At 38.4% G+C, this 72,089-nt stretch overlaps 3 protein-coding genes, 2 long non-coding RNA genes and 1 other non-coding gene across 9 annotated transcripts in view; 1 reads left to right on the forward strand and 5 right to left on the reverse strand.

Annotated features, from left to right (window-relative positions):
* Positions 1-309: 309 nt before the first annotated feature.
* Positions 310-3,468, forward strand: LOC131232855 (uncharacterized). Its single transcript, XR_009164965.1, has 4 exons — positions 310-387; positions 542-610; positions 2,996-3,041; positions 3,318-3,468. It is a non-coding gene; the product is annotated as an uncharacterized LOC131232855 (long non-coding RNA).
* Positions 3,469-12,043: 8,575 nt separating this feature from the next.
* On the reverse strand, positions 12,044-13,681 carry LOC131232852 (beta-galactosidase 14-like). 3 transcript variants are annotated; one of them, XM_058229347.1, is made up of 2 exons: positions 13,593-13,681; positions 12,044-13,456 (listed from the first exon to the last, which is right to left on the reverse strand). In XM_058229347.1, the coding sequence occupies exons 1-2, from the start codon at positions 13,677-13,679 to the stop codon at positions 12,701-12,703; spliced, it is 843 nt and encodes a 280-aa protein (XP_058085330.1). In that variant the 5' UTR covers positions 13,680-13,681; the 3' UTR covers positions 12,044-12,700. The 3 variants fall into 3 exon arrangements, with proteins under 3 accessions (XP_058085330.1, XP_058085329.1, XP_058085331.1); XM_058229346.1 differs by having other exon boundaries at positions 12,044-13,495; XM_058229348.1 differs by having other exon boundaries at positions 13,555-13,680.
* A 26,602-nt stretch (positions 13,682-40,283) lies between these two features.
* On the reverse strand, positions 40,284-46,229 carry LOC131232415 (blue copper protein 1a-like). Its single transcript, XM_058228635.1, has 4 exons — positions 46,082-46,229; positions 45,174-45,505; positions 40,541-40,728; positions 40,284-40,347 (listed from the first exon to the last, which is right to left on the reverse strand). The coding sequence occupies exons 1-4, from the start codon at positions 46,227-46,229 to the stop codon at positions 40,284-40,286; spliced, it is 732 nt and encodes a 243-aa protein (XP_058084618.1).
* An 8,753-nt stretch (positions 46,230-54,982) lies between these two features.
* LOC131234095 (small nucleolar RNA R71) lies at positions 54,983-55,089 on the reverse strand. The gene has a single exon (XR_009165508.1). It is a non-coding gene; the product is annotated as a small nucleolar RNA R71 (small nucleolar RNA).
* An 11,266-nt stretch (positions 55,090-66,355) lies between these two features.
* On the reverse strand, positions 66,356-67,624 carry LOC131232854 (uncharacterized). 2 transcript variants are annotated; one of them, XR_009164963.1, is made up of 5 exons: positions 67,489-67,623; positions 67,261-67,365; positions 66,969-67,172; positions 66,691-66,832; positions 66,356-66,551 (listed from the first exon to the last, which is right to left on the reverse strand). It is a non-coding gene; the product is annotated as an uncharacterized LOC131232854 (long non-coding RNA). The 2 variants fall into 2 exon arrangements; XR_009164964.1 differs by lacking the exon at positions 66,356-66,551 and having other exon boundaries at positions 66,590-66,832; positions 67,489-67,624.
* Positions 67,625-70,913: 3,289 nt separating this feature from the next.
* Positions 70,914-72,089, reverse strand: part of LOC131232416 (uncharacterized) — a 1,263-nt gene continuing 87 nt past the window's right edge. Inside the window, exons 1-3 of the mRNA XM_058228637.1 lie at positions 71,772-72,089; positions 71,000-71,222; positions 70,914-70,925 (exon numbers count right to left, since the gene is read on the reverse strand). The exon at positions 71,772-72,089 is cut by the window's right edge and continues 87 nt beyond it. Of these exons, the coding sequence (XP_058084620.1) occupies positions 70,914-70,925; positions 71,000-71,222; positions 71,772-71,968 (432 nt within the window). The 5' untranslated portion in view covers positions 71,969-72,089. The remainder of the gene's footprint in view (positions 70,926-70,999; positions 71,223-71,771) is intronic.

A 72,089-nucleotide genomic window follows, 5' to 3' on the forward strand; every position in this document is an offset into this window, starting at 1 on the left:
CCTAAAAAATAATTATGAATGTTTTAATGGAGGGTAACCCCTCTCAACTTTTGTATGTGGTGTGGCTCATACGAGTCATTGATTGATTTTATTTTAAATCCCTGGGCCCACCATGGGATGGTGCATCTGACTGATGGGGTAGATTTTTGACACGCACCATGTTGGGGCCCACGGAGCCATACCAGACGCCGGCCTAAATTTGGGCGCGCGCTCAAAAACAGAGCCGCGCCCAAAAAAACCCCAAATCCCAAATCTCCTCTCTCTCTCTCTCTCTCTCTCTCTCATTACATCTACCTACAACAAGAACGATGATTCTCGAGCCTTTCATCCAATCAATCTTTCAACGATCAGAGTTTGCAAGCTTGGAGCGGTTGGCGCTATGATCTGGTCCTTATTTTGAGGGATTTTTCAGTTTTTGTGGTTTTTCTTAGGGTCAGAACTGGTTTTGGAGCTGGATTTAAGGTTTTTGTTGTGAACAGTATAGAGAGGGTTTTAGGGACCTGGAGATCTAATTCTCGTCTGGTTGATTTGATTTTGGTAGGAATCGTCGTGGAGATTCTGGCGTCAGTGAGCGGTTAGGATTATGCAGCAACAAGGAGGATCGGTTTAGGTATTTTTGTAATTTATTGGGAATTTTTTTGTTGTAGCTAGTGCACCCTTTCATTTACTTCTCTACGTATTTCATATTTCTCCATAGGGGGGTTGATTGTTGGAGTTAGAACCCCTTCAGTTTGAGAACACTCATCATTTGTTTCTTTGAGTTTTTAGGACATTGCCAGCAAGCACCCGGAAAGATTTTTTGGTGGTTGTACTTTCAAATGCACCGTAACTTTCCTGGTCCATGTAATTTTCAAGAAGAAAATTGGGTGCATGCACCTGGTAGGGTCTTTTCTTCAGTAACTTCTTTAACCATACTACTAATGATGGGAAGATTCATACACTTGGTTTTGTTGTTTCTTGTTGAGCAGCATTGAAAAAATCAGAGGAAATACATGCATAAATATATCAGAGTTTTTTTCTCTGTTTTTTTTGGCAATATGAAACGTTGGTTTTGGTTGTTTTTCAAAGCAATGGTACACACCAGTTGTTTGATCGAGTGCTTCATAGAGTTTTGGAAGTTGGTTTTTGTCCTGATGTCGGGATTTGATAGTTTGTTCATTGAAATTGAAAGATACATACAGGTTCTGGATGTAAATCTATATGAAGCACCATTCAGTCAGCTGTTGCTGCACTGATCTTAGATAGAAATCTTGATTCTTGGAAATTAGGTTGGAACATTTAGCCTCTCCATTATATATTGTCTACATTCCCTCATTGCTTCCTTTCCTCTGTTTTCTCAATAAAATTTCATTAAATTTTCATTGAAAGACAACCATTTTTAGGTTGTGTATGGTGCAACTCATTGTATCTATAGAAGAATCGTATATATTAACAATATTTAAAAAATATATAGTTCATTTGGATTGTGCCCAAGAGAATCAAGTTGGAAGTGTGTTGTTCAGTCAAATGGGAAATGTCAAAAACTAATAATTTTTAGTAGTGTTTGTAATGAGGAAGAAGCCCTTCAACTCTAATTGAAGTGGAAGTATGGAGTGACCCTTCTGGACAGATTGGATACCTTTTATACATAATGGTGGTATCCACATGTGAGCAAAAACTGAACGCCTCAAGATGAGGGTATTGTTGTGTTATTTTTCTGTGAAAGAAATATCACATCCTGTGACGTAAGGGACCAATGCAATGGGTAGTTCTTTGTTATTTCACGTTACTGGGAAACATTAATAACTTTCATCTTCTCCACTTGAAACAATGGTTGTAATTCAATTCACTTGTGCTTCTAAAAACCGCCTAATTAATGGTTTTGGAATTTGTTTTTGGGCATCTGAGTTTCTTCCATGAAAGTGTTGCTTCTACAAATCTAATCACTCAAAGAATGTTGCACACTCCAGTTTTACTCATGATACGAGTTTTACACAATTATCTCCAAGAAAACGAGGTTGTTTTGTTCCCTGATGTACTGATTTCACCTTCCTTGGATGATGATAAGTTTTCTATATGCATCAGCATCAGCATAACAATAATATATGTTTCAACACTATCACATAGTCATATATAGCACCATGTCGGATTTTCCAACAGTGACAGGTTTAATTGTCTGGTACAGTTACATGTTTTTGTGCCTATGTTACTTTGAAGATGACTCCTTTCTAGTATTATCTTAAATGAACCCATTCTTTTTCATCACGAGTATATATAAATACTTCTAACGTTGATGACTATCTTGTGGAATCAATAATTAGACTAGCCACAGACTCCAATGCAGGAGAAGTTTATTACAGGTACTCAATTAGAACCAAGCATCATTTCATCCAATCCCCAATAAGAATTTCTGATTTTTCTTGGAAAATGTATTTTAACTTTAACAGTTGCCAGCTTATGTTGGAAAATGTTCTGTTTGAATTTTGAAATTTGATTTGGATACTACAATGGATGGCTCCATCTTACATGTGATTATATGGTAGGATGTTATTTTTCCACCTTATACACCGTTTCTAAGTCATTCTCTATATATCGGTATTTTGATTAAATAAATGAAGTTTGAAATTGTGTTGATTGGTGGCTCTCTCTATAATAATCTTATATTTTAGAATGGTATTTGGTGCTCTGCTGATATCTGTCGAAGAAGACAGATTTTACAATTTCTCATTCGGTAGAACTGATTGTTTGAATATCTTGTTTCCATACCAAGATTTCTCATTTTTCTGTTTCCCATTGTTTTTTGTGATTTTCACTTTGTACCTTCTTTGAATTCTTTTATAATAGTTAGAATGTTGGCAAATGGTTCTTTGTGGCATTGGCAATGGAATTCAGCTTAGTTCTAGATATAAGGCATTATATTGAATGGACAGTCAAATCTTGGTGTAAATATTTTTATAAGTTGATTTGTTCTTTCCTTTTTTTTTTTCTTAGTGGCATTGGCAATGGAATTCTACAGCATGGGATTTTGAACAACAGAAGGCATAAGGCAGGTCTTGACTAAGGTGAGTACTGCGGTTTTATCCTTGACAAGTTTTTTCTCAACACCACTTGACAGTTTCATCCTCTTGAGTACTTGTCATTGCCTCTAGTGACTATTGTAGAAGTAAAGAAAAGGTGTTCACCTAAAAAAAAAAATGGTTCTTATTAACCAATTTTATAAGACAAATATTGACTTGGCTAAGTTTTCATGGCCCGGTGGATTGGCCAAGTCAATGCAAAACTTGGCCGATTTTTTGTATAGGACTGATGCATAGTATGAATCAGCGGAGTGGTTGCAGGTTTACATATTTGGGGCTAGTGCTTTTTCAGGATGAGGAGTGGCTCGAGCTGTTAGTGAGGTTGTAGTTGACAATCCGGTCAAGTGAGATCTTACACATTTCATTCCATGTTAGCATTATGTTGCTGGTTGTATTTTATATTTGAATGTTGTTTATTTATTTATCTCTCTCTCTCTCTCTCATATATATATATATATATATATATATATATATATATATATATATATAGAAGTTGATAAAATAGACAAGACAGATTGTTATATGGGTGTCCCTTAACATATGGTGGAAGTGTCTTCTTACAGAGAAATTAGTGTTGAGGACCACCATCTATGTGATCTAAGATTCCCAACCAAAGGGAATTACATGAACATCTCTCTGATTGATTGTTGGGGTCACAACATGACAACCTCTCATGCATTTGGAGGTAAGATCATGTCCATAACATCTCGCTCTGATTTCAACTGTGGCCTATTTGCTGAGAACAGGAATGCTTTTTTTTGGGGGTGATGAAACTATGAGTGGGGTTTTGAGCTCGATTCCTAGACATGCAAGGTTTCAGATGATTTCAGCTAGTGAGTTTCTGTTCCTGCCCCTTTTTGTTTTTAATTTACAGGATGTTTCATCATTTCTTGAATTGCATTCTTTTCTTCTTCTTTTTTTTCTTGGAATGTTTTGAATTTCTTGAAAGTTGAAAATATTTGTTTCATCATTTCTTGTTTTTATTGTCTAAAACTAGGAGTGTCTTCCATAACAGCATGTCTAAAAGTTCAATGATGTATGTTCCAGATGGAGATGCTGGACTTGCTTCATATTCGAATTAGCTAGTATCCAGTTTCAAATATTCTCTTATTTACATAATCTCTCTTTTTTCAAATAATAAAATTTTAGAATAACACCCCAAGGTATTAGATAATGCCTCGTTGAATAGAGTGCCATGAGGTTTCAGTGGGTCATAGGGTTCAGGAATGTAGACTGTTGATATGATCGGACAGCACTCTAGATGGCCTTGTGCCAAAATCTCATGTATCCAAAACTCTAAATAATTGTGTCTTCAGCCTTTTTTTTTTTTTTTAAGATGTGGTTGTATATTCCTTAAAGTTGCTGCAATTTTCCAGTTGTATTGAAGCTATGATAGGTGGATCCTTGTAGAAACAGGAGTGCAAGATACTTGAACAAGGAAAATGATAAGGGATCCACCTTTCCTTTTCCCAACATTTGAAATCCATACTTGCTTGGGGTATTTTTGCACCTTTTAATACAAGTTGGTTTTACAAACTCACGCATCTGATGGACAGGTTGGATTTCCTGCATACATCATGTGGGCCTCATATCTCCCTGGTACTACCATAACTTTACCGTTGTACCGGTGTCACTGGAGCGCACTTCTGTTTTTAACAGTGCATGGTTCCGATCGTGTGGCTCACCATGCCGATCTAGCATGGTGGGGCCTATCTATAATGTGGAGCTGTTTGTGGGCTTAGCAGAAGTATGTGTCCAATCTAGCATGGTGGGTCTAAAATAGTAACCTGTTGATTTACAGGAATCGTCAGGATCCGTTGGAAACATGTTCTCCTATCTACAGCAAAAGTAATATTAATGATGGGAAGGCAGCCAATGCAAGGTTGTTGAGGAGGCAATCAATGACTGGTGGATTGGACAGCTCTCGAAGATCTTCCCTATGGGGGAAGTCAACTGATTCCTGTGAGTTATATAAATTCCTATAACAAATTAAAACTGCTGATAGCCATGTTTTTCTTAGTTTCCAGTCATGCTTTCATCTTATTTTGCTAATTCCCACATGTACCAATGATTCCCACACATCAAGAACATCCAGGCTGCCATCAGATGGACAAATGAGCGGCTACAATCTCATCATCTGCTGCACATCCACACGTGCCTGCATTGGCCATGTATGGAATTAGCAAAACAAGTCTGTCATATACGACGTTTGCTGTTATCCCAGGCTGGTAACTCAGCCCACAAACTCGACATAGGATGATTTTTAGGGCACCTCCTGTCCATTGTTGGATCCCCATTTGAACGAGTTGGATCCTCCTCCCAACCCATTTGAACAAGTTAGATCCTACACCCCTCCACAGGATAGGCATTGTGTGTGTGTGTGACGATCAATCACACTAACATTCTATGCATGCACAAGGAAAATGATAAGGGATCCACCTTTCCTTTTCCCAACATTTGAAATCCATGCTTGGGGTATTTTTGCACCTTTTAATACAAGTTGGTTTTACAAACTCAAGTACTTCCATTTACACTTGTCCTTTTGGTGATGCTGTTAATAAAGATAAATTATTGCAAATGGTGAGATTTGGTGCTGAGATGGTTTTCAGTTTAAGGATAGCACTATGAGAAAATACATGTTGATTTCCCTAATTTTGATATTTGAAGATGGGCACTATGAGTTGCTGCTAATGTATTTAATTCTTTCACAAGTTTTGTTTACTGTTTTGTGTGTCTATCATCTGTTTGCTTTATTTTCTTTTACAGGGTTTAGAAATCATATCACGACCTTATAATTGGTGGTAAAGAGTCTTCAATATATAAGGACTCTTCACATGGTAAGATGGCCAAGATTCTTCAATTGATAATCTCTCCATCTCACGTAATCTAGCACAATTGTGATCTAAAATTTAAAATGGCAAAAGATATTGTATATAGTTGTAAGGATTGTAATCATTCTCTTTATATAGATTAAGAAAATCTCTCTAAAAAGTACCTCTTAGAGAGTTATGAAAGTTGTTTGGTTGGGTCCTATTTTCTCTATATATCCATGTTAGTATGACCTTATGAACAAATTATATGACAAATAAACATCATGTGGGCCTCAGAAAGGTTTTGGCTTTCAACTGTTGAAGTCTGTTAGAACCATTATTTCATTTGGTGTGATCCACTTGAGCTTTAGATCTCTCTCTCTCTCTCTCTCTCTCTCTCTCTCTCTATTTTCTTATGCACTGAAATGAGCTGGCAGTACAAAATGGATGGCATGGATATGACATATTCATCACTGTGGGCTCTACAATTTTTATTAGTATAGAAATCCATGAATTCTCTATTTTAGAGGGAAGGATTCACATAGTTTTGGAGGCCAAAATTCTTACATCAAGCAAACAATGGTAAGAAACAAAGACGGTCCATTTATAAGTATATGCAGTGTAATTGAAAAAAATAAACAGCTCTTAAGTACCTTATTTCAAATTCATTCAAATATGTTACTAACAAAATTTGCCATTGAAAAAAATAAAAAAATAAAATCAGATATTCAAATGCATTCCAACACAAATTAGAGGTTCACTAGATTTCAAACTGATTTCCACTCACATTAATTCAAACCTCTAAATGAATGATGAATATTTGCCTGTGTCCATTAAATTAGAGGTTTGAAGGTTCAATAGCATTGTAGTTTCTTATTTCCTTTTTCTTTTTCGGGGCAGTACTAAGATTTACAAGGCACATCAACCAAGGATTCAAAACCTATGTCATGTCTACATATTCAAATAGGTTTTTGTTTTTCTTCTTTTCCTTTTCCTTGCACATACCTCACATGTACCCATACACTCAAACCACAGTAGTGTGTACCCTGCACTCACACGAGTGTGAGATTTCACCACAACGGGTACTCGTGTTGAAACTCCGGTGAGTGAGTCTACCACTAAGGCATGAGTAAGAACATTATGTTAAAGAGGTTTAGAAATAAATTGATATTTTTGTTTTATTTCATCTAGGTCCACATGACCTTATAAGTTGGATGGCAAACAAACGTTACGATGGGCCTTACAAAAGTTTCAATGGTGATATTTTTGTTTTTCTTTCATTTACAAAAACCTTGTAAAGAGGTTGGATGGCAAATAAACATCGATGGGCCTTAGGAAAGTTTCAACAATGTACCTGCTTGGGCCTTGAACTTGCCCCTTTTGAGCTTATATCTTAACATGATATGGAAAAATGGATGGACGGTGTGGATAAGCCTATACACGATGATGGTCCCTTCAAAGCTCTGGCTTGTGCCGCGCTTAGGACAAGCAAGGGCAATACCCAAGCACCCAAATTCTAATATTTTGTTTTGTTAATTGGTTTCAGTTGATTAAACTATTCACTTTTCATGGATTTGAGCTGGTTATTTGTAGTACATGAAGGGTTGACTAAACTAAGCTTTTCTTGGATTGAATCTGGTTGTTTGTAATATATGCAGGAAGGGCTCAAAAGAAGGTTGAACAAGAGAAGTTAAGTAGCCAATTCAAGGTAAGGCATAGCCATCAGTTGAAGTTCCGGGTAATTTCTTTTGTATGGGTCCTAGTTTAGGGGGAAAAGTGTTTAGTTAGGAGGGAAAGTCAATTTTTGGAGTGGGCCACTTGGGTCGTTTCCTCTTTTATTGAATTGAGTTATTACCAATTTTGTGAATAGGATTCTTATCAAACAATAGTGTGAATTATTTTTGGAATGACTATCAAGTGCAAGATTAAAAAAATAAAAATAATAATTTATTGATAATTTTTTTTATTTACAGATATTTTAGCGACGGACCAAATCCGTCGCTAATTTCTGAACATTTAAAATCAACGACGGATTCGAGGTCCGTCGCTTACTCATATTAGCGACGGATATTATCCGTCGCTAATTTCCGACCGTAGACAATCAACGACGGATTTAGGGTCCGTCGCTTACTGATATTAGCGACGGACCTTATCCGTCGCTAATGCTTTTAGTGACGACTAATTTTTTGAATATTATCGACGGATTTTTTTATTTTTTACGACGGATTTTATTCGTCGCTATGGTACGACGGACCTTGTCCGTTGCAGATTAGACGACGGATTTTATCCGTCGAGGGAAAAAAACGACCCAGTAAACAGCGACGGACAACGCGACGGACGAAGTCCGTCGTTTATTTGGTTTTACGACGGATTTGGTCCGTCGCAAAACAGCGATTTTGGCGTAGTGTCTGTTTGTGATAGTGCGGCATTTTCTCGTCTTGGTGGATAATATATGCAAAGATATTGAGAAAGAAGCGTTAAAGAAGGTAAGAAAGACACCGTCAATTAACAAGGAAGCGCCAACAGTGCCACCTGTTCTAGATCCCCAAAAGTTACTTTTCCCAGTGATTAGGGACCATCGGATGGATAGTTCCAGTTCTGACAATGAGAGCTGATCTCTGTAGCTTTCTCTTCACTGGCAGAGGTATGTGGTTTTCGTTTTCTTTGAAGATCACAGATATCTTTTAGTTGAATAATTTCTCTAATGAACAATTCATATCATTACATGATGCGCATAGATTAGCGGGATGTAATGCTACTTGTGGTCACTCATCTGCAGTCACCAAACCCAAAAACTCAAGCATGCCAATTCTGTACATGTGCAACATTAGGGCCATTCATCAGGCAGGCCCCACATTTAATGTGCCTTCACTCGGAAAGTCAGTGGGCCACGTTTGTATATCAAACGAGGACCATTATCCTTTCTCGACCATCCATTTTCTTTTTGGATACCTATGGTCATGCTTTGCAAATCAGTTTTTTGTGTATTGAATCATTCACCACAGATATGGCCTGTATTGGGCTGTTTTAGGCAAGCATGGGCCGGACAGCTGTATCATTCATGGATGGTACTGGTATGTAGGTGTTGGACAATATGTCAAAACCTTGTCCGTGGACTGGCCTGATTTTTGGGCTAGGGCGCAATGAACGGCAACTCAAAATTTTCTTGAGTTCAACATTTCGAACTTAAGAATTTCAAGGAGTTTTGGTTATTGTGTAGGTGCTAACAATTTAATACTAATGGAAATTGCTCATAAGATTGCAAACAAGATCAAAGCGAATGAGAGATTTTCTGCCTATACAGTAATCCCAATGTGGCCTAAAGGTGATCTGACAAGTGTTCCTACACAGAGGATTTTTTGGCAGGTGATCTCCACCGACTGTCTTTGATTTTAGTTTTTATTAGGAATCTTAGACATCTTGAGAGGCTTTAGGCATTGAATGGGAAATTTAATTTACATTTTTTTAATATAAATTTTATCATTCATCCTTTTTTACTCTGTATGATGTAATGTTTATTTATATGGAGACCTTTTGATTACTGCAGAATAAAACAATGCAAATGATGTATGACATAATTTATAAGGCCTTGGAAGAGGTTGGGCTCGAGAAAACATAGGTGCCGCAAGATTATTTGAATTTTTTCTGCCTTGGCAATCATGAGGCTGCAAATGGAATTGATGCTTCATGTGGAAGTCCTGCGGCAAACACTCCCCAAGTAATTCTTTTGTTCCTGAAGCATTTTTTGTAGTTTTATATTTCATGACCTCTTCTTTTCTCTTTTGTTTTGTGGGTAAGCTGTAATCAAGGCCATGACTTCATTCTCGTAGTCTTTCTCTTTACCACATGGACGTTGGGTATGGTTTGAAACTTGGTGCTGAGACTTTGTATTCTACTGAGTTACTCAATTTTTCTAGAAACCAAGCACTGAATGATGCAGTAAACTCACTTTGTGCTCACGTAGTTTGATTCTGGCTTAATTATTGACTTGGTTAGGAACCAACTCAATCTTGAGTCAATTATGGATGCCTTTTTAAAAATCTATTTGTAGCACCCATGCCTATACAAGGCATACCATCTACATGCCACCATATGTCCCAACATGACAAGTAGGTGCAAGATCCAAGCCATCCATCGGGTGGGTGCAAACAGTATGAAATAGCAGGTTTTATGGAGCTTGAATTTACCGTAATCAACATGAAAATCTGCATGATACTAAATACTTATGCATTAGCTTGATTTTCCACTAGTATTGGCAAGATAATGTGTTGAATGAGTTGACAGAATTGCATGTTTCTCATCAGTGCTTATAGTGTGACAAATGATGTAAGCATTCTGACGAATGATGTGAATGGTCATCATGTCATGTTGTATTGCTTCAAAAACTTTAAGGAACATACTAAGGTAATTTCTGATGAAGTTTATTTGAATTATAACTATTTCTTTGGTAGAATTTTTTGATATATGCCAATAGTATTTCTTTGCCTTGAGTAATAGGTGTTCCATATCTGCATTACTTGATATATGTTAGTCTTGTTACCAAACAGGGGCTTGTCACACAAGTTCTGTATATCAATAAATACTTTTAATTGAAAACTTTGAAGCTATCTACCTAATAGTTTGAAGACTTGTAATGATAAAAATAGGAGTCTGTCGAATTTTGGGTCGGGTTACTCTTGTCTGGTTTACTGTCTTTTCATCTCTATTCTCATTTTAGTTTTTATGAAATTGGATTATTGGGTAATTCAAATTCTTGTCATTCAGTCATAGGGTTTTGATAGTTATGTAGATAGAGATTTGATAGTTAGACCGATGGAGATTTGATTGTAGGACAACAGTTATAGGAAAGGATTAGTCAGAATCAATAGGAATTTGTGTGAAAGGATTAGTAAAGAATCAATAGGAGTTTCTATTATCATCTCTTTTACCGGTGTTTTTTTACAGCTTTTAACGGAGTTTTTAATCTCTTATCGACTCTTGTTACAGCTTTTACTGGCATTTATTATAAATTTTACCTGCATTTCTTATAACTCTGACCAGCGTTTTTTTTAGTTTTTACTGTTTCCCATTACTTTTAACCGGCATTTCACATTAACGGCGTTTATTACAGGTTTTTCCGGCGCTTTTTCAGTTTTGGCGGCAGTCACAAGAAGCGCTACTAATGGATAATAAGCGCCGCTAAAGTTTCGCGGCGGCCAATTAAAAACGCCGGTAGAAAGTTCGAGCGCCAGTAAAATATCAGCGATGCCATTTAGCAGCACATGCCCGTCCGCTGGTAATACTTTTACCGGCGGTTTTGGCCGCTGGTAAAGGCCTGTTTTCTTGTAGTAACCCTTGTACAAAAATATGTATTATATTATTTCATGAGAAAATAAATACTTTAAGAGAAAGACGCAAAGAAGTATTTAAGAAGAAAAAATAAGTTACCATAAAGGAGTAAAATGGAACACAAAACACATCAATATCTATTACACTTTTTGGGAATGCATAAATGGTTGTTTTAAAACCGCCAAAGTTGATGGAAAGCAGTGGCAAATAGATAGACCTCCATTAAGGCACCAACAACATACCAAGTGTCTTGACTTTAGTGATCTAAGCGCCCAAAATACATCACTTGATATATAGTTGCCAATAGGTATTAAAAATCGTGTTGGTTGCCAAAAAGTGCTAGAGAAGGCTTTTCTCATTTCTGCCTCCTTAAAGTGTTTTTTTAACAAGTCATTTCACTTGTATATTCACGTGCGTCTTAGTTTATCTAAGGAATTATGACTTTCATAAGTAAAAGCTCCTGAAATATAACAAATTACACTAAAATCATCATTTAGGAACGGTTTAAAACCGTTCCTAAATGCTTCAAGAACGGTTTAATACCATTCCTAAATGAGGCATCACAGAAAATCAGGAACAGTTCAGAATCATTTTGGGTGCCGTTTTAATTTTTAGAAATGGAATTTTAGGAATGGTTTTAAACCGTTCTGGTGCCAATGGTCACATTTTAGGATGGAATTTTAAGAATAATTTTAAACCCATTTGTTCATTGTATGAGAGAGAGAGAGAGTGGGGTATGTAATCTACTTGTATTAATGCTAGATAATTATAAAAATAGAAGAACAAGACAATAGAATGATTCACACACATAATAATCTTTTTCTTTTCTAGTACACATTACAATTTCAATTCCAATTTCCAATTTCAATACAACATTTCATTTCCAGGCTTCAATAATCTAACAATTCCTTGCTCTTTTCTAGAATGATCACTGCCTTCAGATATTACATCCATTGTAAATCCTCCTCTTCAATGTCTTCTCATCCATCCCCCACAACCTGAGTGATCTCTTCCATCAGCTTGGCCTGCACATCCTGATGCTTCACCAGGTTCGCCATGATCCACTACAGTGATGTGGACGTTGTGTCCGTGTGAGAGGGCTACTACTGTTGCTGTGGCTGGAAGTATTGGTGTTGTTGCTGCTGCTGTTGGGATTGAATTAGCTGCCTGAAGGGCTAGAGAAGGCCTAGAGAATGTTGCTTCCTGAATCAGATTCCTTCACTAGATGATAGTCCCTTGCATTGTGTTGTGAAGTTACCTATTTGGATACAACCAACAGGGTTACCATATGTTAAATTGAGACAATATGTCATAGTTATAGCTTGTATGTCAATAATTTAAGTGTTGGACATGGTAAAAGACCCATTTGAGGTCTCTAGTAAAAATATGTTTAATTTCTGCAAGTGTAAATGAAAGAGGGAATTTTATGAAATTAATAGAATGTTTTAGACAATTAGTAGGCCATGAGCTATTGTATACCCAATAATTCCAGTGTTTTCCTAAATCTTAATTTTTTATTTTATTTTTTTCTGTAATGTTGTTTAACAATGTTTGAGAAAACAAGTGGTAGAGATTGCAAATTACCCTTTGAGTGTTGAAGACCATAGTCTTACAATCAGGGAGAATACTGATCGAACGAGAGGGTAGATAAAATTCAACACCTCTGAAAGTTGCAGTTGCAGCTACTCTAGTATCATTGTTGGTGAGGAAGGCAGTGCACACACTAGTTCTTGGCTTCTCATAAACAAGGGCCTTTATATCCTTCCCCATTGTGTGAACATTGGGAAGCCCCCAAAGCAAAGCCTTCCTACAAAGTCTCAGAGCAGAGTGCAAGTCCCTGAGGTGACCCCACTTGGGTTCCTTTTGAAAACCATATTCGTCGAGAGGAGCTTCATTGTAATAGCGAGTTGTTACAAATGAGGAAGTTGTTCTACCAAAGTTCGTTCCACCATGATACATGTAGTAGTTTACGAGCATGCCATTCTTGGAGAAGAAGCGAGCAACTGAGAATGCAAGATCTTCAGCTGATCTCTGAGATAGTGGGTCACCAAACACTTTGTACTGAGCAGTCCAGTTCTCAGTCCATAACACAGGCTTGTATGGTCGATTCGGGCCAACAACAGTATCTCCACGGTTCCTTCCATTGCATGAGTTGATCACTAGATTAGGGGCATCTCTTTGCTTACACATCACCCATGACACTCCAGTCTTTATCCCAACTGCCATGTTTCCGGCCCATTGAACATAAGATGCTCCCTTCTCCTTAAATGCAAGCTTGATAATGTTATATTCGTTTTCTATCTGGACCCACCAAAGAATATTAAGCTGATCGAGATTAAGAGGATTGAGTAAGACCAAACTTTCAATTTGGAGGAGGGAAGTTACAAAGGAATTAAACCTGTGATAGGATAATAGGACCGCCCTGAGATGCATATAACTTCTCTCTCTTCATCATGTTCACAATCATCTTTTTGAACTTCTCCATATGATACTGAATATTGAAAATTTTCATGTAAGCTTATGTATTCATCTCATATCAATAATGGAAAAGAAGAATCATGAGGAAGAAAACTAAAATTTGGGAACCTAGTACCAGAAAATTAATGCTGAGGTAACTAAAATTTGTCATTTCCACTTTATTAAACTAACTACTAAAGTTAAATTCAAATGTGCATAACCAACATGCCCGGTTACTTGTATTTAAATGAGAGAATCATGACTAAAACATGATGCCCCAAAATCGATAAATGAACGGCAAGAATAAAAGGGAAGGTGCACAAATCAATGTTTTAAAACTTGGTTTCACAGCGAGACTTGCTTGGGGACTGAATCCATTGTGACTCATCCATTCTTAGCCAAACCCAGTGAGTCTCACAGCAAATCATCCTGTAACATGCAGGTTTCTGGGACTCATTGGAGTCGACTTGATTTCGGCAAGTTTCTACTCCTTGTACCTAATCCACTAATATAAACATAGCAATACATGCTTGCCCCAAAGAAGCAGCATTGGCTTTGGCACGAGAATTTAAGAAAAAATATAGAAGAGTAATTAAGTACTTTTAAGTAAAGGTCCGATCTTTTCATCTCTCCTATAACTCTCTTTAGCAACTTATGAAAAGTAGAAAAGCTAATATATTTAACTAAAGTAGCTAAGTACTTTTAAGTAAAAAAGCTACTTATAACTAACCATAAACTAAACTTATATTAGTTATTATCAATTGCTATAAGTAGAAAAACTAACTTATTTGGTGGTACCTAAAGGAGCCCTTATTGTGCAGCTAAAACTGGAAACAATTCACATATTCAAGTTAATACCTACCATTTCTGAGTGCCCGCATATCAACTATCAACACAACCAGAGTATCAAATAACTACCCCAACTTGAACGTAACAATGTGGAAGTGAGACTGGTTATGGTTCTTCCGACGAGACCGTCTATTAATGTACACTGGTCTAATGATAGGCTATTCTGCTTATGTAGTCACACTTGTGAGATCTTTGCTAAGACCACACTCATGTAGAAGGCATGATAGCACATTAGTAGAAGATCCAAGATGTCTAGAATCAGACCAGTCTGTTTGACGTGCTAACTCTAAGAATCAGAACCTAACCTAATCATAGGGTCTTTTTATTCAAACTATACAATTGGTACAATCGTGCTTTTTCAAGAGGTCATTTCCGTTCACATGCCACCTATGGGAACTGGCCCACAAGAGTTTTATTGAGAGGTCATTTCCGTTCACATGCCACCAAATTGAGAGGCAATGCATACATCCACATGATCAAAATTGTTGTATGGTAAGCCCCCATTGTAGATAGATCAGGCCCCACAATCAATGGTGGGGGGCCATGATAAACAGATTGGAGTGCTCTGAGAAATTTAAAAGAGCCAAGAGCCAAGATCCATGATGGGCCCCATGGAAATCAACGAATCCGGATCACTAAATTACCACCGGTACCAACCGCAATCCAAAGGATACTATGCGCATCCTCTCTTGGTGATCACAAAGTTAAAGGTCACACACCAAACGGACGGGACATAAACAGCCATTTCGGTGCATGGGCCCCACCCCCCATAAGAACACATCCCAACCATCAAAAATAAAATCAGATGGTCAAGCAAACATACCTTGCCCGAGATCCGGTGCATCTCCCCAATGATCGCCACCAGGAAAGAAGACTTCCCCGATCAATGGTCCTGACAATGGCAGCCAGCGACCTGCTCTTGATCTCCACATTTAAAGCCTTAGGGCCCACCTCCCCACCATCATCCACCTCCACAACCACCTCACACCCTCCATCCTCCCTCACCACAACTCCTTCATCCAGCTCCTTGCTGATCATGTACCCATCCAGCCGATCGAGCGAGATCGAGATCAACGCCTGCGGGAAGTTCTGAATTGGCTCCTACAAGATCTTAAAGAAGGACGTCGTCGTGAACACCTTTCCAGTATCCAACTCCACGCCTAGCAAAATGTAGGTCCTGAACATGAGCGCTGATATCACGATGGGTGTGCTCCACATCACGATAATGTTGTCAGAGATTGAGAAAATGAACCTCCACAGCCACCCGTACTCTGATTCCCTGAAATTCTCTACCCTCTTCTTGAAATGCTCTTCCCATGCCTGGAACTTAATCACCCTCATGTAATTCAGCATCTCATTCATCGCCTTCATCCATTTGTCCCGCATTATCATGATATTGAACTTGCAAGGAGAGGGTGTTGCAGGGAGAGGGAGATCGAGAGAGGGAGGGAGAGTGAGAGGGAGAGAGAGAGAGAGAGAGAGAGAGAGAGAGAGAGAGAGGAAATGCTGGGAGAGGGATGTTGTAGGGAGAAGGAGATCGAGAGAGGGAGGGAGAGTGAGAGGGTCGAGATCGGAAGAGGGAGAGGGAGATCAAGGGAGAGGGAGATTGAGAGAGAGGGTTGAGATCGGGAGAGGGAGATGGAAAGAGAGGGAGATCGAGGGAGAGGGAGATCGAGAGAGAGGGTTGAGATTGAGAGAGGGAGATCGAAAGAGGGAGAAGGAGAGGGAGGCGTTTTGGGCATTTTGAAGGGATTAGGGCATTTTGGGTATGAAAATAATCAAGTAATCTGTGGTAGATTTACATAAACGTGACTCTCGGGCCATGTGGGCTCCACTTAGAGGGTTCTAATAGAATCCATTCCATCCATCTGTTTCAAAATAATACAATAAACTATAGTAATAAGAAATAAGAATATACAACAATCAATTGGGACACACCAACAAAAAATTGATAGTAACAACGTACAACAACCACTATTCGAGCACGGTTCATTTGTTTCAAAATAATACAATAAACTATAGTAATAAGAAATAAGAATATACAACAATCAATTGGGACACACCAACAAAAAAGTGATAGTAACAATGTACAACAACTATTATTCGAGTACGGCTCACTACCGTTTCAAATCAGAAACGGCTTAAAGCCGTTTCTGAACCAAAACACTGACCATACCGTTTTGGTGATTTTGGTGTAGTGCCAGAGAAGCACCCATCTCCGATTCACCCAACATTCCCCAAATTCTTAGGTTGACTCATTCATCTAAAATTCATATGATTCACACCTATCATATGACAATGGAAAACAATCTGTGTTAGTTTCCCAAGGACAAATTTTCATTCTCCATTGGTGAAAAGAACTCTCACATAAATTGAACATAAGTCCTAGATTTTTCATTCCTTCTTTTTTATGTTTTCTTTGTTCTTTTTTCTTTTTAATTTTCTGAAGTCCTAGAGTATTACTTCAGCCTAAGAAAAAGGCTTAACAATTTTATGAAGAAAAAGAAATTAAAAAAAAATAAAAACTAGTTAGGAGTTCCCATTCCTCCTGAATGGAAATGTTCCATTTCCAAGATTAAGAAAATGAAATGACAATAAATCTTCTGAAGCAATAGTTGTTAGGAGTCTATGGGCTCTTACCAAAATAATGAAACTAGTCGTCAGCTCAATCTTGACAGATTCGATTAGGTGTTCTAAATCTGTAATCTAACTTGAGTAAGATGCCTTGAGGCACAAATTCCAAACAGTTGAAATACATAGTTTCAATATCTCAATGTGGAAGCAATACTATAACATACAAAATTATGGATGTTTGGATGCATTGTTTAGAGATGGAAGGGGTAAAACACAAGCATCTTTTTGATGGTAAGAGAAGATAAGTTATGCAAGGGATTTGGCCATTAAAGATAAACATATTGAAACACAAATACATAATAGATTGAAATTAATTATGATATTGCCATCTAAAATGGGGGAAATTTGCATAAAATGATGGACATGATTGTTTCCTTGGCCTTTGTTGATGGGGTTAGTAGATGTGTGAAACTGATTAGTAAAGAGCAAGAGAGAAACATGGAGGATGGATAACCATCAGTTCTGCCCTAATATGAAGAATAGATGTAATCAGTTCAAGATTTTCACTGATTCTTCTCACTACTACGAGTAAAGAACAATTCAAGTCACATAATCAAATCCACTCCTATAAAATCAATCGAAATTGTTCCTAATTCGGATAGCAAAACCAAGAAATTTTCTAAGGATCATTTCTAGGGTTCAAATTAGTTCCCAAATTTTTGCAAATATGAAAAAAAAAAAAAAAAAAAAAAACAGCAATATATTTGTTGTTTTTTGAATCTGTTGCACCCGATGGTCATGATCTTATCCAAATTACGAAAAAGAAGTCCATATGCCTAATTCAATGGTGATTTCCCCACAACTATGCTGCCTCTGCCTACTGTACACACTTATGTGCATCAAATCTAAGCCTTTTAAAATAAGGCCCCCACTATAGATGAATCACAGTGCAAATTCGTCACTTTACATGCTTTATAGGATCACAAGAATAAAGGAAAACAAAAGTGTACTTAATACATAGTTGCAAAGGATATGCACTAAACAAATAAATTATTCATAAAAGCACAAGAATAATGGGATCACATGAATAACATTAATTACCATACTTTCATATCAACAAATATCAGAACAGAAAATTCAAGAGTCAAAATAATAGGGAAGTACAAGAAAACCTTACTAGATATTGTATCATAAACATGTTAAGAATGAAAATTACATCTCACAAGCCTATTCTGCTAATGCTTTGGTAAGTGATTGATGCCTAATTTCATCTTGTGCATATAAGCCAGTCCATCCAATCCATTTTGCCTCGAGCTCCTTCACACCTGTGACAAAATGTGAGAAATTTGAATGGATGCTCTATCTCATCCCATTATGTAAAGAGGTATATATGTCAAAATATGATCACACATTTAGACGATGGACTATGATTAGTGTGTGTGTGTGTGTGTGTGTGTGTGTGTATTTCTCAGGTGCTCCTCAAGTTCGGATTTCATCCCTTTTGGATCTCTACTTTACAACGGTGTTCGACTGACATGTGGTTTTCTATTCTCATTAACGGAAGAAGCTTCAATTTTTTTAAGGCTAGTAGAGGTCTCAGACAAGGTGACCCAATATCACCTTCAATATTCATCCTTGCGGCAAAAGTGCTTAGTAGGGGCATCTCCAATCTCTTCTCTTTAGGGATCTACTGACCATACAAGCTTCCCATGAGCTGTCTTAATATCTCCCACCTCCTTATTGCTGATGATGCCATATTATTTCTTAAGGCAGGTTGTCCAATGTGCGTACTCTCCTCAGTTTCATTTCTGATTATGAAAGGGCTTCAGGGCAGAAAGTTAATACTTCCAAAACTTCATTCATTGCTCCTAAGTCGATGTCCATGGCCAAAGCTCAAAGATTAAGCAACCTAATAGGATTCAAGCAAGCATTCTTCCCCATGGTCTACCTTGGTGTCCCTCTTACCAAAGGGAGAATAACCGCACCAATGCTGCAGCCTCTCATCTAGAAGATTGCCAATAAAATTGATGGTTGGAAGGCCAAGCTCCTCAACCCAGCAGAGAAATTAGTGCTCATCAAGCATGTCCTAACCAACATCCCGATCCACCTCATGTCAGCTATCAATATTCCGAAAATGGTGTCCAAATATCTTGATAGAACCATCACCAACTTCTTCTGGGGCAGTTCGGAAGGTAATTTCAAAAGACACTGGATCCGTTGGTCAAAGATTTGCATTCCAACAAAAGGAGGGTTGGGTATTAGAAGCACAAATGATATAATGCAAGCTTTTCAAGCGAAGATGGGATGGAATATGATGCAGGGGACATCTCTTTAGGCTGAATTCTTCTTAGCCAAATACTTTAGGAAATTCCTCATTAAAAAGGGAATGATTAAAATGGCCTCCTCCCCTGGATGGAAGGAGATTTGCAGAACCTTGCCATTCACATTCCATCACTCCAGATGGCTGGTAGGCGAAGGAAATATCAGCTTCTGGTTCTCAAATTGGAGTGTGCGTGATTTTTTGTCTGCAGCAGCTGAGGAGACTATTCCTCCTCACCTCCTGCATGTCCTAGTCCGAGATGTTTTCTCCTCAAATGGGCGATACAGCACCTCAGATGTCGTTCGAGTCCTTCTAGCGGCAACTCTTCAGACCTTATCCCTCTGCATTGATTTTACTCTAGGCAAAGTCGATAGATTCATTTGGGACCTCTCCCCTTTCGGCAAATTCTCCATCAAAGCAGCATGGAGCGGATCCAGACTACGTCAACCAAATCAGCTTTGGACTAGATGGCTCTGGAATAAAATCCTACCTCCGAAAGTAGCAATTTTTGTATGGAAGGCAATTCATTGTGTTGTCCCTGTCGACATGGCGGTGCAACAAGTTGGTATTCCCATGGCATCGAAATGTGAATGTTGTGCTCAGATCAATCACATGTTCCTCCCTCCACAGCTCATTTCCTCTCTCTCCTCCCGGGCTCTAGGTGACCTGATCTACGACTTACGCCAGTCTTGCTGATGATCACCCAGCTACATGTACATTACCGTTCATCAACCATTCTCTATTTTAAGCCAGCCTGCACATGCTCTAGAGGACGCAGAACACCTGTTCTATCAAGGCTGCATTGCTAGGTCAGTTTAGAGCTTTTTCTATAAGCTATTTGATCTTCCTTTCATCCAAAACTAACCTCTCCTTCACAGAATTCAACAATGGACAACAAAGGCCAACTCCAAATCCAGGTTTAAGATGCTCATTGGTTTTACCCCATCCTTTATCATCTGGGAAATTTGGCTAAGCAGGAACTCGGCCCGATTCGAGGTCAAATTTATGTCGGCTAGCTCGATCATCCATAAAGTTACAAGTTGGCTAAATGAGATCGTCCCCTCCATTAATGCCCCTGACAAGAAATCCCTGTCTAAATCCATCACCCTCCAGCTTCTCAAAATTAACAATCCCTCTCTGTCTGAACGAAGGAAGCCTATTCTTGTTACTTGGGCCAAGCCTCCATCAGGGTGGCTGAAGCTCAACACTGATGGTTCTTCGAGAGGTAATTTGGGCCAAAGCCGTGGCAGGGGTGTCTGTAGGGATTGCCACAGCTGGTTTATCTTTGCATTCTCGAGAAGTTACGGGGTAAAGTCTAACAATTTTGTGGAAGCTTAGGCCATGTTGGACGGATTGATTATTTGCTCTAACCTTGGGTTAACCAATATTGTCATGGAATCGGATTCAAAGCTCTTAACAACTTCGGCTTCGGACCCTTCAGCCCCCAGTCCTTGGAATATATGGCATATCATGGGTGCAATTCACCAAATTAGGGGGAGGCTCAATCTTTCCTTTAGCCACATCTATCGTGAAGGGAATTCGATGGCCGATGCTCTGGCGAGGTTAGCTAGCGAAGGATGCCCAGATACAATCTTTCAATCCACTTCTCTCCTCTCGAGGTTAGCTAGGGGATTGCTTGTTCTTGATAAAACCAGTTAAGATCTCTAGAAATCCCTGATCTCGGTAGTTTTGTGTTTTCCTGCTTTTGGTATTTTCTCTGTCCATTTTGATTTTTTTTATTCTGTATGTAGCTCTGTTAGGGGGTATATGATAGGTGAGGCCTGTCTTTTTTTGTTGGGACCCACCTGAAGATCTATATATTTTAGTGGTTAATGAATTGGTGGCATGAGCCCACTTTCCAACACACACACACACACACACACACACACACACACACACACACACTTGAATTATCATCTTTCTACACTTGAGCCCTTGTAGCTCGGGTACTCAACAAACTAAAGACAATAAAAACACGTCACTACACCAAAATCGCAATTTTGAAACGGCCACATCTTTGGTTCAGGAGTGGTGTTAAACAGGTTTAAACCGTTTTAAAGGTTTAAGGAAGCCCTAATTAGTCGCATTTGGGGCCCCTCTCTCCGTCTATCTCATGAACCCTCTCCTTTTCAAAACCCTCCCCTCATGAACCCTCAAATCTTCTCTCTCTCTCTCTCTCTCTCTCTCTCTCACACACACACACACACACACACACACACACACACACACACACACAAACCCTCCCCCCGTGAATCCTCCTCAAATCCTCTCTCTCCTCTCTCTTTCTTTCTCTCTCTCTCTCTCTTTATCTCTCTCTTTATCTCTCTCTCTCCTCTTCCGAACCCTCCCCTCATGAACCCTCCTCAAATCTTCTCTCTCAAGCAATCAACGTATCTCTCTCTCTCTCTCTCTCTCTCTCTCTCATCTTTGGAATTCTCAAAGTCTCTAGAATTCTCAACATCTTTTGGAAGGTCGATCTCGAATCTTTTGCTCTTCTTCTATTGTCATATCTTCATGCTTACAATCTCTTCTTTCTTATTTTGTGTTTTTCTTTTTGATATTTTTCTATCTTCTATCTGATCTTGGAATACTTGTGTTCTTCTTTCTTCCTGTTTTAATTGAATGATTTTTTGATGATTTTTACTGATAATCTTCAATCTATTTGAGCGATTTCAAGCTATGACTGGTTAGATACTAGTTCTTGAAAACAATCTTGACTGATTGATTCTTCTTATACTTCTTTATTATCCGATCATAGAATACTTCTGTTTGAGTAGTTTTTTTTAAAATATAATCATTTATTCAATTCACTGCAGTGATTTTTAGCTGCAAACGATCTTGATTATTGTCCTTTGAAAACAAATCCAAGCAAATATATTAACAGAAGCAGTTTAAAGCATCTGAGTTTTCTTGATTTTCGTTCTTGTAAACAGAATTTTGAAAACCATTTGCCGGCAATTACTAGCTTCTTTGTTAATAGTTTGATTTTAGTTGTAACGCAATTTCAAAAAGGAAAATTCCCGGTGGGTAAAGATGTTAGATGAATCTGCACAAATGACAAAATACCTCATCCTACAAGTTTAAAAATGTACTTTGAAGTTGTTAAACCAAATTCTTGAGAATCTGTAGAAGCATTTTGTAGGATTTGAATTTTCTTGATTTATGTTCTTGTAAATGTAATTTTAAAACCCTTTACAAGATTCTCCCTTTTTATAGCAATAGTTTCTAAGGTCTATTTTCTTTAGCCAATTGCTACGAAATCAGTAGGCTCTTTGTTAATATTTTGATTTTCTTAGAAATGGAATTTCAAAAATATTTACAAGATTCTGCTTCTTCTTCTTCCTCTTCTTTTGAATTTTTTATATATTGAGTTTTAGTTGTTGATAACCTCTATTTTTGTTCAAAATCAGTAGGTTCCTTCATTTGAATTTCCTTTTTATTTTCTCCTTTAAATTTGTTGCAGACTGTTTGTCTAATTTCTTTTTGTGCAATCTTTGGGGTATGTCACCCTTTCGTATGATCGCTCTTGATTTATGTCTATCTTGTTGTGTTTCTATTTTTAGGAAAACATAGATACATATCTCGTATCAATGGCCAAACAGCACATTATGTTGCTTCTCTTTGCATTTCTATTGTGAGCAGAATTGTTTTCTGAAAAATTGGCCATGACCGATCCATTGGATGGTAATTTGAATATGTTTATTACTTCTCCTTTTATTGTTTGTACTTTTTTGTGAAAGTTTTGATCGATCATTTGGAAGAATATACTAACTTAGATGGGTGAAAGGATGACACTTCTAAAGATTACTGAAATGAAAGCATATCCTCTGGTTGGGCCATGTGGACCAATGTAATACCCACTTCATGAGGTAGGCCCCAACTTGGCCTCTTTGTTTGTAAAGACGATCCTAAACCATTGACCATTCTATATTTTTAAGCAACCTAAGATTGAATGGTTACGATTCCTTCACTGCAAGAAAATGCCCTTTTAGTGGCGCATTTTTTTTTTAATCGGCGGCCATCTCTAACTGTAGGGGATAATGGGAATCACCGGCAGCCATAAAAAATTGCCCCTGATTTTGATAGGTGGGGGTTGGTAAAAGATTTTACTAAAAAAATTAAAAAAAAAAAACTGGTGCATTTCATTTTATTTCCCTCACTTTCCCTCTTTTCTCGCTCTCCCTTCCTCGATCTCTCCATGTGCCCTCTCTTTCCCTCTCTTATCGTTCTTCCTTCCTCAATCTCTCTCCCCCTCGCTTCTCCATCTCCCTTCCTCGATCTCTCTCACTCTCTCTCTCTCTCTTGCACTTCTCCCTCTCCCTTCCTCGATCTCCTTGATTTCCCTCCCTCTCTCTCTTAATGTCTCTCTCTCTCGTTCTCTTCGATGCACAGTTTCATCAATCTCTCTCCAACAGTCGAAGATAATAGAAGTAATTAGAGGAGGAAGTCGATTGTACTCTCTCTTTCTCTCCAATTTCCTCTTTTAATGGCTAGAAATTGGGCAGCGGCCATGGCAGCGGTAGCCATATCTGTTGTTGTCCATGGCCGCCTACATGTGTATTTTTATTGTTTGAAGAAATGCTTCACCATATTAGTTTGTTTTTTAACAGGATCCAGTTCCTTCATGTCCCTTGGGCAAGCCCAAGTGTCAGAATCCCTTGAGTAATGAGAATATTCTCGAAAATCTAATTTCAGCATTTGCATACTGGGAGAAAAAATAAATCTAAGAATCTAGTATTTTTAGATTTGGATCTGTGTCACTCTTAATGGCTTTTTATTATGGTTTCAAATGCATTGAGCTTTTGCTTCTTTCTTTCCTTCACTTTGTTGGTCATGTGGATTATTAGTGTAGTGTTTAGTGTTCAATAGGGGCCTGCATCATGTTTTCTGTTATTTGGATTTTTTTTATGGTAGGGTTTGGGACCCTACTCTACTAACAGAAAGAAAGTGGAGAAGGAAATCAAGGAAATGGCTACACTACACCAAAATCGTTTAACTGAAACGGTTACGAGTTTGGTTCAGAAACGGCTTGAAGCCGTTTTTGATTTGAAATGGTATTCAACCGTACTTGAGCCATTTTTTATTTGAAATGGTATTTAACGATATACATATTATTTCCACTGTTTTGTTGGTGTGTCCCAATTAAGTATTGGATCTTCTTATTTGTTATTATTATGTTTTATTGTTTTATTTTAAAATAGATAACCAGAAGGGATTTGATAAGTAACCTCTGAGTGGACCCTACAAGGCCCAAGAGGCACTTTAATTTATATCTGTCGCAGACCACCAATTCATTTTCAGCCCTTTCTTACGCCAAAAGCTCCCAAAACCTATTTCTCCCCTTGCCGTCTCCCTCTCTCGATCTCCCTCTCCCTCTCTTCTCCTCTTTTCTTCGATCTCATATCACCTCTCTCTCTCTCAATCTCTCTCTCTCTCTCTCAAATGGAGATCGGCGTCGGCCAGATCTGAACCGTTTTCACTCTCTCCCTCTCAGGTTTTAATGGCGGTCGAATGTCTATAAGTGTGGAAGAACCCAATCAATCCCCGCCATTTCTAATCCTCTTGGATCAAGATCTCTTCCAATCTCAGTGGCTTCCCTGTCTACCCTGTCTCCTCCTTCATACGCTCTCAAGATCTGAGACTAGTATGACGAGAAAGAGGATTTCACCGACAGCAAATGCGCTTTCATTACGGTAGCTCTTTGCCCTTGCCTTGTGATTCTCATCATTGTCGTCATTGTTGCGTCAATCGTCCTTATGGTAAAGCTCTGCATCTTCTGCCACATCCCTATCCACAGTCTCTCCAGTCTCATTTCTAAGAAGAAATGCCATGCTTAAATGATTCTAGTGCTTTTTTCTAGGGTTTGGATTGGCAGTACATGTTTGTTGTTTAAGGTTTTTCTTGATGACTTCAGGTTCTGGGGTTTTGAGTGGCGTGTAGAGAAGATTGGATTCTTGAATACTAGAGCTTTTTCTAGGGTTTTGGATTGGAGATGTTGAAAGGATGGCGATATCGAAGATTGCGGTTTTTTCTAGGGTTTTCATTGTTGTGCCTCACTTGAGTGCAAAATGCTCTATTTTTATGTTACAATATCTAAACAGTGCACCCACCTGTTTGAAAGTTTAGATATCTCACACATGTTACATATTGAATTGTGCCTGAGTGTGGATGGGCAGGGGCTCTACATGAGTGTGCAATTAGCAAATCCTTAATCAATAAAATCATATCCAAATTCCTTTATGTGAAAAAAAATCTGCTTGGATTTTAAGAGTTGGTTTTAGGCAAAGAAATCTAAAGATTTGAAGCATAAATGATGATGAAACATAAAAGAGTATTCATTAACTCAGTAATTCCATTTTTAATAATTAGGGGAAAATTACAGTAGGGATTTGTGAGGGTAAGAAATTGTCTAGCTCTCATAAGTTATCTTTGGAATGCTTGAGGAGGTTTATTTTCTGAGACGGATGGATTTATAGTAGAGTTTGAAGATGGAATCACTTCAGTAGGCTGATTTCATACAATGATTGAAGGTCATCTTTAACTTCTTGAGTATGTGTACATGTGGATGCACATGGACGCTGTTTGCAATATCGAACTGTTGTTACTTTTGGTCAGATTGATATTGGAAAGCCTATTGAAGAGGTCTTCAAGGCTGTCAAAAGTGTTTTCTCTTCAGTTGTAAAGAACGTAAGGCACCTCTTGGCAGTTCAGTGTTTTTAATCATTACTTGTGTGATAAATGCAAAAGAGAAAAAGAGATACACATGGATGCTATTTGTAACAACCAACTGCACAATGTATGTTCAGTTATATAGATAACACATGGATGAGTTAGCCTATCTCCGGTTTTGGATCGGCTGGATGCCCTCATATCTTCTAATTTTGTTGTTATATTCTAATTAACATATCATGGCCCCACGTCGTTATATCATGTAGTTGATGAGCCAATAGAGTGCCTAGTAGCATGGTGGATTGGATATTCATGATATTTTAATCACTCCTTTGTGGATAGGCTATATCCCAAAAAACAGGAGGATTGTTATATTTTAATCTCTTAGCTGCATGTCGGCTTGCATTTGTTTGGTTCCTTATTGACATTGTTATCTTGATCTAACTGGATTGTTTAGCTATCTCGCATAACCTTGTTTTACCTATTTTGAATTCTTACTTTTTATCAAGGAGTTGGAAGAATATAGACTTGTTATCAATGAGGACCCAGACCTAGATCCAACAGGTTCCATTGCCCATTGGGTACCCAATGGTTCTTTAAATCTTTTCAACTATTTAAAGAACTGTAATTCACTTCTTGCAATTTTGTCAACTTCGATAACACCTGATACACAAAGTCCATTGGCATATTCGCATTACCATCTGGTATATTTAGGATCATCTACAGAATTTGGATTTGAATCTTTCTTGATTTATTTTCTAGTTGGGTTTTGTTGAATTATTCTCTAACTATGGGAAAATCGCAGGTCTGTAAAAGTGTGGAAAGAGCTGCAAACTGAGGTGGATAAATTACCTGAGGCCTGATCTTAAGAGAGGCACATTTTCGCAGCAGGAAGAGAACCTGATAATCAAACTTCATACAGTTCTATGCAACAAGTAACACCTTCGTATGAGCAGCCAACTGAGCCATTGAAGAGAGAGACTTTTGTATGAGCACCTAGCTGAGCCATTGAAGAGAGAGAGTGAGCCTTTGCTTTGCATGTAGCTTGTGTTTGCAAAAGAGCAAGGAGTGTAGCTATAGTGGGTTCCTAGCACTCAAGACAGGAATTGTTGGATTATAGTTACCTGGAAATGTTGTATTGAAATTGGAATTGGAATTGGAATTAGAATTAAAATGTGTACTAGAAAAGAAGGAAAAGATTATTATGTGTGTGAATCATTCTATTGTCTTTTTCTTCTATTTGTATAATTATTTAGCATATAATACAGGTAGATTATAGTTCTCTAAATTTTTCCTAAAATTCATCCTAAAATATGACCGTTGGCAACATTAAGAAGCGTTTAAAACTGCTTCTAAAATTTTGTGCCTATGTGACCGTTGGCACCAGAACAGTTTAAAACCATTCTTAAAATTCTGTATCTAAAAATTGACACGGTACCCAAAACGGTTCTGAACCGTTCCTGATTTTTTGAGACGCCACATTTAGGAATGGTTTTAAATCGTTCCTGAAGCATTTAGGAACGGTTTCAAACCATTCCTAAATGACAATTTTGGTGTAGTGCCAAGAAGGTCAATGACTCTGTGGTATGTTTCTTTGTTTTATTTTTGACACCTTTTTTTTTTAATTATTAATGGCATTAGAAAAATTAGGGAACATGGAAGATCACTGCATAGCTAGTTTGTGATTGAGTCATTTCATTGTCCCAAAAGATGGCCACTAATACAGATCTTCCTTTGGGATGTTCTAGACAAGATTTTAACATACATGAATTAAGACGTTGTTGCTGCACAGAATCTTGTCATTCTTAAGAAAAGAGCAAATAATAAACTTTTAAGTAATCGATTAATCTCATGCACAAATGATTGATGTGGACAATTTGACATGAAGATTACTGAAAAAGCATAGTTCTCAAACTATGCTGCTGAACCTAAATCTCACCATAGTTTAACATGTCCATACTACTTAGTCATTGACTAGCTGGGTCAGGCAACCAGTGATTCCTAGTTCAGGGCAAATTTCACCCTAGTTTTCCATGTCCATGACTAGTTTAGGATCAGAATCACTCCAGATTCTTGAATCTTGGGGAAGAAGAAGAATTGCAGTTTTGTTTAATGTTCAAAGTTAGTGCTATAGTTTGATAGCAAGATATGAGCTTCCATTTGTTTACATATTGAGGCAGAAATCAATGAGCTCCTAGTGAGTTAAGGGGTGCATTGGTCATCACTCCCCAATGTAGAGAAGGAACAATTTTTTTGCTGATTTTTTATCTCACCATGGTTTTGTTGCTAGACGACATAAAAATTTCAGTATGGTTGTCTTTACCAGGGTATATTTTGCTTGCAATGATCAGGCAGCTACTATTTTTTTTTATATAGATGCTACTCCAGGTGTACTTTTCCAACCCCATTTAGTTGGGATAAAGCTTAAACAATGATGATGAATCCAGGTACACTTTCTTGCACGTATGTTTCCTTCTTGTTGTGATGTTGTCTATTTTTTTTTTTTTTTAAAGCTATTGGAACTCCTCATGCTTCATCCACAAAAATTTGTGAAGCTTAGCATTGATCCTTTGAAGGGGATGCTCTGCTATGGTATTCCAAGAATAGGCAAAACTTTACTAGCTAGAGATGTAGCCAAAAGAATTGATGCCTGCTTTATTTGTGTTATTGGAAATGAGCTTGTTCAAAAATATGTTAGAGAGGGGGCCTGCATGGTTCGTTAATTAGCTTTTCTAGGTTGCTACTATGACATTTAATGAATTTATTTAGCATAGATTAGAAGGTTTTCTTATAGTTACTTCTATTCAGATTCTCTACTAGTTCATTTTGAAAGAGTTTTGGTGATGTTGGTTGAGTTTAGATCAATTAATTCATTTTAGGTTCATCATATCCAATGTATAACACCTATTGAACTTGAAAGGAGTGAGAATGTTAGGACAAATTCTTGGACTTGAACTTTGTTTTCTATTGCTACTTTTCACCTAGTAATGTCTCTATTTTAATATGTGACATTGATGTACTATCACATTATTTAGGACTTGAAATGTTTTGGAGGCTTCAAATCTAGTACAAATGCTATAGTTGTTGTCGTTGTATTTTTTGGCAAGCATAAAATTCCATCTAGTCATTTGAAATGTTTTAAAGGCTTCGAATCCAGTTCAAATTCCATATTTGACAAAACTGTTCTAGTGAAGTTTCTTACAATACATTTTCATTCACTTCTGCCTAATTTTTTGGTGTTTCTTAGTTTTTCCTCATTTTGATATAACCTTTCATACTGTCAGAGGTGCAATTGTTAAGGTCCCTTGTTAGATGTTTGCTATCAGGCAAATTTTGAGTAATTTTCAGTTTAGCCTTCTGTTGTTTCAATCTGAGCATTAGGATTTCTATGTCAATTCTAATGAGCTTTGCATCTTGTGTGGAAATCACAAACTAGGAGTATTATCTTACTCTCTTTTTTATTTTTGATTTTTGATTTTTGATTTTTTTGCAAAACATAGCTTCAGGAAAAAGGACCTCCACTCCATGTGAAGTTGTTGTTCTAGTAATGAGCATTTGAGCTCTAGAAAAAACAAATTATTATATCCCCTTCGTATGTTTTCTACCTTGTCTCTAAGTTTTAGTAGAAATGTTATGATATCCATGCATGCCTGAAGTTTATTTTGGAGTCAAGCCCTGTAAAATCTGATGGGAATTTTCTCCTCATCGCTCGATCGGTCGAGTGCCCTGCTCGACCGGTCGAGGGTGGTGCTTGACCAGTCAAGTGGTGCTCGACTCAAACTCCAGCGACTAATTGAATTAATTCCACCGTGCTGTTCAACCGGTCGAGTGGGCCACTCGACCGGTCGAGGACCCTGCTCTACCAATCGAGGTTATGCAGATTCATTCCAAATTTTGTGCGGACTGTGTAAATTTGAGGCGGTTTTGCAAGAGGTGCAAAAGCAAGTTGCCTAAATTATAAATAGGGGTACTCAGGGCTGTTCTAGGTAATGCAAGGAATTTTCCTAAAGCTTTGTAAGGGTTTCCTAAAAGGTTTGAAGCCATCAAAGGTATGAGAGAGTGAGAGAGAAAGAGAGAGAGGAAGTTCGTGGAAGGGAGGTTCTGCTCGTAGAGGTGATCTACTGTGCACTCGACATCTCAGCGCTTTTACGTCCTTATAATCGGTGAGATCTCTCCATTTTTCTTTATTCTCTTATTGTTTATCCAGTCCCGCATGAGTGAAGAAGGTTTGATCCAAACGGTGCGTGCTTATGATCGGTTGTAATGTTCTACTTTATACTGGATTGTTGTTCTGGATTAGGTCCCGTGGGTTTTACCTCTTTGAGGGTTTTTTATGTAAAAATCTCTTGTATTGTTTGGTTTATACTTAGATTTATTTCATTGCTTTATTATCTCATAATTTTGATGTATTTGGGAGGCTAAATCCTAAGGTTTTTTGCAACGGCCCCCAACAAAGTGGTTTCAGAGCATCCAGGTTTATTGAACGGAGTGGGATTGGTTCTAAATTATGGAAGGTGTCTCATTAAGGATGAGTAGTCTCAGTGGTTCTAACTGGACTATATGAGATACTAAGATGGACGACTTCCTTTTTTGCAAGGACTTGTATTCTCCAATTCAAGGCATATCAGTAAAGTTAAAGGATATGTCAGATGATGATTGGAAGAAGTTGGATCGAAAGGCGGGGGGGTTTATTAGACAATGGTTGGACGATTATGTATTCCACTATATGTCTACGGAGACCTTAGATACTAGCCTATGGTTGAAATTGTAAGGGTTGTATGAGAGGAAGACAACCGACAATAAGATTTTTTTAATAAGACGACTTGTGAATCTCAAGTTCAAAGATAGTTGTTCTATGGCTAAGCACATGAATGAAGTTAGCAATATATTAAACCAGCTCTCTGCTATGAAGATGGTCATGGATGATGAATTGCATGCTTTACTATTGCTTAGCTCATTGTTTGATAGTTGGGAGATATTGGTGGTGTCTCTGAGTAACTCCATGCCAGGCGGAAAGATCTCCATGGAACAGGTAACTAATTATCTCTTCAATGAGAAGACAAGGAGGAAGTCTCAGGGTTCTACTCAGCAAGAGGCCCTTGTGATATAAGATCGAGGGAGAGGAAAGAACAGAAAGGGCAAAAAGGACCGAGATAAATTTAGAGATAAGTTGAGTGTAAGAAAGGATGTTGAATGCAGGAATTGTGGCAAGAAGGGCCAGTACAAGCATGATGTCGTAGTAAGAAGAATGATAAGAAAGAAAAAGGAAAGGAGAAAGAGGATGAATTAGATTCCAGTGCGGTCGCTTTAGATGGTGACATTGTAATTATTCTTTTAATAGATCATGATGTATGTCTCAAGGTTACGAGTCAGGACACCGACTAGGTGATAGACTTAGGAGCCTTGTTTCATGCAACTCCACATAGGGACTTCTTCACAAGCTACAAATCATATGACCTTGGGACCATGAAGATGAAAAATTTTAGCGTATCAAAGATCATAGGAGTCGGTGATATTTATGTAAAGATCGATGTGGGCTACACATTGCTTCTTAGAGATCTACATGCACCAACCAAACGGATTCGAAGTCAAGGGTAAAGAGCATATGGTGTGTAGGTTGAGGAAGAGCTTGTATGGGCTGAAATAAGCTCCACGGCAATGGTACAAGAAGTTTGACTCGTTCATATTAAAGCATGGATATGACAGAACGGAGTCGGACCACCGTATGTTTATGCACAAGTTCTCAGATGGTGATTTCTTAATTCTGCTATTATATATTGATGACATGCTCATCATGGGAAAAGACATCAAGAAGATTGACATGCTGAAATAGGAGTTGGGCAAGTCGTTCACAATGAAAGACTTGGGCTCAGCCAAGCAGATCTTAAGAATGAAGATAACCCGTGACAGAAGCAGCAGGAAGCTTTGGTTGTCACAAGAGTAGTATATTAAGAAAGTCCTAAAGCGGTTCAATATGAATGCAGCGAAGCCGGTCAATACTCCACTAGGTGGTCCCTTCAGATTGAGCGATAGGCAGTGTCCTAAGACGAAGGCAGAGGTAGAAGAGATGTAGAAGATACCCTATGCAGCAGTAATAGGAAGTTTGATGTATGCTATGGTGTGCACGTGCCTCGACATAGCATATGCAGTTGGTGTCGTCAGCCGGTATTTTGTCAATCCTTGCAAAGAACATTGGGCAGTGGTGAAGTGGATACTATGGTATCTGAGAGGCTCATCCAAGTTGTGCCTATGCTATGGTGACGGAAAACCTGTGTTAGAGGGCTACACAGATGTAGATATGGCAGGTGACATAAACTCCAGAAAGTCTACATTAGGGTTCATGTTCACGTTTGTAGGGGGAGCGATCTCTTGGTAGAGCAAGCTACAGAAGATCATAGCATTGTCGACGACAGTGGCCAAGTACATTACGGTCACAGAGGCATGTAAAGAGATGTTTTGGATGAAGAGATTCATATAAGAACTTAGCCTGAAGCAGGAGCAGCACATGGTTTATTGCGATAGCCAAAGTGCTATACACTTGAGCAAAAATCCAAGTCAGCACTCAAGTCGAAGCACATAGAGATTCGGTATCACTGGATCAAGGATACTTTGGAACAGAAGGTGTTATAGCTTGAGAAGATTCACACGGATGATAATGGGTCAGATATGATGACCAAGGCTTTTCTCAAGGACAGGTTTAAGGTTTATAGAAACCGAGCTGACTTGAAGAAGGTGAATTCCTCCTAAGTCAAAAAGGAGGAGATTTGATGGGGATTTTCTCCTTGTCGCTCGACCGGTCGAGTGCCTTGCTCGACCGGTCAAGGGTGGTGCTCGACCAGTTGAGGAAGGTACTCGATCGATCAAGTGGGCCGCTTGACCGATCGAGGACCCTTCTCGACCAGTCGAGGTTACGCAGATTCATTCCAGATTTTGTGCGAATTGCATAAATTTGCGGCAGTTTCGTAAGAGGTGCGAAAGAAAGTTGCCTAAACTATAAATAGGGGTAACCAGGGCTATTATAGGTAATGCAAGGGAGTTTCCTAAAGCTTTGTAAGGGTTTGCTAAAGGGTTTAGGGCTATCAAAAGTGAGAGAGAGAGAGAGAGGAAGCTTATGGAAGGGAGGTTCTGCTCGTAGAGGTGATCTACTGTACACTCAACATCTCAGCACTTCTACGTCCTCGTAATCAGTAAGATCTCTCCATTTTTCTTTATTTTCTTATTGTTTATCCACTGCTGCGTGAGTGAAGAAGGTTTGATCAAAGCGGTGTGTGCTTGTGATTGGTTGTAACGTTCTACTTCATATTGGATCATTACTTTGTACTAGATCATGTGGTTTTTACATCTTTGAGGGTTTTCCATGTAAAAATCTTGTGTCATATGGTTTATGCTTTGATTTATTTCATTGCTTTATTATCTCATAATTCTGGTGTATTTGGGAGGCTAGATCCTAAGGTTTTGTGCAACGGCCCCCAACAAAATCCCCATCATCAGTTCTCATAGAATTGTTTGATTTAGAACTGCATGCTATTGGGAGTGAAGTCTTGTGTCTAGGCAATGTGTTGGATAAATCTGGGTTATATTAAGTTGTGTCGACCCTGGCATGGAATGTCTTGCCCTTGATGAAAAGAAATCACATGAAGACTTTTTGAATTTCAGTCATAACTGAACTTTGAATCTGGTCGGTTTGTAATCTTAACAGGAGACAACAACCAGAAGGGCAGAAGCCTGGGCTGATGTGGAAAGAGCCCTAAATTCACGTCTCCAGGTTCTAAATATTTGGGCTGATGTGGAAAAATAGGCCAGTCTGCACATCAGGGTGACAACAATTTTGGAAACGACTGATGGTTTTAAAAAATGGCAATGGTCCACATTAAGCTCATCAGGCTGGTCTGATTTTTAGCCAGGTCATCTAAAATTTGACGTCTCAAGCACCATGTTGTGATGCATGTGGCTTAGTTTCATTATCTAATCTGGCGAAGGAAATTCATGCAAATAGAGTCTATAAGGATCCTCTCACATGGATTTGTCCACTTCATCTGTGAACCCATTGCCTACCAGGTCAAAAAATAAGAAAAAACCAACAACAATGTTGCAAGGAGAATCACATGGCAGCATCCCTTCATATATGGCTCTCATTTGCTAATAATCTTTTTGTATTGCTGGCAACAATTCAAATACATTCCATGAACTGATTGTATAGGAATTATTGGGTCGTAAGCCTCAAGGTTTGTAGCGTCCTGAACCCAGAGTCCATACGAGTGGGCACATGCATCTGGATGATAGATCTAACACGCTTCACACGTGGACCACACCGCAAAATTGTTACCTGTTTGGAAGGTCGTCACTATCCAATCTTTTGCATTGTTTTCATTCAATGTAGACAGTGGATGTATTTTTCTCATTAACTATTTGCAGGTCACCGACTGAAAAGCTAGGATCATTCAACCAGGAAGATTTTCGGCATATGTATGGTTGGGCCCATGAGGCCAAAAACCTGCATCACCAAACCTGGGCCTAACTTTTATGGAATTTAGAACCATCGATCTTCATTCTTGCCAACCTACAGGAGCTGGAAAGGGAGAGGACTGCTAGGTCAGATTTGGAAAGGGCTGCCCATGTTGAATCTTCTGTATCAGCAAATCACTTTTTTGTGCATTGACACTAACTGAAAAACAATCAATTTTTTGTGCATGCACATATTTGCTTGGTTACATAAATTATTATTGTGGTGGTCCTGTTAAATATATGAAGTTTTCAAATATTTTCACCACTCATGTCAAGGAGATTTTATTATATGAATATGTGGGAGCGTGGGCACCCAAATTGACTAACCCAATTTGATCAGATTTACTAATTGGGGTTGGATTCAGGCCCATGCAAACCTGAACTGACAATAAATCATGCCGAGATCAGATATATGAATTTGTAGTTTTTCCTTTATTTGATTATATTTATCATTTAAATCATATAAAGGCTATCTTCAGGCATGGGATTCTAATTCTGAACCTCTCTGTATCCAAAGCCATTTTGATTCTAATTCTGAACCTCTTTATATCCAATTCCCTAACTCTTGTCCAGATACGGATGCACCCTCACAGATAGTTGTGGTATGGATTCTTAGTAGTGAATTATTTGTTAAGCTATTTATTAAGGAGTATTTATTATTTTTTATATTGATACACCAGGATGTAGCTACCTTGGACCAGCAACCAAGCTGCACATTGTCCCTAGAAACATCCCTTTCAAAGAAGAATGTATGCACAGAAAAGGCTTGCTGAGGCTACTAGAATTAGGGAGAAATATCCAAAGAGGATTCCTGTAAGCATTTACTCTAACTGGTTGTCATATACTGGTTCTTCGCCCTCATGCATGCCATCTTTTTGCAATTTATTTAAATTTTTTTAATTTTTTATTTTGCTTTTACTGGCTCCTGAGATGTCTGACTTCTAACTAGACTTGAATTGGTTTCCATTTCTTTTAAACGCTTGATTCGGTTTTTCAAGTTTAGGCTATGCTGTATTTTTGGGCAAAAAAAAATGTTAGGAAAAACTTGAGTCTTGATTAATGTTAAGTTGACTGGGCCAAGTTTTCTAACCAATCTTCTTTACTATGTTCCCTTTTGCCTTTTGTCTTTTATTAACTTATGCATAAATGAAGTTCTTGCATTTTACTGGACTTAATTTTCTAGTATGTTGATGAAATGGGTGTGGAGTGATTGGAGTGAATGAACGAATGGAGACAGATTAATGGGGAAGGTTGCTTCTGATGTGTCATAAATGGGTTTATGACATGCAACTCGTGGGCCCCCCATAAGCAAATGTAGGAACAAAGACCCACAAGTGGAATCTTCCAAGCGCCCATTGTGATGTTGATATGACATCCAACCCGTTCATAAGGTGAGTACTGGGAGGATGAAGGCAACAACCAAAATGTCGCCTTTATCCAAGGCTCCGATAGGTCCCAGGAAGATTTCAATGGTGTGTCCTATGCCACTGTTCCATGTGTTGTGGCCCACTTTTGTGTAGATAGGAATGATCATTGCATTAGGTGATCTTCTTAGTGGGGTTAACCTGTTGGAAGGGCTGAATTTTACACATACTTAATACTTTGTATGCTATTATATGGGTGGAAGAATCATTGTTGACCCGACCTGGTGAAAGAATCATTGTTGTGTGTCTCGACATGCTGGAGTACTTTGTATACTTTGTTTTTCTATTTCTTGACTTTGTAAGCTAATTGCATGATTAAACTTCGTATTTATAGATACAAAACAGGCTTCAATAAACAGTCGTGGAAATCATCCATGAAAGCATGATTCAGGCAATGGATCAACTCGGTCATGAGAATGGGGTGAGATCCAATCCCAGGTTGCTACTTGGCCAGGATGGATCTCCTCCAAACCATTTCAAGATGGAAAACCAAGTTTGTAGGCAATGAGGATTATCTAATGTGATTTTCTCTAATAAAGATTAAGGCTTTTATTACCACATTTTCCAACACCAGGCTGGACGTGTCGATGTTTTTTCCTTTTATTATAGTGGTTTTGTTTTGATAGTGGTATATGAAGGACAAAGAGTGCATGAGTAGTGTAAAAATGGGCAGTGGCTTAGATGAGTTGATTTATCAAGGCAGCAATGGTAAGAGACATCATTATTATAATTTCTTTTTTTGATAGGTTGTTGCAACTTTTTTTCTATTTCTTTTTATTTTTTCCATTTCTTTGCTTGTTTTAGGTTTGTTGTAGCTTCATCATCCCATGAATCAATCCCTAACATAGATTGGATTGGCCAATTAGAGGTCAAATCTCTACCTTCTCTCTTCTTCATTTTCCTTACCATTATTCCTTGCAAATGGATGATTGTCGGGTCAAAAATGAGACATGGCCATGAAATTTTAAGCCTTAGTTGATGTAAGTGGGCCATTGAAAGTCACTGGATATGCCTCATGTAAGTTTTAGATTGGAATTTGACCCTGTTGCTTACAGTGAATGGGCCCTTCTTTTTATTAACTTGTATAGGAAGGAACGTGTTCATACTAGGGCATTGATTGTCATAGGACATGCTATCTAAATCACATGAAATGGTTAAAATGTAATTAATTTATTTTTATTATTTTGTCTTGCAGGTTGCAGGCCCAGATAGATGACGGTTGGATGAAGGGATTTCTTTTATATGTATTCAGAACATTTTCAACACATTATTGTAAATATTGTATGTTTTTCATTGTAAAATAATACAATTTATTTAGTATTCATTTTTAATTGTGTTGTGCAACATTTTTTAGGTTCTGCATATTTAAAAATAATATAGGTTCCAATTAAATTTAAACAATCGATTGCATTAAGTAAAAGAAATATTAACTCACGATCAACACTTTTACAAGTGGTCAATAGTTTTTACTTGTGCATATTTAACGGTTTTCCATGGCATATGTCAGCGTTTCATGACATTTGAATTATGCTTGGCTTGTCGGGAGCCTTTTACTGATGCTTTCATAGATTTGTACCGACGTACACTGGCGCTTTGATATGTCTAAATGACACTTCAGCATGCTTTTTCCAGCATTTTTGCTTATCTTTTTCGGTGTTTTGGCAATCTTATTGTGATGGCTAAAAATACTTTTACTGGCACTTTGATATGCCTAAATGATATTTCGTCAGGCCTTTACCGGCGTTTTTGCATATCTTTTCCTAGCGTTGTGGCAGCCTTTTTTTGGCACTTTTTTAGCTTACCGGCGTTTCTTATAAATTTAGCGGCGCTTCTTTTTTTTTTACAGCTTTTACCGGCGCTTCGTCAGTTTTTATTGGTGCTTTTACATTTTTTATCGATGCTTTTATAGTTTTTACCGGCAATCACCAGAAGTGCGTGTAAAGGATAATAAGCACCAGTAAAAGTCTTTATTTTAGCAACGGCCATAAAAAACGCTGGTAAAAAGGGGCGACCGCCAGTAAAAGATACAGTGACCCCTTTAGCGGCATGAGTACAACTGCCGGTAGTTCCTTTACCGGCGGTTTTGGCCGGCTGCCGGTAAAGCCCAATTTTTTTGTAGTGCTTGTGGCAACCAATACTTTGCCCATGGCTTACTCATGGTGAGACCTACCTCATGAGTCTTGGGACATTCCGGGCATCCATATGCATCAGCCAATGAATCCACTTGGGTAGTCCAGAAGAATCTCTGGTAGCAGGTCACCACTGTTTTTGAGATAGTAGCGGCAATCCTCCTCAACGCGGGCACACATACTACTATTCCAACCATCCAAGCTGTGGGGCACAAATTTTATGAATGCTAATTGCATGCAACTTAAGCACACATTCTTGAACACAAGTTCCAGAAAAATCATCTTGTCCTCTCCACAACACTTGGTCCACAGCCACAAGTCGGTCTGATCACAAATGGGTAGTTTTCTTTTCTTTCAAATCAAGTGGCTTGGACTGTACGACATGTTCGAGTTCGATCTTTGGGATGTGGCCCATATATCGCACGCACTTACCATTCCTAAACTTTTAATTTTAACCCTAATGTGAATCCCTAATATATCATGTCTCTTTTACTTGCAGATAAGTGGTGTTAAGGCTTTTAAGAAGTACTATCAAAGCAAAACAAAGAAACGAAAGCTGATGTAGATCTTCTCACTGGGTACCTGCATCTTAACTGGCAGGTTCAAACTAAAACCGATCGAGCTAGTTGTAACTACCCATCAGGTGTGCAACGTGTCCAAATATCCGTCTAATCTACTTAAGGGACACAAATCGTTGCTAGCATACTAACTTACATGTTTTATGGTTTATGCTATATACAAGCTGCGACCCTGTTACTCTTCATTGCTTCAGAAAAATTGAGTTACCAAGAGATTGCGTTACAACTAAATCTGACTGATGCAATTGTGACTAGATTGTTGCATTCATTGTCATGTGCGGGAAATAAGTTTCTAAACAAAGAGCCGAATAACAAAACTATCATCAAAAGCAACACCTTCGAAGTCAATTCTATGTTTACTAACAAGATGAGGAAAATCAAGGTTTGAAATCCTTCCATTCCCTTTGGATTTGGTTTCCATACTGTTTAACTTTTAGCGCATGTTTGGATTCTCTATTAAATTTAATTTCTATTCATTTTAATTTTCATGTTTGGATGCTTTGATGAATTGAATGTCTATTCATTTAATTCATTATCAAGGAAATGGAGAAAGTTGGGTGGCACCATTTTACTTCATAATGACAGTCAGACAACTAATTCAATTCCATGCATGTCAAATTGGACCATTGATGATTGAAACTGCAAAGTTGGGTCTAATGCCTCTAGCTCAACTCTATTCATTTACTCTTTATTGAATTGAACTTTTCAATTCATTTCCATTGGACATCCAAACGAGCCTTAGTATTCTTGTCGTAGAAGTGGCAATTCCATCAAATTTGATTTAAATTGGTTTATCTTTTTGTGCTGTAGGTCATGTTTGGGATTTTTTTATTTTTTTATTTTAAAAAAAAAACATTTCATTTCATAATGGTGAACAAATCCAAATTGCAATTGCATCTGTTTTACATCCAACATGAAATGATAGTAATTGCAATCCAGGAGAGTAACCTCTCACTATGAAGAGAAGTCTAATGCACTCGGAAATGTACTATTTATTGAATTGAATTTTTTTAAAAAATTTCTGTTGAGCATCCAAAGTCTTATGCAAGTTTATATGTGGTACTAATTCAGTAAACCGTGTTATTGAAGTACTAGAAAAGGCGGTCTGCTAGTGTATGTAAGGCCACCCTTCTATATTCTACTACAAGCAATGTGGCTACCAAGTGTTGTATCTAATCTGTCCATCAGGTGGATGTGACTATGTAGATGGCATTGCCCAAAAATTAGGTTGGTCCACAATGCTAGCAACAAATGGATGGCTTTGAAAAACTTAGCCATAAGCTTTCTCATGATTGTCATATATCCATGGAAAATATACGTCCAACCAACCAGAAAAGTAATACCAAGTTGTATACGCTGATGAAGCCTCAATGGCTGGACTTGAACAATGCGTCACAACATGATCCCCAAATGCTTATAGAGAGAGAGCAAAGAACGGGAGGAGCCAATGAATATTTTCTACCCTCAGCCATCGCTCCAGTAGCTACGAATAGAGTTGACCAGATAGCATCTGCCCATTTCGAACTCAGTAGTGCCATTAAACTAAGCCAATAAGTGAGAAAGACAACTAATTCAACATTGGAGTTATAATCTGCAGAACTCCTTTTGTGCTTGAGGTTCTCTAGATCCTGTGAATAGCTGCCCGAAGCTGCGAAAAGAATAAAAGATGTCAAAATATATAATGAAAAGATATATGCTTCTGAATATACACAGCTGAAAAGAAGATAGAAAATATACTGCAAGTCTCTCATAAAGTGTGAAAGCCATTGGAAAGGTGATATCTTTCGAATGTTAGAGAATTTTGACATCTCCCAAAAGAGTTCTATAGTTGTTGCAGAAACCAAAGGCCATCTTTTAAGATAGCAAATTCTTCATTGGTGGGGACAAAGTCATCGAAGAAATGCCCCGTGACAGGAAATCCAGACATGTGATGAAAATCCCATAAAATTATGCTTACTTCACCTACAGGCAAATGGAAAGAATTTGTCGTTGGAGACCAGTACTTCAGGAAGCCCTTATACCATGGTATCTTTGCAAAAATAGTCAGGAGTAGCCTCAATGGCACTATACAAATCGATGTCGGCCAGGACTTACGTATTTTTCTTCAAAATAGCCTTCGCCTATGCATTATAATAGAAGTGGGGGGAAAGAAAATCGTGTATCCAAAACTCTTTGTTACCCCACAAAGAGTCTATTATGGAAGCATTGTTGAATGGTCTTGAAGTAGTGAGTAGGGCAAAGGGTGTGAGGATTATAACATGGGTTCAGAAATCACATGTAAGAAATTTGGCCTATCTTCTACTGCAGTCCTTTCTCCAAGAGAAAGCCTTCTAAAATCTTTGGCTCCTTGATAACCCAATTAGCAGTATAAAGAAGTTTGTTCTATGTCATTTGATCAGTTGGCTCACTCTGAAACATGGAGAGATGACGATGAAGACTCATCGGGATAATGACCGTCTCATCCTTATAGGGATTTCTAAACTTGATCACCTCTTGTTGAATCTTGATGTTATCCCATACGTTCTGATAATGTTTCTTACTATGTTCTTTAATTTTCTCTTATAGAATCTCCCATTTGCTCTTCGACTTCTTTTTTTCTTTTTTTTTTCGAGAATGTAGGAGGAGGCGATGATTCTACAGTAGCGGGACAAGAGGTATTAATACGAAAGTTCGCTGTGGATTTCAACCAAGTCTACTAGTCGAACTCACGACCTTCTCTCGGTAGCTTCTCGACATCTCCCATTATTATGGCATTCTGAATGAGACTAGTTAGAAGAAGCATAGGATCAAAGAAATTGATAATAGCGAGAGTTGGTTCTTGAAAAGGGAAGAACGTTAGCTCTTCATTCGAGTTCTCTTCTGGGAATGACCTTTAATAGGACCAGAGCGAAGATTGGAGGGCTCGGAGTGTCGGGAAGAAGTAACTTGCTCTTTAGGAGGTGTACGTTGCTTTTTAGTATGAGCCATTTTAAAATACAAGGTTCAATTACTTAAAGAAAATTTGTAGAAAGCAGAGGCTGTTAAGCATAGGGACTGTTGCGCGGAAGGTTCATTGTGCATAGAAAGTAGTTGCACGCAGAGGTTTGTTGCGCAGAAGACTGGTTGCGAGCAAAGGGTTCTGACTCTAAAAAGGAAAGTGACTTACATTACGTTGAACTGCTGCTTATATAGCCAGGAATTGGGTCCATTGCGTAGACCTAATAGCGCAATGGGTATGTGTTGCGCGCAGAGATTTATAGGAAATGGATTTTGGAACGTGAATTAATCCTCCATTTAACCCAGAAGAGAAGATTAAATAAATGACCAAGGGGGCATTTGTTGGAGCATAAATTTAAAGAAGAAAAAGAAATATGAGAATCAATGTGCTTTGGTTGCACGTCGCGCAATAGAGCATTAATGATAGTCCATTACATGGCATGCAATGGAGATGTTTTGATCATGCAATAGGGTGCTAATGGTGGTTCATTGTGCCCCACACAATGGGACCCATCCCCCGCACAACAAGGAAGTGTTGTACGAATAAAGGGTTCGCACATGTGGTTGCCTATAAATACCCCTCATTTATCTTCATTTACAACACGCGAAGACTCCAAGAGCCAGCAAAAGACTTGAAAGTTTCCCAGAATTCGCCAGATATTGGAGGATACCTGTTGTGCGACGCGCAACAAGGTGGCCGTGCAATGGAGTATCCGAAGTTCATTGCGTCGCGCACAACAGGCCAGTTGTGCGCAATGACCATTTACCCTCAACAAGTTGTATCTTCATGGTTCTTCCAAGATTGATATGAAAGGAGAAGATCCTCTGAAAGATTTAAAAGATTCACAAGGATACATCATTTCCGCATAACGATTTCTATATTCTAAAGAATATATCACGAATCGAAATGTCATTGAAATCGACATTCGAACATATTTGATTATTGCGTTGTATAATCGTTCGCTTTATTTTGGAATTAAGGGAAATATAAGGATGTAAATGAATTCCAAAATTAATGAAATATTTTGTGATGATTGTATTTCTATTCTTTCTTTGTTAATCATTGAATAAGAATCCCCCAATCAAAATACACTCGTTTCGTGTTGAAACAAATATCTCTCTAAATTTTTAGATTTTATATTCTAGTTTTAGTTCTAGTTTATTTCAGAATACGTATAAAGTAAGTCCCTGTGAATTCGACCTTAGTCTCATCGAGATTTTTACTACAACGCAGCCCTGCATATGGGTTTGTGAACATGTGCGGGCATGCATGGTGCGTTTAGAGATCTACATTTATGTACAGAAGTGATTTCCTGGGAAGTGGAGCGACGTCATATCAGCTGATACCCTATATTGCTAGAGCGGTCGAAAGGAGAGGCGATCGAGCTCGAATGGCCGCGTGACAAGTGGCATAAGGAGAGGCGACCAAGCTCTAGCAGCCGCACGACAAGTGACTCAGGGAGAATTAAAGGAATTAAAATGTGGGAAGCATTAAAAAATTAATAGTAGAGAATGGTTACAGTAACCATCAAAACGTGGGAAGCATCCGAAAATCAAGTTGTGGGGAATGGTTATACTAACCGTCAGAATGTGGGAAGGATCCAGGACAATTGGATCAAAAACTATAAATATAAGAGGATTACCGTGGGAAAAAGTGTCTCATACCAACTCAAAACAAATCAAATTTAGCTTTCGATTACTTTTTTTAAAAATTATCAGTCAAGTTACATTCTGTAGTGTAATCTTTTATCATTCTTATCAAGTAAATTACATTAGTGTAATCCTTTACTTTACAACCTATTGTTTACATTCCGTAGTGTAATCTGTAGGGGTAATGGTGTAGTTGTTAGCTTTTAGCTGTAATTTGAGTTCACGCTCACATGTTGGATCCAGTTCATTTATCAGAAAAGGAGTTCTTTAGCTGCTCTTCATGACCAACTATAAGGATTTCTTTCTCATTTAAATTTATCTGTATGGAAAACTCATTTTGTACGGAAGGCAAATGAGTAACTTATCATCAGAGGACAAACCCCACCCTCTGAAAATTGCTTGATCCAATTTACACATCGAGCTAGTGGCCGAATCGGAGACCGATCTCCTCAGATCTCAGTCATACACTATGTGTCAGGCTACCTCTATGCTCGGTGTCATTCTTGTTCGGTTTGAATTGGAGCTACAAATCTAATTCTGGCATGCCCGCACACTAGTGCAGAAAACAACATCAAACACCAATTACATCATTATTCCTTAATTCAAAATTTATAAGTTAGTCTAGATTTATTTTTGGTTTTAAAGTGTTCCAAAAATCACACAATCATAAGTCCTGGTAGGTACAACCTCGCTCTCAATGAGTTATTACTACATCGTAGCCCTACACTTAGGGTTTATCCGATCATGTAGACATTCCTTGTGAGATGACTATTCCCCTACCGAGCTATGTTCACGGATAGATCAGGAGCTCATCTCTTCGTCAAGAAAGTCGTTTGCCTTGTCTTTGAGCTCTGTGCTCTGATAGTTCGAAATAGAAGTCTGCCCTAGCACTTTAGTCACTTTAGCTTCCAAAAACTCCCCTTGTAGTCGGTCATTCCTTTCATACCGTGGACCAATTTGATTTTGGCCACAACAATTATCACTATGAAATATGATAAGGTGGTGGTCCCGCTCATGAGCCAAGACTGGTAATAAGAACAATGGGTGAATTTCAAGTATGATAAAAGGAGGTCCCCTGAGAACAAATTCAGGGTGCGGCGGAGTACTCCTTTCCTATCGATCGTTACTCTTCATATTCACTATCCAGCGGAATATAGAATGTAATCTTTCACAGGAATGAAGTAAGCTTGTTGCTACTAATCTCGGCAGCCGAGTTCACTTATAAGAAAACAATCAGCCCCATTGATACCTGTACAACCACAACATTGTTTTTTCACGTTATCAATATGAGTCACGGTTAAAGACTCAACTACTCCCGTTGACTCCTTAGGTCCTGATCACGATTGGACTTACCCGAGTAGGTGTTTAATCGGCCCGACTCACCAGAGTGGGGGTGACTAGGTGGGAGGTTAACTCTTGCTATCAAGCTGGATAGGTCCAACTAAGTCCGAATTGACTCAAATGAGATGAAAATAACAATTGAATGTCCGAAACATATGCTTGAAAAATGCAGACTTCATACTTGTACTAATTTATAAGGTACAGTTTATTTATAATATTAAATGTGAAAAGAAAACCCAGACACCACAAATAATAAGCAAAGTCTACATTCCAGGACCGATAACATATCATTAATTCCAAAAACATAACAATGGCGATGAGAAAATATATAAAAAGAAAAAGAAAGAAAAAAGAAAATGCAACTAGGAACATCGGTCCCACCAAACTATAATCTAGACTGTGTATGCAGTAATCACAACAATCAATATTTCTCTAGATGTATGGCCCCATCGGACAATCAGGGCGCTTTGGGTCAGTGTGGGCCTAGATGGAGGAGTCTGGTCAAACCGTGATCAACATCGCAGCAATGGCAACGGTACCTACCATCAGGACTTGATATCTAGATGCCACGATCTTATTTGCCGAGCTGGGTGCTTCGGCTCCAATAGGCGGCCAAGATGGAGCTAGTAAATTCGATTGGACGGTGATCGCAAGCTTCTGACCTCCGTTGGCACAGTGCTTGGCTACTCCACAAATGTACCACTTCCTACCGGGGGTTGCAAGGGTAATTACATCATTTCCAGTAACGAGAGCTTCGTTCACCGGTGGCACAGTGCAGTCCTGGAAAGCGGTTCCATTCACCTTGAAAACATTGTGAGCTCCCACAGGATATTTGAAAACTGCAAAATTCGCTATCAATCCTAACCATTTTCGCAAATAAAGCAACATATTATCATTTAATAGTGGGTATGTGACATGTGCAATGCACGTGATGAGAGACAGGGGAGAGAGATACTAGAGTAAAAGGGTGCGGCTACACATGGACACAGACAGAGAGAGCGAGACTTTCAGGCAGAGACAGATTGATACAGCCATATCCATGGGTTCACATGCCAGACAACACATATCATATTGGTTTTTAAACATTATCTCTGATAAAGTGATAAGTGATACTTACTATCGTATGCAAAAGAAAATCAATTATATCTACCAATTGCACAATCCTCTGAAAAATATATATTTTGTTATTGGCTCAAACTAAGAATACGTTGTTTTAATTTTATTTTATTTTTACCTCTAAAAATTTCACACTGATCATATGCCCGAGAACTCAGTTGTATCAGCTGATAGAATATGTACCATATCATCTATTGGCGGTCACTGACATGGATACGATACATGATAATTTAAAGCATGGATTCGCGGGATGGTTTATGAATGATACCAGTCAATATTACATTAGAGAACATATTTACCCAGCTTATCTCCAACACGAAATTCCTTGCCGGCAGCCCAGGCTTGATAATCGAAGTTGAAGGTCCACCCAATGCCATCTCCAACTACGAATTCCTTAGCTAGAGCAATCGCAGGAAGGATGGCTATGATGATAGCATGGGCATACATTTGCTTAGAAGCCAAATCAAAATGCAATTACTGAACTTAATGCTATATTAGCTCTGGTTGTCTCTAATGATTCAATGCAGATGCTCATTGTGAGGTGGCCAAGGACCCCTTTTATAGATAGACATTCCCATGAATAATGTAGTAAAATTCTAATGACAGGCATGTACCGTTGCTTATGTGGGTGCGGCCGGCGGACCCAATTGCCACAATTGGCAGAAGCTATGTGGGGCTCACCATGATGTCACTGAGAAATCCAGTCCATCTATGAGTTATGCCAGCTCGCGTTAGGACATGAGCACAAAAAATAATGAAGATACAAAACTTAAGCATGGCCACACGACAGGAAACAGAGGAGATGGAAACGGCCATTATTGAAACCTTCCCAAGGCCCACAGTGATGTTTATATGCTATCTAAACCGATCATTCCCTTTGGGGTGAAATTGATGGACGGAGTGGATTTCTGGGTGGGCTCCATATAGCTTCGTAGGGGCGTGGCCGGCTGTGCGTGGCATGCTCGAAAACTTCTTTGCGCTTTGGGGCGGTTACTCAGTGCTACTGGGAAGATGTGTGGCCCACGTGAGGTATTCACAATACCCCACTCGTCCATCAGAAGCTTGGCCAAACTTTACAACTGGAACAGAAAAAAAAAACAGCCAAAACGGAAACTCAGGTGAACTACAGCACGGTCAGGTTGAGAGAAGACGTCCGCCTTAAATTTGAGTGGGGCCTACCCTGTTACATATACCGAATCCATGCGGTCCAGACCTTTAAATGTCCTGGATGAGTTTTCAGGACAAAAATTAGGCTATTTGCAACTTATTTGGGCGAAAATAAACGGTGAATGTCCTCTCAATCTTATTCTACTCTCTGAGTCCCACCAGAGTTTTCGATTGAAGTAATTTGCATGCCAATGTGGAAACCTGAGGGAAATAATGGGATGGACGGGTTGGATGCGATAGATACACAACAGGCCGAGAAAATGAGGCAGGTACAATGTTCAGGTAAACCACACCACAGGCAGCGGCCGTGCTAATGACGGCTGCTGTTGAAACCTTCCTAGGGCCCACGCAACGTTTATTTTCCATCCGCCCTTTTCATAAGGTGATTGAGACCTTCATGATGGCAAAACACAGATATTATATTGTTCCAAAAACACAGGTATTACCTAAGAAGTTTTCAACGGTAAGAGATCAATCCCCATTTCTTGGTCCACCTGAGAGTTGGATCTGTCTCATTTTTCGACCCTTTTAATAAAATAACATGAAAAAAATGTATGGACGGTGTAGATAAAATTCATACGTCACGGTGGCACTCAGAACCGAAGCCTGTCGCAAGCTCGGGTCGGGCAGGGGAAGTACCCAACCCGCACCATCCGCGGAAACGGATTGGCTACTCCCCTGCCACCAGCCTGGTGGCCGATGGTTGGTTCTCTTGGGGTCCTACCATGATGTATATGTTTCATCCATTCCCTTCATCCATTTTTAAAGGTCATTTAAGGGCTTGATCCCGCACTAAGAGGGATATAAATCTCAGGTGGACCGCACCGCAGGAAAAAAATAGTGATTGAATATCCACCATTAAAATCCTCCTAATGTCCACTGTACTGTTTATTTTACATCCAATCAGTTGATTATGTCATACAGAGCCAGATGAAGGATAAAAACAAAGATCAGCTTGATCCAAAACTTTTATGGCCCCAAAAAGTTTTTAATGGTCAACATTCATTCAACACTGTTTCATGTAACGTAGTCCACTTGAGATTGGTATATACCTCATTTTTGATCTCATACCATAAAATGATCTATAAAATAGATGTACGGCATGGATGAAACACATAAATCATGGTGGGGCCCACAGAGCACAGACCATCAGCCATTGGCTGGTGGCAGAGTAGCCAATCCGTTTCCACCATCGGCGCCCCTACTTCTGCCGAATGTCAGCAAGCTGGAGCGGACCGTAGTACCGGTGCCAGAGGAGCTCACTTCTTCCTTCCGTTTAACTCTTTTAATAACGAGAAGCGATATATAGCGAGCACAGTGCATGAATGCCTTCCCATGCACTAATTGCATTCGGACTCGAAACATGACCTATCCAGACTGTCCATTACGTCCAGTCAACTCTTCTTTCACTACCTTGCAAAAAATATATCATTTAGTTGGTCCTAATAGTCCGTGAGTGTAACTATTTCTTATAAATGATCTTGACGATCCACTTCTCAATGGTACTGATTGGATAGTTTAAATCATCCAATAAGCATGATTTTTTGAAGCTAGCATATAAAGTGAGGAAAGATGATGGTCAAGATAGATGTAGATGCCAACAAACCCAAATGGAAGAAGGTGCATGGAAAGTTCCCATGCACCAGAGTCCACTGGATCAGTTTTCTTAGGATCAAACGAGTCACGGTTTGTATTTTCGTGAGTTATGTTTTCTGAATGAATTATGATTTTATAAAACTTAGTGGTGGACCGTGCACGTGGCGCAAACTAGTGAAAAGCTCCTGGGACTTGTACACTACAATTTGGCGTGCTTACATACCGATTCAAACCATCCAAATGGTGGGCTCCACCATGGACGGAGCATATCAGGAGACTTTGCTGGCCTGAGAATCGAAAATAACCATGAGGTGGTCATCAAATAAAGTATTAAAGAAAATGGAGGACAAAGTATGCACAAGAAATACAGTGGAGTCATGATAAGATGTAGAATTAGAGATGAGGATTGATAAGAAATTATAACGAATAAAAATTGACGATATGGTGGAGATTATTGTTGATTTCTTAAATCTATCAGCAACAAGATTCTGTCATTACCATTGATAGACTGCATGATCCCATCGATAGGTTCTCGACATCTGCTCGATTCCATCGAGAAAATCTGAAAAATTCCATGTTGATTGTTGGAACGTTTCAGTGTTGATATTTGATGGCATCAAATGATTTCAATGCCATCAATAGATCCTTGATGGGTGGTTGATGCCTTCGAAAGTCTCATCGAAGATGCACGCAAAATTGCACAAGTGTGTTAGTTGTTTCTTATATTGGTTGTAACACTATATATATATATATATATATATATATATATATATATATATATATATATATATATATATATATATATCAAGTGTAATCGGAATTTGGGAGAGAGAAAGAGAGAGAGAGAGAGAGAGAGAGAGAGAGAGAGAGAGAGAGAGAGAGTATGTGTGTATGTGTGTGTGGGAAGAGAGAAGGCCCTACTTTGATGTGCATGTGAGCTTGTTCGAATCAGTAAAATCTTATCTCTTGTAATTTCTATTTTCATAGTACAATACCGGTAGCTTTATGCTGTGATTTTTTTTCCCGAGAGGTTTTTTCCATGTAAATTCATATTGTTCTTGTTTTAACTTAGTTGGGCAATTGTATGTACTTAGCTTGATTCATCTTTAGGTATTTTCGCAGTTTCTAATTGAAACTTATCAAAAGCAGGAGCAAAGTTCAGAATATTAATGCTGTGGAGGTTCCACTAATTGTACTAAAACTGAAGAAATGAATTTTGAAGACTATCTAAACAAGAAGGCTTCACACCCAGCTTTAAGGAAAAGTAGATGAAATTCCTTTAGTTAGGAAACATTAAGAGTATTTATTAAAATTGTTAAATCAAACAAAACCTCATTAGAATAGAGAAAAGAATTGGCAAAATAAAAAATAAAATAAATAAAATTAATTAATTAATAAATTAAGAAGAACCCTACCAATTTCATGAAGTCTTTAAAATAACTCAAGGGGAAAACTTATCATCTCCAACAACTATTCAGAATCTAAAGGGTGAGATAAATGAGATAAATTTTAAACTTTAAGTATAAAGAATACAAATGCAGAATTAGGTTAGTCTCTCCATCCCCAAAAAGGAGTTGATTCTAAAGAAGAGTTTTAAGCAAATGAAGAATTCATCAACGTAATAGAAAAGATACGAATTCAAAGTGGTATTCTCATTTCACAATTAAGATAAGAGATTTTATTTTTAAAATAATAGGGTTAATAAACTTAGGAGAAGATATGGATTGTATCCATTGGGGATTAGTTCCTTCAAGGTACTTTGAGATGATTTCTCAAAAAGTGAGTGGTGTGACTAGTAAATATTGCCAAATAGAATTTAAAATCCCTAATTCTCATTTTTGAGGTAGGAAACTCGTTTAAAAGCTAATTTTATTCTTACTAAAGATTTAAAATAAATTTTGATTTTAAGAACTACATTACTAACCATGATTAAACCCTTTGGTGTTAATCAGGTAGGGATAGATATGGTCATTAAAAGTGAACAAATAAGGTTTAAATTTTTCAAAAAACCAAGTATTTCAATAATAAATTATTTAAAAGAATCAATCCAGCAAACGGAAAATTTTGTTAAAGAACTTGAGGATGGGATCCAATCTAAACATATGACCAAAAGACTTGATTATCACATATCATCATCACCATCATCACATCAAGATAATGATTATCATCATCCACATCATAAGAAAAATAAAATAAAAGATTAAGTGCAAGGGGGTGTGCTCACCTTGGCCTAAGTGTTGGATGGCTTGGATCTCCATGATCCACCACCATTCTCTCTCTCTCTCTCTCTCTCTCTCTCTCTCTCTCTCTCTCTCTCTCAGGAAGGAGGGGCTAAAATTTGGGCACTAAGGTGCCTAAATTTGGGTTAGAGAATGCTTATTTATAGAGGTGGAGGTGATTAGGGAATGAGTTTTTAAATTAAGGGGTATATACAATCACCTCCTTATTTTAAGGGTGATTAGTGTTGAGGGTCAAATACTGCATATTAAACCCCAGTTATTACCTAAATTACGAATATGATAATGTTTTAACGGGCTATTTTAACCGTGTTTGTGATGCAAGGAGAATTGACGAGCATGGATTGAAAAGAATGTTAAAGGCATGGATTTAACGCTCAAGCATCATCAAGGCATTGGACGGGACTCCATAAGATCAAGATAGAGGATTTACACGCCAGAGATTAGAGAAATTCCAGCCACTCACTTTAAACAGGACTAAAAGATGTCCATAATGCAAGATCACAGGGTTCCCACCATCTGATCAGTTCCAAAATCTATACATGACCTGAGGACCATAAATGAACCGTACACATAAAATTTTAGATCCTAGATCCTTGTGGAAATGGGCAAACAGTCAGATCAGCCCACAAATTATCAAATTGGGGCCCACATGCTATGTGGATATGCTTCAAAATTGGTTTCAACCCATTAAATGAGGATACAAGATGGGTGGATGGATTAGATTTCCCATAAACATCAAAGTGGATCCCACCTGAGTGGTGTGTGCACTGTGCACAAGTGCACGCGCTATGCACGACAACTCCACATCAGTCAACATGGCTTGGACCCGTATCCAAAACGGCAACTGCCGTTTCCCTATAACGCAAATGGTTTGCATGGAGTCTTTTGCGGAAGCCGGTGGGCCATCATCATGGCCCATATGATCAATCTGATCCGTCCATCATACAGAAGGTGTACCGAATCTGGGGAGTCGATCAGCGTGCGCTGACTCGACTCCCAGCCAAAAACGGAAAGCTCCGTTTTCCTGCTACCGCAGCTGACGTAGGAGGCCATCTTGCGGATCACTGTGGGCCACCATCGTGACCCACGTGGATAATCCAAACCGTCCATCATGCAAATGGTTTATCGAAGATTAAAACCATGAAAATATCACATGTTGGGGTGCACGTATGAACACACAATTCTCAGCCAAAGGAGAGCCTCTGCATTACGAGATTAAGGGACAGTAGCGGTTTAGAGGAGTTGTGGGCCACTGTGAGTGGATGTCCAGACAATCCACAACGTCCATCTGTTAGGTCATTCAGAACCATCCATAGGGACGTTTCCCTTTTTGGAAATACATCATTGTGCACGAACCAAGCCAACAGGATTCCAGCCGTTCCGGTTACGTAAGACAGCTGGTTGCGTAATCTTTGTAGCTGCGCAATCTTTGCAGCTGCGTAAACAAGTTTCCGCAACGTTTTTATAGCAGCTCCGCACAAGGATCTTAGTGGGCCAGGGATCAGTGAGCGACAATTCGAACCATCCAAAGAAACAAATCAAGCACAAGAAGCAACAAGAGTCCATCTGCTGGTAAAAACAGAGTCTTGGCTGGCTGATTGAACACTGAAATATGGGACTATCAGAGACAGAAAGATGACCCATCAAAGGATCAACCTATGGCTAACAATGTGAATGGTGCAGATTGAAAGATTACCCGCCAATCAGAAAGGAAAGTGGGCAATTTCTGGCTGTCGTTTTGGCTATGTAAACAGGGTTTTAACAAGTTTCTTTATGACAGCCAACTTACTCATGCACGTTGATTGTGTGATGTCTCTCCTCTAGCCGACTTCTCCACCGTCCAAGACAGCTATAAAGAGAGAGGAGAAAGAGAGAGGAGAGGATTCTGACGTGAGAGAGAGAGAGAGAGAGAGAGAGAGAGAGAGAGAGAGAGAGAATTGTTTAAGAGTTTTATTATTTGTTTGTTTTTATGATTTTTGAGAGATTTATCCCACTCATGTCGGGCTAAACCTCTTAGCTAGGGCTAAGAGGTGAAGCTTGTGGCGTGATGGGACTGATTTTACGACTTTGATTCATGCCATGAACTATGTTGATTCTAGTTTTGAATAATAAGAATATTTCTAGTTTTTAATGGTTTGTTGTGACTGAAATTACAATAGATTTACGATGGCTTTAACTATTCATGTTCTCTTGTTGTGATTACGCAGTTAGGAAGTCCTGTTGTTCACCATCGTCTCCTGGGCATGGTTAGATGACGGCACCCTTCCTACTGTTCATACATCACTTAGATTGACTGTGAATTAGTTTAATTCTATTGTTTGCTTTGTCTCATGGGCATGGTTTTGTGATGGAATCTATTCCAATTTACACCAATCTTATCTCTCTAAAACTAGATCAAAAGACGTTCAGATTTGATTTGCAAGTTATATCTTCCAACTGGATGAAGATGGGACTCGAAGTCCAGTTGAGTTCATGAATTGACCGTAGATTTCCCTGATCTCTACAAGTGGATCCTCTGAATCCCTAGTTTCCCTTCCCTGAATTCTTTAAGTTTTAGATAATTATTTCACCATTATTCCTCAAATTATAATCAATTTAGATTTCATCTTAGTCTAGTTCTAATTCTACCTAGTTTCAGAGAACGTACAGGTATCAATCCCTTGGGATTCGACCTCGATCTCACCGAGTTTATTACTACATCACAACCCTATACTTGGGGAGTGAACAAGTTTTTGACACCGTTTCCGGGGATTGACGGTTACGATTCTTTGAAATTAATTAGTTTTAGAATAGTTTAAGATTAAGATTTTACTAACTTTAGTTTTAGATTTTTATTTCTATTTGATTTCTAGAACTAACTTGTTTCCTGTTTTGTAGGATCTTGACATAAACTTCTAATTTGGTAATTCCTTTCTAATTTCTCTACTTTTTCTATTTTTAGAATTAGGATTTTAGTTTTAGAAACTTTCTTATTCTAAATTTCCTTTTTAGAAACTAACTTTCTATTTTTAGAAATTTTCTATTTTTAGGCTTTCATTTATTTTAGAAAGTTTTTTCTTTTTCCTTTTTAGAAACTAACCCAACTTTCCTGTTTTGTAGGATTCTGAGATAGGTTTCTAAATTGGTAATTTCTTTCTTAATTTCTTCCTTGCTATTTCTAAATTGGGATTCATTTTTTTTTAACAAATTTCTAATTCTAACTCTTTTAGAATCTAACTTTGTTTCCTAATTTATTTTTAGAAATTTTCTACTTATAGATTTTTTTAGAAACTATCCTTCCTATTTTGTAGGCTTTTAAGATAGAAATTTCTAATTCGGTAAGCTTTCTCTACTTTCTATTTTTCAGATCTTTTTTAGTAACTTACTTTCTAGTTTAAGACTTTTCTAATTTATTTTAAATATTCATTTTCTTTTAGGAATTTCTTCTTTTAGAAACTAATTTACTTATATCTTTCTTTTTAAGGATTTTCTAATTTTAGACCTTCTCTTTAGAAACTGACATGTTTTGTTTTCTTTTGCAGGTTTTTAACTTAGGGACTCCAATTTGGTAACTTCTTTCCAACCCTCTCTTTCTTTCTAGATTTTCTTTTCCTTTCTTAGGATTAGGTTTCGAATTTGATTGAGGGTTGTGAGTGTTTCATGCCCAAGTGGGCCTGTGACAACACTCGACGTCTCTTAACTGAAGGAGGATTGGTTAAGGGGTTAACTATCCATCGCAGGATTAAACACCACTCGAAATCCCCTGAGTTAATTGAAGTGATGGCTGAAAACCAACCTCTTTTATCCCAACCTAGGGTGGAGGACATTTAGGATGAGAATGAGGTGCATCAAGCACCCCCGCCTCGTACTTTACGAGATTATTTACAACCAGCGGGGGTGAATATGCCCTTATGCATGATTTTTTCTGAACATACAGGACATATGGACATCAAGCCAGGGGTTATCCAACTCCTTCCTAAGTTCCATGGGCTTGAATATGAAGAACCATATCTACATTTGAAAGAGTTAGATGAGAACATAGCTACTTTATAGTTTCAAAACGTGTCTGAGGACACAGTCAGGTTGAAACTCTTTCCTTTTTCCTTGAAGGAGAAGGCTAAGACGTGGTTATATTCATTGCGTCCTAGATCCATTGGCACATGGAATGCTATGCAGAGGGAATTTATAAAGAAATTTTTTCCACATCATAAAATGATTACCCTTAGAAAAGCAATCATGAACTTCACCCAAAAAGACGATGAAACATTTTACCAATGTTGGGAAAGGTTCAAGGATTTGGTCAGTTCATGCCCACAACACGGCTTTGAAACGTGGCGCATTACAAATTTTTTCTACGATGGACTGACATCTTCCATGCGCCAAATGGTCGAGACAATGTGTAATGGAGAATTCATTAATAAAAATGTCGATGAGGTATGGGATTACCTCGATAGTCTTGCTGAAAAAACACAATCATGGGACTATTACCCAAAATCGAACATCACATCTAGGCTGACTCAATCTAAGGAGAAAGGTGGATTGTATCTCTTGAAAGAAGAGGATGATCTCAAGTATAAAATGACTACGCTCATAAGAAAATTTGAGGCCATGGAAGGAAAGAAGGATAAGGTTAATGAAAGCGTTTGCGTCATCTATGATTGCAACATTCATACAACTGAAAATTGTCCTACAATACCCGGCTTTCGAGAAGTGTTGAATGAACAATCCAATGCCGTAAATACTTATTAAAGACCTTTCAATGGACTGACTTCTAATACGTACAATCCTGGTTGGAAAAATCATCCAAAATTTAGTTGGAGAAATGGACAAACTGCTACCCCTCAAGGTTTCTTTAATCAAAATCCAAATCAGGGAAAACGTCAAGAAGAACTGGTTCAAAATTCCATACAAGAGCTGACCCAGGTAATGCGAGATTTTATGCAAAAGATGGATTCACATATGACGGTTATAGAAAAGGGGATGCTTGTTATACAACCGCTCCCCAATCCTAAACCGCAATACGAGATAAGTAATCCCAGCTCTTCAAATCAAATGGAGCACGCTAGATCCATTACCACTCTTAGGAGTGGGAAGATCATTGATAAAACCCTTCCGGTTAGCCCAGAAAAGCCTCAAGAACCAGAAGAGGACAACAATGATGGATCTAGTGATGCCCCACAAAAATTAAAACTGAAACTTCTAGAAAAGCCAGTTGCTTCATTTCCCCAACGGTTGGTCGCACCAAAACCTCTCTTGAACTCTCAGGATATCCTAGAGGTGTTGAAACAAGTGAAAGTCAACATTCCTCTACTTGATGTCGTAAAATAGATACCTTTATATGTCAAATTCCTAAAAGACTTATGTACGACCAAACGACAACAGAGTATTCAAAAGAAGATCTTCTTGACCGAGAAAGTGAGTGCCATCTTAAAGCAAGATGTGCCACAGAAATTCAAAGATCCTGGTAGCCTAACCATATCATGTGTAATTGGGGACCATCGAATTGATCATGCACTTCTTCACTTAGGAGCGAGCATCAATCTGATTCCCTACTCGGTATACAGAAAGTTAGGTTTGGGGGAATTAAAACCCACCATAACCACACTACAACTTGCTGATCTCTCTGTTCGTGTACCAAGAGGGATAATTGAGGATGTGTTGGTCCAAGTTGATAGATTTTACTACCCTGTAGATTTTATCATTCTGGACACCGAACCCATCAATAACATGAGCACTCATATTCCCATCATTCTTGGTCACCCATTCCTTGCCACTTCAAACGCAATTATCAATTGCAAGAATGGTGTCATGACTATGTCTTTTGGGAATATGACGTGGAGTCAAACATCTTTTTCAATAATGGCAGAAACTTAGAGGATGATGACGATTTCCACGACATTAACATGATTGAGTCTTTAGTGGAAGATACGACACCTCTGACCTTATACTCTGACCCTCTAGAGATGTGCCTGGCTCACTCCCATGATTTTGATGATGACATGATTAGGGAGACATGTGCCTTGCTTGATACTGCACCGGTACTTGAAGTTAACCAGTGGACGCCACAATTTGAAGAATTGCTACAAACTGATGTAGTGCCTCTACCGTCTAACCTCAAGCCACCGAAGCTTGACTTAAAACCTTTGCCCTCTGATTTGAAATACACATATTAGGTCAAGATGAGACATACTCGGTGGTGATCTCTGCCCATCTGGAAAAAGAACAGGAGAGTATGCTCATATCTACTCTCATTGAGCATAAGGGAGCCCTTGGATGGACAATAGCAGACCTCAAGGGAATCAACCCCTCGATTTGTACTTACCACATATATCTTGAGGATAATGCGAAGACCGCTCGGTAATCACAATGTAGACTAAATCCAAACATGAGGGAAGTGGTTAAGGCCGAGGTTCTTAAACTATTGGATGTGGGTATCATATACCCCACATCCGATAGTCAATGGGTGAGTCCAACTCAAGTGGTTCCTAAGAAGTTCAGGATCACCATCGTAGCCAATGCTAATAATGAACTCGTGCTAACTAGAGTTACTACTGGTTGGAGAATGTACATTGACTACAGGAAGCTGAATACCGTCACGAGGAAGGACTACTTTCCTTTGCCCTTCATTGATCAAATCTTGGAAAGGCTAGCTGGTCATTCCTATTACTGTTTCCTTGATGGGTATTCGGGCTATAATCAGATTGAAATCGCCCCTGAGGACCAGGAAAAAACCACATTTACATGTCCCTATGGCACCTTTACCTACAGAAGGATGTCATTCGGATTATGTAATGCCCCTGCCACCTTTCAACGATGCATGATGAGTATCTTTTCTGATATGGTGAGAAAATATCTAGAGGTCTTTAAGGACGATTTCTCTGTTTTTGGTTCATCTTTCAACAAGTGCTTAGAGAGTCTTAAAAGTGTGCTGAAAAGATGTGAAGAAAAGAACTTGGTACTTAATTGGGAGAAGTATCATTTCATGGTTCATAAGAGAATTGTCCTTGGACATTATCTCGTCCAAAGGAATCGAGGTGGATAAGGTAAAAATTGATCTTATCTCTAACCTACCTCCACCCAAGAACATACGGGACGTGCGATCCTTCTTAGGACACACTGGGTTTTATAGAAGATTCATAAAGGACATTAGTCTCATCTCTCATCCTTTATGTAATATACTTCAAAAGGATACACCATACGAGTGGACTGAGCTATGTCAGGAAGCTTCACTAAGCTTAAGGGCATGTTGACTAGTGCACCCATCATACAACCACCCGACTGGAGCCTTCCTTTTGAGCTTATGTGCAACGCTTCTGATTATGCTCTTGGAGCAGTTCTAGGTCAGAGAAAAGATAAGAGGCCTTACGTCATTCATTATGCGAGTAGGACTCTAAATCCTCCCCAAGTGAATTACTCGACTACGGAAAAGGAACTCTTAGCCGTAATGTTCGCCTTGGACAAATTTAGGTCCTACCTGATCGGATCCAAGATCATTATCTACACAGATCATGTGGCACTCAAGTATCTTCTTTCTAAGAATGATTCGAAGCCTCACCTGATAAGATGGATCCTTCTACTTCAAGAATTTGATTTGAAAATTAAAGATAAAAAGGGAGTAGAGAACGTAGTGGCCGATCACCTTTCTCACCTTAATACCTCTGATTCCCTTGAGGCGACCCATATCAATGATATGTTCCCTGATGAACAACTGTTCAAAGTCTCCCATTCACCTTGGTTTGCTGATATCGCTAATTATCTTGCCACAGGTTCCATACCGACACATTGGACTGTACAAGATAAGAAGAAATTCTTTACCAAGGTACGTAACTTTTTTTGAGATGATCCATATTTGTTTAAATATTGCCCAGACCAAATCTTGAGGAGATGTGTGCCAGACGATGAGCATCAGAGTGTCATCTCCTTTTGTCACTCACAGGCCTGTGGTGGTCACTTTTCTACTAAAAAGACCACGACCAAGATTTTGCAGTGTGGTTTTTATTGGCTCACTATGTTCAGGGACACTCATGAGTTTTGCAAAGGTTGTGAGCATTGTCAGAAATTGGGAGTGTTGTCTCGTCAAAATATGATGCCCTTGAATCTCATTCTTATCATTGAGGCATTTGATTGCTGGGGCATTGATTTCATGGGACCATTCCCCCAATCTTTTGGAAATCTATATATTTTACTCGCTGTAGACTATGTCACTAAATGGGTTGAAGCGATTCTGTGTCGAAATAATAACTATCGTACGGTCATTAAATTCCTAAAGAGAACATCCTTTCCCAATTCGGAATACCTCGAGCTATCATTACTGATGGAGGCTCACACTTTTGTAATAGGTCATTCGAGAGTTTAATGAAGAAATACGGTATCTCTCATAAGGTGAGCACCCCTATCACCCACAGACAAGTGGGCAAGTTGAGATTTCTAATAGGGAGATCAAACACATTTTGGAGAAAATGGTTATCCCTGACCGTAAGGATTGGTCAATCCGATTGACCGATGCCTTATGGGCTTACCGTACTGCATTTAAAACCCCTATTGGAATATCTCCCTTTAGACTTGTTTATGGGAAGGCCTACCACTTACCTGTGGAGTTGGAACATAAAGCCTACTGGGCGATCAAAAAATTGAATTTCAATCTTGACAACGCTAGCTCGCTATGTAAACTTCAGTTGAATGAACTCGAAGAAATCCGGAATGACGCATACGAGAACTCGAGAATTTACAAGGACAAGATGAAGGCGTTTCATGACCAACATATTCTACGAAAATCATTCATGCCTGGTCAGAAAGTCCTTTTGTATAATTCTCGATTACATCTCTTTCCAGGTAAGCTTCGATCTCGTTGGACCGGCCCTTTTACTATGATCACTGCATATTGTCATGGGGCCGTCGAGATAAGAAATCCCGACAATTGCAAGGAGTTCAAAGTAAATGGTCATCGACTAAAGCCATTTGTCGAGAAATTCGACGCAGAGGACATGTCCATGCCTCTGACTGATCCTGTTTACCAGGATTGATCTCCTAGTCTGATGGAGGTATAGATAGGTTTCCTGTTTTCATAGGACTAGGGTAGTTTGCTTTATGTTGTTCTAGGTTAATTTGCTTTCTACATTGTTTTAGGATAGTTGCTTTTGTTGGTTTTTCTCTTGTGCTGACTTGCTTTCATGCTGAGATCTTTGTGGAAAAGCTTCTTGATTCCTTCATCCGGGTATTATCTTCCCATCACTTCTCGTTTACTTTCATTATCCCATGTGCATTACATGCTCATATATCTTTTACATTGAGGACAATATAGATTTTAGGTTGGGGGTGGGAGATTAGGTCTCCTAATCAGTGTTTTCTTGGTCTTAAGCGCGAAAATTGTGAAAAATTTTAAATTTTTCTGGAATTTCGTATGAATTCGAAGTGATTTTGACGACCATCTTGGATTTAGAATTACAAGATAAGTGATGTTGGAAATTTATGACTCTTGGATTCAGCTATTTGTTAGATTTCACAGTTACGTTCGAACTATTAATCCATAATTAGAGGTTTTAGACATTGATTGAGTCATGATTTCACAAGACACATCTTGCTTGCACATTAAGGTTTCAGTTCAATATTGACATGTAACTTGGTGATCATTAAGCATGGAAGGAACCAACCTGGGAATTTGTCCATCATGTTTAATAAGAAGAATGAAAGAAAAAGAAGAAAATACCCAGCTACAAGATAGCTGCCTGCGGAAAGGGTTAGGCGAACGAACTTCACCATAGGTTTGCTCCCTATAGGTGTAGATTCGATTCCCCATGGTTGACATGTGGGAAAAGTTGGGCGACTAGTCTTCACCATGGGTCTGCTCCCTATAGGTGAGGATTCGTTTCCCTTCCTTGGCTTTACTCTTAAAAAGTTGACATAGTGTGAAAATCATCAAAAGCTGGAAGAATGAATCAAGTTTTGGTTTAGGTTTTGGTTATCATGAATTCTCTTGTGGTTACCAATGATATCTTGAAATAGAGAAGTGAATTTTAATGATGATAAGTCGAGATTACACTATACACCGATGGAACTCAATGTTTAGAATTTCTCTGATTGATGGATTAATACTTTGAACTTGACAATGAAGTTTATCGTGCGGTTGAGACCAGGAGAAAATAATGCCCAACATTCATGAATCTTAGAATTCTAGTATCTGAATTATTTTTCATAAATCACTCGAGTTTATAGAAATTGTCTTGTAATTCTCAATTTATTTTTTTCGCATGCTTTGCTCGGGACTACCAAAATGCTGGTTGGGGGTTGTGTTGAGGGTCAAATATTGCATATTAGACCCCAGTTATTACCTGAATTATGAACATGATAATGTTTTAATGAGCTATTTTAACCGTGTTTATGTTGCAAGGAGAATTGACGAGCATGGATTGAAAAGGATGCTAAAGGCATGGATTTAGTGCTCAAACATCACCAAGGCATTGGACAGGACTCCATGGGACCAAGATAGAGGATTTACACACCGGAGATCAGAGAAATTCCAGCCACTCACTTTAAACAGGCCTGAAAGACGTCCATAATGCAAGATCGTAGGGTTCCCACCATCTGATCGGCTCCAAACTTTATACATAGCCTGAGGATCAAAAATGAACTGTACACATAAAATTTTAGCTCCTGGATCCTTGTGGAAATGGGCCAACAGTCATATCAGCCCATAAATTATCAAATTGGGGCCCACATGCTATGTGGATATGCTTTAAAATTGGTTTCAACCCATTACATTAGGATACAAGACGGGTAGATGGATTAGATTTCCCATAAACATCAAAGTGGATCCCACCTGAGTGGTGTGTGCACCGTGCATAAGTGCACGCGCTGTGCACGGCAACTCCACATCGGTCAACATGGCTTGGACCCATATCCAAACGGCAACTGCCGTTTCCTTATAACGCAAACGGTTTGCATGGAGTCTTTTGCGGAAGCCGGTGGGCCATCATCATGTCCCATATGATCAATCCGATCCGTCCATCATATAGAAGGTGCACTGAATCTGGGGAGTCGGTCAGCGTGCGCTGACTTGACTCCCAGCCAAAAACGGAAAGCTCCATTTTCCTGCTGCCGCAACTGACGCAGGAGGCCATCTTGCGGATCGCTGTGGGCCACCATTGTGATCCACGTGGACGATCCAAACCATCCATCATGCAAATGGTTTACCAAAGATTAAAACCATGAAAATATCACATGTTGGGGTGCACGTACGAACACACAGTTCTCAGCCAAAGGAGAGCCTCTGCATTATGAGAATAAGGGACAGCAGTGGTTTAGAGGAGTTGTGGGCCACTGTGAGTGGATGTCCAGACAATCCACAACGTCCATCTGTTAGGTCATTTAGAACCATCCGTAGGGACGTTTACCTTTTTGGAAATACATCGTTGTGCACGAACCAAGCCAACAGGATTCCAGCCGTTCCGGTTACGTAAGACAGCTGGTTGCATAATCTTTGCAGTTGCGTAATCTTTGTAGCTGCGCAATCTTTGCAGCTGCGTAAACAAGTTTCTGCAACATTTTTATAGCAGCTCCGCACAAGGATCTTGGTGGGCCAGGGATCAGTGAGCGACAATCCTAACCATCCAAAGAAACAAATCAAACACAAGAAGTAACAAGAGTCCATCTGCTGGTAAAAATAGAGTCTTAACTAGCTGATTGAACGCTGAAATATGGGACTATCAGAGACAGAAAGATGACCCATCAAAGGATCAACCTATGGCTAACAATGTGAATGGTGCAGATTAAAAGATTACCCACCAATTAGAAAGGAAAGTGGGAAATTTATGGTTGTCATTTTGGCTATGTAAATAGGGTTTAAGCAAGTTTCTTTATGACAGCCAACTTACGCATGCACGTTGATTGCGTGATGTCTCTCCTCCAGCCGACTTCTCCACCGTCCAAGACAGCTATAAAGAGAGAGGAGAAAGAGAGAGGAGAGGATTCTAACGTGAGAGAGAGAGAGAGAATTGTTTAAGAGTTTTATTATTTGTTTGTTTTTATGATTTTTGAGAGATTTATCCCACTCATGCCGGGCTAAACCTCTTAGCTAGGGCTAAGAGGTGAAGCTTGTGGCGTGATGGGACTGATTCTACGACTTTGATTCATGCCATGAACTATGTTGATTCTAGTTTTGAAAAATAAAAATATTTCTAGTTTTTAATGGTTTGTTGTGACTAAAATTACAATAGATCTGTGATGGCTTTAAGTATTATTGTTCTCTTGTTGTGATTATGTAGTTAGGAAGTCCTATTGTTCACCATCGTCTCCTGGGCATGGTTAGATGACGACACCCTTCCTACTGTTCATACATCACTCAGATTGACTGTGAATTGGTTTAATTCTATTGTTTGCTTTGTCTCATGAGCATGGTTTTGTGATGGAATCCATTCCAATTTACACCTATCTTATCTCTCTAAAACTAGATCAAAAGACGTTTAGATTTGATTTGCAGGTTATATCTTCCAACTGGATGAAGATGGGACTCGAAGTCCAGTTGAGTTCATGAATTGACCGTAGATCTCCCTGATCTCTACAAGTGGATCCTCTGAATCCCTAGTTTTCCTTCCCTGAATTCTTTAAGTTTTAGATAATTATTTCACCATTATTCCTCAAATTATAATCAATTTAGATTTCATCTTAGTCTAGTTCTAATTCTACCTAGTTTCAGAGTACGTACAGGTATTAGTCCCTTGGGATTCGACCTCGGTCTCACCGAATTTATTACTACATCACAACCTTATACTTAGGGAGTGAACAATTGGTCTTACTAATCCTTAACTTAAGGATGCTAATGAAACTCTCATAACACATGAGATTCATTTTCTAGAAAAGTGGGGGACAAAACTCTTATTCCCCTAAAATTATGGAAAAGAAAATTTACTTTCGGTGCATGGTCTTTATTAAGCTTAATCTAAGCCTTGGTTTAAGCTAATTGAGTATACTTATGGGACCTTAATTATTCTTAAATCATGGCTAATTATATTTAAAAAAGTTGTATTGGCATTCTCCCCTTAATTTAAGGGATTTAGTTGACTTTTGCTTTATATCTCTTTATTAGGCTAAATAAAGTTATCTTTTCATAACTTCATACATTTCTCAAGGTTATTAAGTATAGTTAATAAATAAAATAAAATAACCATTTTTTATAACAAATGAGGTGGCACTCTCTCCTTAAATCAAGAAGATTCTTTGACTTTATGGAAAAATATTCCATAACTTTATTAAAAAGTAATAATGATGAGTTAATCTAGTTTATAACTATATTATAATACCATTAAATCTTGATTAAGAGGCTTAATGAGATCACGATTGTTTTAGAAAAAGGTAGAATTTATAACACTATTTTAAGATTTTAGAGTTCCTTGCACAGATGAACGAAATTATTCTTCACGTTGTAACTTGGGTTCAGGTGCTCGCATCAACGTGCGGGGGTACTGTTGGATTTGTAGCAACAACGCAGTCACGTTAACATAGATTTCTGGCTCTTAGAGTTTTGTTTATTTGGGAGTGTACGTGCTCGCTCAATTCGATTTCTGTTAAAAATGTTAGGCACCCCGCAGAAGGTACCGAAAAGTGTATGATTCCACTACCAAAAAAAGGGGAAAAGGCTAGGAATAAAAAGATATATGGATACGGTTATCATCCGTAGTACAACCATAGCAATTGGTACCATAGCTATAGGTCTAAAATATATAGCTACGATTTAAATCTATAGCTATAGATACTAATGGCTACGAATATAATCCGTAGCCATAATTTCTGTAGTGAAATGTACATATAGCCATGGATAATATTTGTAGCTAAGAACGAAATCCGTAGCAATATGTTAAAGTTAACAATAGCTACGGTTTCCAGTACTAGAGCTACGGCTAATATTCGCAGCTAAATCCTATTTTTTCAAAAAATATATATTTATAATAATGGTCTCTTGCCATTTTTAGTTCATGCCCTGATTGATCAACTCATCCAATCTAATACAGATAAAGAGTTCATGGCTTACAAACCCATACACCCAAATAAGCTAACACAAATAAAGAATAATAGAATATGAACATATGGAGTGATTAACACCCTTCTTCCACATCACTTCACCTTATAAATCTGTCACCACTAATGCTATTTGTCTTTCCGTGAAGTTGTTGAAGATCTCTACATCAAACCTAGCAAAAGCAACCCTGATAACAAAGAACATTTTCTTTCCATGAGTTCATTCTCTATCTCTTTTATTTTTTTTTTAAAACTTTCCATTGTAATAATAACTACCTAAAATCATGGCATTTTCTCAAGATAGAAGTCCACTCCATCCCAACTTGTGCACCTGTTAGGATAAGCAATTCAAACAACATCTTGCAACACATTGAAATGCCCAATCGGTCTCACTCCAATCTTACAAATATATGTGAGAGAGAGAGTGATACTTGTCATCATGGACAGGAACTCTCCATTCCTCATTGTGATAAGCAATATACAAAGGATCTGCCAAAAATGAAAAACCAAAAGATTTATTAAAAAAGAAAATTGAATGATATACTTAGTATCTTAAATTACTTTAGAAAAAAATAAAGAAATAAAAAATAAAAAATAAAAAAACTGAATAAACTATATATATATATATATATATATATATATATATATATATATATATATATATAAAATCTTAGCAGGTATAACCATGTAGCACAAGATTGATCATCAATAAACAAAGAAACTACATAATTTTCCACACAGAATATCAAAAAGCAATGGAATCCATGTAATTTGAATACATTAACAAATCACACAGAACCAATTGTCTATCATTCTACTAAAAAGTTTGGTATTCGCACATGCACATAACCATTCGGGCATGCCTCCACATGTGAATGTGGCACATATGTGAGAGAACTAAACCATCCATCAGGTTCCCCCTATGTGTACACGTGTTGTGATGGCTCCAAAAGTAGGCCAGTCCACTTATTAGGTGGGCCAAAATGTACAGAACCAATTGACACTACAAGAAAAGGGGGTTTTAGCCTCGGTTCAAAACTGTGGCTAAAAAGGTTAAAAACTGAGGCTAAAGCCTTTAGCCTCAGTTTTGCCTCAGTTATCCAAACCGAGGTTGAAACCCCCTATGGCTAAAGGCTTTAGCCTCAGTTTTAGCAACCGAGGCTAAAATGACTTTTATAGCCTCGGTTCTTCAAGTGAGGCCAAAAACCTTTTTAGCTTCAATTTTCTCGAAATGAGGCTAAATCAAAATTTTAGCCTCCATTGTTTTCAACTGAGACTAAATCCAAATTTTAGCCTTAATTGCCTCCAACCGAAGCTAAATCTATTTTTAACCTCGGTTCTCAACAATCGAGGCTAAAGTCTTTAACCACGAGATTTTCAGCCTTGGTTATCAATGACCGAGGCTAAATTCAAGCCTCAGTTACAAATTGAGGCTAAAAATGTTTTTTTTTTAAAAAAATATTTATTCAATCCACTCATGAAACAATCAATCATGAAGGCCACAATACCAACAAAACAGTTAACAACAGTCTATTTAAAGTTTAACTACTTTAAATCAATCAAACTGTTACACAACATTAGGTTCCACAAATAATACAAAGTCATGGTCGCGCCCGTCATCACCAGTGCTGCCGTGCTTGGCGGACCCTGAGATAACATTGCTCGTCCATCTTCTGCTGCTTCCAGGCCAACGTCATCATTGCCTCTACCAGCATTCTCCATTTGAATTGTGCGTAGCAGGCCCCTGCAACCTCAACAGGTAGCTCTAGCCTGCTGGCTGCAAGACATGAAATAAAACTCTCAAATAAGAAAGGAAATGCAGATAGATGTGTATGGATGCATAGCAGGCCCTGCAACCTAGCCCATTCATTTGTCAAGGCCTGAGCAAGACAACAAATGATTGACCAACCACTTACATACAAGATGGGACTAATCCAATTTTGTATTAGTTTCAGTTTGGGGTTTCTTCATGATAAGAGGATTGAAGTCAGGTTTGAGATGATCAGAGAGCGATGCCCCCAAGAAAGTTGTGTCCTTAACCATTGCATTCGGTTTCACCTGCAAATTGATGTAGTAGCCATAACAAGAAATAGAAAGTGTAGCTATATTAATAATGCAATTGAAAAAAGTAAAGAACTATTCAGAAAACATATCTTGGTTAGTCCCATTTTGGCCTAGGTATGATTCACCATACCTTTCTCCCAGATTTCTTCTGCTCCTGAATAAAAGACTCTGCCGACCTAGCTGGAATGACCTTGTCAGCTATGCTGTACAGATACAGCTGAGGGCAGGGAGGCTGGTCGCTTGAGAGGATGGAGATGGTCTTCCTCAACCTCCTATTTACATCAGGCAAGTTCAGAAACTTGGAGAAGAACAACTCTAAAATTGATAGGAGCACCTTCTCAATCAACATGGGTTTGTTATTAGTATCGAGTTTAGGAGTTGGTAAATATTGAAAGATATTTATAAACAGGGCCACCATATACCTTCCATCTGGTGATTGATGAACACTGAGAAACTAAAACAGATGCTTGCACTGAGGATAGGAAGGATTTTGATTATATGTGGCCCATATTAGGATGCAAGTCACACTACACAAAGTAGACAATGCAAACACAACAACATACTGTTAGAAAAACTATACACAAAACTTTAATTCGTGACCGAGTAAGCTGCATTAACTAAGATCATCAAAAGATACAATTGTCGCTCACCTGAAGCTTTGTTAATATGTGTGCAATTGTATTGTCTCTGGATAAACCAATCAGTACTTGGCATGTTAGAGCGCGTAGGTAGTCGAGAGAAGCTGGAGGTGTAAATATCCTAGGCTAGAGAAGATGCAAAAGAACCTTTATACCATTGTTGGCACGCACGGAATCCCTTGCTTGGCGATATCCTAGTTCTAGCTGTGTAGCAAGGCCGACACAACCTACTCCAGGACTTAAAAATATCCTCCGCTCTCCAACTACTGCAAGAGCAATAGTAGGCACAACAGTTTGTGAACTATTGCAAGTGTCCTAAATAAACAAATCAACATCAAAACCACACAACCATGGGATTTAAATGATTATGGAGGATCTTTTGTTTACTTAGTAAAATACCTTGAAAAGCTTATACGGTGTTCCAGTTTCTATCTGTGATTTCAGAATTTTAAATCATAGGCTCTATGCCTGAACAACTCTTTTTGCCTTGCCCTGAGTCCAACAAATATAAAGACAATTTGTAACATTTTCATTGAATGAAAGTACCAAAATTTTCAAACTTCAAGCTCCGGTCAAGCTTACCTCTCTTTCATATCTAGTGTACAGTTCTTCAAATTCCTCACCCCAACAATCAGATAAACTTGGAGCCTCATTTGGGCAAAACAATGACCACTCCCCATTGCTGTTCACCCTTTTCATGAAAAGGTCAGGAACCCAAAGGGCATAAAATAGATCCCTAGCTCTATGTTCTTCCTGCAAAAATGCAGCAAAACAAACATTGATAAGGCAGCTCAGACCACCACAGTAACCCTCCCAACAGTTTTTTTTTTTTTTTTTTTTTTTTTAAAAGAAAACTCCAAAAAAAATTCATCCATGCTTGTGCCATACACATTACAGGTGTCATCCAAAGTCAAAAAAACAACCCAGTCCACATGCAATTTTAAGTGCTGAAGTATTAAGGGCCTGACACCTACAAATTGAGTTTTCACAACAAACATACAATAAATTCATTATATTTGACTAACTAAATCATACAAACATTCAGCTCAAAAAATTTCCATCAAAGTAAATGGATTACATAACCAATATATATATATATATATATAATGCACTATAGAACAAAAATGAGAACAATGTAGGAACAAGGTGAGTTCGACAAAGAACTGAGATGTCAATGATTGATAAATTTCTACATATAATACCATGAACCAACTCCTCGTTCACAACACTCCCATCTTTCTTCCGATGGGTCGTTATGAACAATGTTGCCCGATCAGGAGACTCTCCACCAAGATTCTTTGCCCGCTTTTTCCATGTAAAAACAAATGAGTTGGTAACACATAAAATGTTTTTTCTTCCCACTTTCACCATTGGGGAAAAAAACGATTGCAAGTGAATCAGTAATGCGTACAAATATAAATGTATAAAGCACACAAGAACTTAATTCAAAATCTTTTTTTGTATAGAATAGTTGTAAGCAATCCTTATTTTTCATCATATGAACTGCTAGAACCTAGTGTGTTAAAGCAAAAGAAAAAGTGTAGAAAGATCCCTCTACACCACTTTATTTATAATGTTGCAGGTGAAAGAACCACTCTAATAATACAACCCAGGCCCACTTAATCCAGTCAAAAAAAGATCCACAAATATATAATAAATAAATAAATAAATTTGCAGAAAATAACAACAATGATGTTCTTTATGTTCATAACTTAAAGAGTGGAAATAATATTGATAATAGAACTTGCAACAGAGTCTATCTTCTGTACTAGTTAGCTGGGTGATGTTGGTAGTAGGAGCTGGTTCTTCTGAGGCTTCTATACTTCAGTTGCTGGATCATTTAACAATAAAAGGAGATGGAAACCTGAACATCAGGTGACACATTTAATTAAATTTTTAGAGGGAACGCTGCAAACCTGAAATAAATTTGAGTCCTTCACATCTGGCCATAGCTCCTTCAAGAAAACAATCATCATGTATACTGGGTCTTGATACCTCTCCAAAGATAAAATAAGTAGGATAAGAAGAAGAAGTGAATGATTTGAGTCCTAGCTCATCTATTTTAGATTGAAGCATTCCTCTATAAATGAATAGGAAAGCTGAACAAGGAAAATCATGGAGCATGCAAGAGGTAAAGACAGGCTACAAAAGGCTCATGGATATTTCCTAAGCCGACATTCAAGTTAAAGTATTAAGAGAAGAAATTCAAAGGTTTTATAACAATGTTTTGACAGAATAACAAAACTATCAGGTTACAAGTTGAGCCCATAAACAATTACATGAGCAGAGAAATCATTTTACCCCATATTTGCATAGTTTCATGTTTTTTCATCCTTGCGATAGACAGTTCTTCAAAAAACTTATTTCTTTAATATTCAAATTAGATTCAAAGGTGACTATTACATGATTTGATTGATGCACCATGGTTCACACTGTTTCTAGTTCCAGCACACTACTGAAGAACATTTTTTTTAGTGCACATAGGCAGGAGGATCTTCAAGTGCTTGGGTTTCATCTCTTTCATTGTTTCGGTGTTTACCATAGTAATGTATGCCAAGAATATTTTACTAACATCTATAAGCCAAGAAGATATCAATTTAAAAAGTTCTAAAACATGAGATGGAGGATACAAGACTTGAAGGCACACAAGAGGGTTTGTCTGTAACAATCATAACTGTGACAAAAAAAAAAAAAAAAACACAACACGAGCTGTCAGTATATTAAAGGGAAGACTCAAAATGCATGAGTTACCTAATAAAAGAAGAGGCTCTACCTTCTAACAACACTACCTTCTGAGAAAGTAATGTTGAAAGCAAGCTCATATGGCTCTTCTGGATATAGACTGCTCCAGCTATGTTTAACAATATGCAACAACAAAACTACGGTGCATACATGAATATTTCGAGATACTGAGGTAAAATGATTGGTCTTGCTTTTGGTGAATTTGGTGTGATAAGAACAAATAACAGAGAGAATTCAGATCAGATGCCATAGCCAGTTACTATTTGTGATATGGATGTTAAGAATTTTGATGGTGAGGATTTAACTTACAAAGAGATCTGGATAGACTTCATTGCTGATGCTCCTGTCCTCAGAGCATCTACAGTTTCTGTTGTTGCCTTTGCACCTTCAAGCATAATCATCTATATACAGGATGGGTATAAACATTTTTTCTGGCACAGAAGAAGCCCTTCGTTGAGATTATGACATGCACCAATATGATTGCATTATCAGTAGTAGACCTAAAACTCTGTAAACTCTCAATACTAATTAAATGGAAGACCTAAAAATGGCACTTCCCTTTTCTCACTAGCTGTGAATTTGATTGCACCTAATCATGAAATTTCATGATATTTGATGCAACCAAATGCACTCTTAACCATAAACCGATAAAAAAGAAATTTCAGATGAAAGAAAATGAAATTTGTGGCCCTCCCCTATAGTAGCCCCTTTAAAATAAGAATTCAGAATTACAGACAGAATCACATATAAAAACAGAAAATTCGGAACATAGAACCCATACCATGAAGGACCTAAGCTTATTCTTCATCTCAGCAATGCCATTCAGAATCTTAATCTTTTGGACATGACCAAGTTTGTTGAGAAAATTTAACTCCACTCCTTCCCGTTGCTCTAATTTCTCCTTCCTCTTTTCCTTTGCCACCTTTTCATATTCCTCAATTGAGTCCTCATCAATTAGATAGCCAATGCCCTTTTGGACATAGAATTCTGTGTAAGCATTACACCTGCAAAGAAGATTTCTCCATTTCTTAGAAAGAAACACGGGTTTTTTCTTCTCTGAAACAAATGAGGCTTGACGGGGATCCACTCCAAATATACAGTTGGGATTTGAAATGCTACCGTGGGCTGCATCCTGCTTTAAAGCCACATTTTTCTCCAAATTCACTCTAAGCAGAGGATCTCTAAGAAAATAGTTATTCAAAAAAACCTAACTATCTGATTTGGACTGAACAGAGCTCACTCTATATTGGCCTATTTATTTTATAATAAGAAATAGGCCTTGGACCGTTCTAGAGGCCAGTCGATTTTGCCCTCCATGTTTTCAGTGAGAACAGACGTATCCCAAATCGGTGCTATCAAATTGACGTGAACAAACTAACAATATTAACAATCTAGATTTAAAACGAATTCCTATTTCTGTAATCCGTACTCAAATTCGAATTCAACAGCATGTATGAATCCCCATAAACAATCACAAACCTTCAGAAACGCTAAATCTACAATCATCTCAAAGCAGAAACCCTATCACCGACTAAAGAAATGAAAATTCATACTGATCATGCGAGCTTTCAAGTTCATCTCCCTTGGATAGTTTCTGCATTATGCTCGAGAGGGTCCGAGCTCTAGCATCGCCATCTGCTGAACATCTGGATGGGAGAACCCGACCCCGGGGCTTTTCTGGCGGAGTCTCCGTCCCGAAGACCTCCAGTGGGAGGTCTCTTGTAGTCGGAGCAACGGATTCCACTGCCATGGAAGGGTTCTGCTTTAGCTGCTTCGGCGGAATTTGCGCCAGGCGGCAGCGTTGGAGAATCTCAGTATAGGAAGAGAAGCCGGAGCTAGGGTTTTCTATGCAAAAAAAGGAGGGACGATTG

The sequence above is a fragment of the Magnolia sinica genome, chromosome 18 (assembly GCF_029962835.1).
Source record: "Magnolia sinica isolate HGM2019 chromosome 18, MsV1, whole genome shotgun sequence".
NCBI lineage: Eukaryota > Viridiplantae > Streptophyta > Magnoliopsida > Magnoliales > Magnoliaceae > Magnolia > Magnolia sinica.

What these genes read in the sequence shown, in the direction of transcription:
- LOC131232852 (XM_058229346.1), bottom strand. Translation starts at nt 13,679, where the DNA reads ATGGAGAAGTTCAAAAAGATGATTGTGAACATGATGAAGAGAGAGAAG. An exon ending in GTCCTATTATCCTATCACAG is followed by an intron (nt 13,496 to 13,592) that starts GTTTAATTCCTT and finishes TGGTGGGTCCAG; the next exon opens with ATAGAAAACGAATATAACAT.
- LOC131232415 (XM_058228635.1), bottom strand. Translation starts at nt 46,229, where the DNA reads ATGTATGCCCATGCTATCATCATAGCCATCCTTCCTGCGATTGCTCTA. An exon ending in TTGCTGCGATGTTGATCACG is followed by an intron (nt 40,729 to 45,173) that starts GTTTGACCAGAC and finishes ATTTTTGCAAAG; the next exon opens with ATACCATGGTATAAGGGCTT. An exon ending in ATCTTAAAAGATGGCCTTTG is followed by an intron (nt 40,348 to 40,540) that starts GTTTCTGCAACA and finishes TTCTTTTCGCAG; the next exon opens with CTTCGGGCAGCTATTCACAG.